General features: G+C 37.2%; 5 protein-coding genes and 1 pseudogene across 5 annotated transcripts; 3 read left to right on the top strand and 3 right to left on the bottom strand.

Moving 5' to 3' along the window:
• Nucleotides 1-6,312: 6,312 nt before the first annotated feature.
• LOC147857964 (uncharacterized) lies at nucleotides 6,313-8,647 on the bottom strand. Its single transcript, XM_087326693.1, has 3 exons — nucleotides 8,359-8,647; nucleotides 8,199-8,242; nucleotides 6,313-6,905 (listed from the first exon to the last, which is right to left on the bottom strand). Exons 1-3 carry the CDS (start codon nucleotides 8,438-8,440, stop codon nucleotides 6,609-6,611), a joined length of 423 nt encoding a protein of 140 aa, XP_087182819.1. The 5' UTR covers nucleotides 8,441-8,647; the 3' UTR covers nucleotides 6,313-6,608.
• Nucleotides 8,648-9,281: 634 nt separating this feature from the next.
• On the bottom strand, nucleotides 9,282-10,477 carry LOC147857965 (putative mannitol dehydrogenase pseudogene; annotated as a pseudogene).
• A 9,917-nt stretch (nucleotides 10,478-20,394) lies between these two features.
• LOC147857966 (OBERON-like protein) lies at nucleotides 20,395-23,911 on the top strand. Its single transcript, XM_087327352.1, has 2 exons — nucleotides 20,395-21,694; nucleotides 22,789-23,911. Exons 1-2 carry the CDS (start codon nucleotides 20,437-20,439, stop codon nucleotides 23,397-23,399), a joined length of 1,869 nt encoding a protein of 622 aa, XP_087183478.1. The 5' UTR covers nucleotides 20,395-20,436; the 3' UTR covers nucleotides 23,400-23,911.
• Nucleotides 23,912-26,239: 2,328 nt separating this feature from the next.
• Nucleotides 26,240-28,917, top strand: LOC147857967 (Ribosomal RNA processing Brix domain protein). Its single transcript, XM_087327900.1, has 7 exons — nucleotides 26,240-26,396; nucleotides 26,616-26,825; nucleotides 27,263-27,508; nucleotides 27,601-27,666; nucleotides 27,747-27,920; nucleotides 28,006-28,071; nucleotides 28,486-28,917. Exons 1-7 carry the CDS (start codon nucleotides 26,328-26,330, stop codon nucleotides 28,594-28,596), a joined length of 942 nt encoding a protein of 313 aa, XP_087184026.1. The 5' UTR covers nucleotides 26,240-26,327; the 3' UTR covers nucleotides 28,597-28,917.
• An 11,893-nt stretch (nucleotides 28,918-40,810) lies between these two features.
• Nucleotides 40,811-46,068, top strand: LOC147857968 (uncharacterized). The gene is made up of 10 exons (XM_087327578.1): nucleotides 40,811-41,183; nucleotides 41,604-41,758; nucleotides 42,100-42,194; nucleotides 42,641-43,215; nucleotides 43,317-44,153; nucleotides 44,467-44,627; nucleotides 44,736-44,812; nucleotides 44,937-45,084; nucleotides 45,437-45,586; nucleotides 45,732-46,068. Exons 1-10 carry the CDS (start codon nucleotides 40,811-40,813, stop codon nucleotides 46,062-46,064), a joined length of 2,904 nt encoding a protein of 967 aa, XP_087183704.1. The 3' UTR covers nucleotides 46,065-46,068.
• Nucleotides 46,069-54,569: 8,501 nt separating this feature from the next.
• On the bottom strand, nucleotides 54,570-58,428 carry LOC147857969 (peptide transporter family protein). The gene is made up of 7 exons (XM_087327983.1): nucleotides 58,223-58,428; nucleotides 57,050-57,674; nucleotides 56,657-56,872; nucleotides 55,403-55,460; nucleotides 55,204-55,321; nucleotides 55,011-55,128; nucleotides 54,570-54,875 (listed from the first exon to the last, which is right to left on the bottom strand). The coding sequence occupies exons 2-7, from the start codon at nucleotides 57,419-57,421 to the stop codon at nucleotides 54,828-54,830; spliced, it is 930 nt and encodes a 309-aa protein (XP_087184109.1). The 5' UTR covers nucleotides 57,422-57,674; nucleotides 58,223-58,428; the 3' UTR covers nucleotides 54,570-54,827.
• Nucleotides 58,429-67,584: the final 9,156 nt, after the last annotated feature.

Raw genomic sequence — 67,584 nt, forward strand, 5'->3', positions numbered from 1 at the left:
GCCCAAGTTGATGAAATTGATAAAAACGATTATTAGGATTTTTTATTTTTTATTTTTTATTTTTTTTTTGGGGGGGGGGGCATGGAGGAAAAACAGGCTCGTGCAAAGGTTGCTTGGACCACGCTTATAAAAGGAAAAAGTGAAGGCGAACTGGGATTGATAGATCTCGTGGTGCAAATGAAGGCCTTGTTATGCAAATTGGTGGTCAGGAGGTTACAACCACCTGAGGCACCTTGGAAAATTCTATGGAGACGCAGATGGAAGATGTGGCTGCCAAGACAAGGTGGAAGTTGGCCAAGCAGCCCCTTTTGGGGTTTTGTGCCAAAAATGCGACCCAAATATTCGGGAAGTATGTAGAGTCTATGTGTTGTTGGCATTATGAAAGCATGGCAAGGAATAAGAAAGGGGATCACAAGTAGGTGGAGAAAGGATGCATATGCCCGGATGTACATGCCAATTGGGTGGAACCCACTGATTAGAGATGTGGATGGGTTGATGATAGGACAAAAATTAGGCTCCAATGGGCCGACTTAATGAATGCCCAAGGGAATGCATTAGTGGACTAGAAGAGATTTCTCTCTAATCATGTGGGCACTCAAAAGGCTAGAATATGGAGAATAAGCAAGGGTAAAGGCATGCTCAAGAGAATTACTGATGTCATTGCATGCAACAGGCATACTTTGGAAGAGGAATATATAATTACCTCTGAAACTGTGTGGACAAGACTTATAGATGTTGAGAATTGTTTAACTGTAATTAAGGGAGTGAAAGCATAATCGAATGAGGCATGCCACTACCAAATAGAGTAGGGAATGGCAAGATGTGAACAACCAGCCTATCAAAGCGAAAGACCGATTAGGCTGATTGCAAAAAATGGAAAGGATATGATTATTGATCCTAAGCCAAGGGAGACCACACCGATGACAATGTGTTGGCCAATACAAGGGCATTCGGATCAGCTACCATGGGACCCAACGTCGTATTTTTGGAGAACTCAAGGACGAATTGAGGGGACAAAGTTGGTTCAATTTTTCAGGTACAACACGAAAATTGTGAGGCAAATGATTCTAGAACAAGAACATGACAAGATTGTAGCACATAAATTTTGGATACAGGAAGGCATTAGTGAAAGGAGACTAGATCAATTCTGGAAAATGATTTGGCATGACAGTAATGACCGCAAGATAATGTCAATGTGTATATGGTTTATTGCGCATAGAGCCTTGTTGGGTAAAAGCCTCAATGTAGACCCTAGATGTACTGCATGTGGACAATTAGAAATCATTTCCCATTTTCTATGGGAATGTTGCGAGGTAGTGACTATATGGAGAAGGGCATTACGTTTGCTTTGCCATGCCTCTTGTTCGTTCACCCTCAACTGGGGACATGCTTGCTAGAACTGTCTTGAGGATGATGTGGTGAAATACAATAACACATGCAAAGCTATGTACAGAGGGGAGAATGGAATTGTTCGGCTAATCACTGACAATAGGGTACCTATAGTTATTGTGCAGAAGCAAAAATTTAGAGATCTATGGATGTTGTGTGCACCCATTACCATATGGTGCATATGGACAATAAGGTGTACTATGGTATTTTCAGCAAACAAACGCCCTCCAGCTAAATCGATTAAGCTAATATGGCACACACTAATAGCTACGCTGAGAGCTCAATATGAGCGGATTGATGGTACTGCTGATGCTTCAGAATTAATGAGGGTGAGTTTCAGAAAATGTTGGTGTACTACTCCGGTGGTCAGAGCAAATGGAATGGATATACAATGGCAGTATGTAGTACCCAAATGGTTGTTCGTCCCTCCATTAGTTGAAAGAAGGGTGTGAACGAGATGTCATGGGGGATATTGAATGAAGGTGATGTCTATGAAAGTTTGGCTAGAGACCTAGCATGTGAATAAGATAAATAAGTGAGATCACTCAATGAATGATAGGATAGTTTAGGTAAGGCCTACCCGATAAAGGGATCTAAGTTGTGTATATTTGAACTAATGGAATGTATTCTTTTTTGGTAAAAACAAAAACTTTCAGGAACCAATACTCTGAAAATATCATATAGAATATTTTCAATTCCTATATGTCTGACAATCCTTGTCCGTTTCTTTACTTTGGAAATTTCTTTCAATGTCCCAATGTGGCACCATGCACATTCTCGAAATGTCTAATGCCACACATTCCTCTTAAACTTTTGTTTCCTTGAGATGGAGGAGGTGGTTGAGGCATAGGTGACTTGCTCCTTTCGTGGAAGTAGATTGTTGGATTCAACGAGATGGTTGGTCAAGGATTTTGGTGACGAAGATGGTGGTGGGGGTTACATAATAGTTTAAGAGGGGATGAGGACAATATGCTCATTTTGTTTTTTTGTATGTACATGCCTTTGATGTTAATCGGCAAGAGGGAGGATGTGGGAAAAAGAAGCAGTAATTGTTCTATTTTTAATGATTGAAGATTATGTTGGGGGCTGTAGCATATTTTCAGGTTGGTTTTTGGGTAAGGATGATGTTAGCAAGTGTGGGGGTAAAAATGGATTAATGGTGGCGAACTGGTTTTGTTGTTGCAAGTAGATTGATGCTTGCATATTGATAGTTGAGGATTTTGATGGTAATGGGCGATATGATTGACGTGGAAGATATAGCACATTTTTAGTTCTTAGAAGAAGGAATGTTGAGGGTGTCGGGGGCTGAAGTATCTTTTCATTGGGCGCTAAAGCATCCTTTCATTAGGGGATGAGAATAGTAGACTCAACCTATTTTTTGTAGGTACAGGACCCGAGCGATGAATGGCAAGATATTTGATGTGGAAAATGAAGATGATTTATTGTTGAAAGGATGAGTGAGGATGTTGTTGAGGATTGACGCAAAATTTCATGAGGGGATGAGCACAATTGATTCGTTTTGTTTGTTGTATATACATGAATTTGGTGGAAAATGGCGAGATGGTTGATGTGGAAATATTTTGAAGCAGATTTATTTATTTATAGTTCTAGAATGATGAGTGAAGATGGTGACAGTGGTAGAAGTAAATTTTCATGAGGGTCTTAGGAGAGCTGCTTTGTGTATATAAAGGAAATTGCTGAAAATGGAGAGGTACAAGACTATGGTCTTAATTGATGGGATGATGGATGTGGAAAATGAAGCAGATGTTTTTATTTGATAAGGATGGTGTGGTGGGGGGGGGGGGGGGGGGGGGTGAAGAATCTTTTCATTAGGCGCTAAAGCATCCTTTCATTAGGGGATGAAAACAATAGAATCATTCTGGTTTTTGTATGTACAGGACTCAGGCGATGAATGACAAGATGGTTGTAGTGGAAAATGAAGCTGATTTATTTTTTAAAGGATGAGTGAGGATGTTGTCGAGAGTTGAAGCAGAACTTCATGAGTGGATGAGGACAACTGATTCGTTTTGTTTGTTGTCTATACGGGATTTTGATGGAAAATGGCGAGATGGTTGATGTGGAAGTTTTTTAAAGCGAACTTACTTATTTTTCAGTTTCTAGAATGATGAGTGAAGATGGTGGCCGAGGCAAAAGCAAGGTTTCATGAGGGTTTGAGGAGAGTGGATTCATTCTGTTTTGTGTATGAAAGGAAATTGCTGAAAATAGAGAGATACAGGACTCAGGCAATGAATGACAAGATGGTTGTTGTGGAAAATGAAGCTGATTTATGTTGGGAATATGTCCCTCCAGTGGGAGGAGGAACCGATTGTACAGAAGTTGCTGACAGTCGATGACTACGAGGAGCCGACTGATCGGACCAAGGAGTGCCGATAGTCGAAGACAAGGAAGATCCGACTGTTCGGAAATAGCCGACAGTCAAAGAGTCAAAAACAGAGAGTCGATTGTTTAATAGTTTGATTATTATTATTCTAGCAATAATAGTAATGATATGTAGCAGTGGCTACAATTGTAAATAGCCTATACAATGTATAAGTATAAATATACTTAGGGCAAAACGTTGCATGTGTGCGTTGAACATAAGTAGTGTGAGAGCGTGTGAGACAGAGAGACAGAGAGTGTGGCGCCATAGTTGTGTACGTAACAACAGACGCCAAGAACCCTGCATGGCTGATGCACTCGAAAGAGTGCTGTAACATACCCTCTGTTGTATATCCACTATACATAGTGAAGTTCTGTTCTCCGTGGTTTTATCCCGTTTTAGGGTTTCCATGTAAATCTCTGTGCACTATTGTTTATCTTGTCTCTCTCTCTGGCATACTGGTGTGATTCGTATTTCAGCATAGTTCGTTTATTGTGATTTGATCGAACGATTTCTCAACAATTTATTTTTGAAAGGATGAGTGAGGATGTTGTCGAGAGTTGAAGCAGAATTTCATGAGTGGATGAGGATAACTGATTCATTTTGTTTGTTGTCTATATAGGAATTTGATAGAAAATGGCGAGATGGTTGAAGTGGAAATATTTTGAAGCAAATTAATTTTATTTATTTATAGTTTATACAATGATGAGCGAAGATGGTGGTGGAGGCAGAAGCAAATGTTCATGAGGGTCTAAGGAGATTGGATTGTAGTAGAGAATGAGTATTTTCATATGGTAGGTTCATCTGGATACGATGAACTCTTAGATGCAACAACGATCAAGGAATCATAGTGAAAGAATATATATCAATACAACATGTTGAATACGATGGAATTGGTGCTATGGGCTTTGGCATGGCATGAACATTACTTGGTGATATGGGTGGTGGCATGGCAGCAACATTACTTAGGAAGAAATTCATCGATTGTGGAGTTCATGTTTACAAACCAACTTTGGTAAGATGCAAGAAATTAGGAAGATTCATTGGAATTCTAGTGCAGAAGCTGTAGAGAAAATAGTAGACTTTGGAAATGGAAGGTGTAACACACTATTTTATGAAAGATGGAAATGGAACTCTCATGATCATGTTAGCCGCCTTGTTGAAGCAGGAGATGTGTTCCACAAGCTTCTAGCTACATAGGTGGTTTCATGGAATGCAATGATGATAGGGCATATAGGACATGGATGTTGGTTGATATGAATTTGATGTGGGGGGGAAAATGAACCATGCCTATAACAGGTAGGGCACCATTGAATGCATTGATTACATGCTATGCAAACAGTGGTAATAGTTTTGTACCTTGAAGTTTTGGCAAAAATGTTGGGCGAGAAGGTGGAAATAATCTTAGATTGTATTTTTTTTGTTTTCATAGGTCGTCATGGCTAAAGCCATTGTAATGTTGTTAGCCTATTTAGGTCGTCATGTATGCATAATTTTACTAATGAAGCATATTTTATTTGAAAAAAGAAAACTTTTGTTTCTGCCATTTTCTCTACTCTTTTTCTTTTTGACCTACTGGTTTCTTCATTTATTTTTTTCTTGTTGGTAGTAAAATATGCTTGCTCAAAGTCGTGGATTAGGACCATTACTTCCGAGCATATTTGTTACCCATTACTTCCGAGCATATTTGTTACAAGATATAATGTTTACCCACATCAATATAACAAACCAATGACATCTTCATCTCAAATACATCCTGTGACAACTGTTGAGAAGCCTTTTTCAACTTTTTTTATTCGTAAAGCCACTTTCGGTCTCTAGTTTTAGTTGAAAAGAGAAGAAGAAGAGGTTGGGGCAAAAAACAAAAGGAGCTCGTGTGTGTTCGTTTTTTAAAAGGCACACCTAGTCAGCATATAAATAGTCCATGCATGGATAGAATTGTTGTGAAAGAACTTCAACAACAACCAACATGGTACCTCGATCTCCGAAATGTCCTTAATGTATTATAGGGCACAACAAATGAATAGGTGGGAAACTCTCCCAAGTTCCAACATCCCATGGGAGACTCTCTCTATCTCTCTCTGGGTCAATATTGGCCTCTCTATGGACGCTAAAAAACATCTATCTATCTATCTATCTATCTCTCTAGTATTGTATTTTCCTTCCCTTATTGCTTCTTTTCCTTCAACCATCCATAATACTTTCGTGGTTTGCTTTTATGTCTAATCTTTTGTCCTCATCACTTCATGTCCAAATTCCCTTTCCAAATCTACTTTTCTTGCTCTTTCCATGGTATTACCAAAATTGAGTTAGCTTGGCCAAACATATCACACTTTTCAACTTTTGTTGTGTGCTTCTACACTTTATCTGTGTTCCAAAAAGAGTTGTAGGGTGATGTCACGAACATAGGATGATAGACCCATAATAGTTGGCCGGACAAGAAGTGAAATACTAGAAAAGAAACCATAGAGTGATCCAATAAACCAACCAAGATAGGTTTACCTCATTCCGCCATTCACCTCATTTTAAACTAAACCTTAATAAATATGGACCTACGATCATTTCTAATTCAATGAAAAAATAAGAATATTTTTACAAAAATACTAATGGGAAAGTAGCTCTCTTTTTTGGGAAAAAAAATAAGAATCTTTTTACTCCGAAGAAGCGATAAGTAGATACAATTTCATGGACATCAAATAACTTGAGTGATCAAAACATCGAAAATTTATACATCTAGTATTTTGCTCTTGATGTCTACCATAAGTATGTTAAACTAGATCACGACAAAATAGTGTTATTGTCATGATTCTAACTCAATCTCCAACTTGTTTTAAGGGAATCAAAGTTTGCAAGTTATACAGTTACATGACACGGGCATAAATGAACAAAACCCAAATGGCCTATTAGGAGAACCACAAGTTATGGTATAACAACAAGCACTAGGTATGCAAAATTTTCTTCGTCCACCGCAACAAGTACACAAAGCGCAAATTTCAAAAGTGCCCCCAAGGTTTCTTCTCGTGCTATTGAGGAATTGTTTCTCCAACCCTAAATCGGGAAAGATTTCCCAATCAGTCACATTTTCAAGATGGGCAAGTTGATTCACTTGATGATGTAAGCTCGTACTTGTATTTCCCTAGACAAAAAATGGCAAGAAACATTAGCATATAATGGAATCAGCTAATTGTGTGGAAAGACACATCAATTGGCCCCTATACATTTAAACACTCCTAAATTGGCCCTCATTTCAGCTTGTATTTCAAGAATATGAAAAGAAAACACTAATTGAGCATACTATAAGGCATGCATCATGCATTCAATGTAGTAAGTTGATTCAAACATGTCGTCGTCGAAGAAAGATATACGACTATATATGTACATGCATGCACACATATACATGTGTAAAAAAAGCAAGTAACCACACATCCATTAAACATACTAAAGGTATGCACACACTCAATTTACTCCATACATACATACATTATAAAGTCCCTTTTGGCAAAAGATTATGATGTTCCACATATTGTTAACCAAACTTGTGAATGTAAAAGATCTAATTAAGGAAAAGAAGACCTGATATGAATTGATGGAGCAAAAAAGACTGGACTACACATTATACATAAGTGTTTTTGTATCTGTTTGTTGAATTGTATGATCGAGGATCCTGGGTTTTTGTCATAAGGATTGGTAGTGGAGGGGGTTTTCCCCCACCCAAGCATGGGTCCGAGTATAGGAGTATTGTTGTTTGGTCATGTGTGCCTATTCAAATGTCCATGTCCAATGTCCAATGTCCATGTATGATCGGGGATCCTGGGTTTTTGTCATAAGGATTGGTAGTGGAGGGGGTTTTCCCCCACCCAAGCATGGGTCCGAGTATAGGAGTATTGTTGTTTGGTCATGTGTGCCTATTCAAATGTCCATGTCCAATGTCCAATGTCCATGTAGCTCTTTTCTTTTCAATGAATTTTGAGTTCATGAAGTATAGGAGGCTTCTACATACTTAATGCCCATAACATAGGCATGTCAAATGGATTCTTTAGGATTGCTGCTTCATGGTGAAGATTTCTCCCCCCCAAATGTAATATGGTATGACATGAAAACAAATGTGTGTGTGTGTGTGTGTGTCCATCTTTGAGGCATAAAAAAAAACAGTGGATTTTGGGTCATTGGTTGAGATACTTGGTGGAATCAATCATGTCCATAACCATTTCTTCGAGACCACTGAGGCATTTGGTCGATCGATCAGTTCTTCGCACCAAAATGTGGCATCTCTAGGTTTAATCTAAGGAGGAGTGACAGGTAAAATGAAATGGTGTAACAATTACAAAGATTGTGTGCGAAAAAAAGAAAAAAGAAGTAAAGAGAATCCATAACCATTTGCAATGAACTGAGAGGAAACGCAAAAAAAAAGAAAAAGAAAAAAAGAAACCTGGACATTTGATGTCTGTCTGTCTTCCATGGCGGACTGGTTTTCTGTGTACAACATCAAAAAAAGAAAAGATGAACAGACATTAAACGCATATTCAGAGAGAGAGAGAGAGAGAGAGAGAGATGGATGGATCGTTGTTAAATCTTCTTTAATGGCTTACCTGCTGCAATGACACAATGTGTACAGAATAAGAGACCATCGAGAAGAAGAAGAATATAAACAAAGGTATAAAACTGTGACATGATGAAGAACAAATACTAAAGAATGAGTAGGGGGAAAAGAGAGAGTAGAAATGTAGAATTATGGGGAATGATGAAGAATTACTTTAGGTGAAGAAAGAGCTAGAAATTGCAGAGAAAGAAGAAGAAGAAGAAGAAGAAGAAGAAGAAGAAGAAGAAGTGGAGGAGGATGAATCCATGGATAATAGTGGGAGCAATGCTATTTTTTGATCTCTTCTTCTCTTTTTCCTTCTTTACTTAACTTCAATTCCTTCATCCATCTTCACATTCTTCTTTTTTTTCTACTTCTTCCTTCTTCTTCAATCATGTGAAACATGCAGACAGACAGACAGACAGAAAGGGCACAGGCAGGCATTACTATTAAATATATAGCATTCAATGCCCCTCAAATCTCCTCTCTTTTTTCCTCAGTCCCCTCCCTTTTTGTTCTTGCAAAAAAGGCCCCTCAAATCTCTGTCCTTTTCTCTCTCTCTCTCTCTTTGAGATTGACTTGTGGGTGAATTATGAGCCTTTTTGTCAATAGGGGGGGAAGGATCTCTTCTAAGTTCTTCTACTTCTTCTTCTTCTTCCTTCTTTCATTCTTTATAAGCCTCTCTCTCTCTCTCTCTCTCCATCAAATGGATTTATTCTTATCCCAATAAGGTGGCATGCTATATGATCAGGAACTAGAGTAACAATTGCTTTGAGGAATGGAGATATCGTGAATTGGTATTCACCAAAACCCTCAAGAACTTTGCATGTCAATCACAAATCGATACTTGAACCTCCGATTCACTTAGCCTATCCATGGCCGTGTTCTAAGTAGTCTCGATGAATAACCTTCGATGGTTGAGCTTATGTTCTTTTAAGCGCAAAATTCCAACATCTCTTGAGTCTCCTCAATCCCACCGATGGATGAGGCTACCTCCCACGAAACAACGACCAAATATTAGTTACGAGTCCCATGTGCAATGCTCGAAAGGCTTTTCGGGAACATCAACAAAGCACCATCTTGCCATTTACACGAATCAATGCCACGAGAGCCTCCATGTCATGAGGGACAACAACTATATCGATGATGTGATCAATCTTCCTCGAAGCTTTATTCATCGCATCCTTGTCCATGCTAAGAAGGAAATGATCGGCCCCCAATATCTCGTTGGCCTCCTTTTCTTTCTTTGGAGAGGTACTTATAAGCGTGACCCTCGCATCTGAAAGCTTTCGCAAACTTGACCACCATGTGGCCCAACCCTCCTAAGCCAACCACGCCAACATGTTTGCCTTTCTCAATCATCCCAAAGTAGCGCATCGGACTGTAGACAGTGATTCCCACACAAAGCGACGGGGCCGCAGCATCTAACGATAAACTCTTGGGAATGGGAAGAACAAATTTTTGATCTGTCACCATAATGTTGGAATATCCACTGAAAGTGGGACTTTCATTGGGGTACACATTGTTGTAGGTCCATGAGACCTTGGGGCAATATTGTTCAACTTTCTTATCACATGCATCACAACTTCCACATGACATGACCATACATCCACTCCAACATGGTCACCCACCTTGAACTTAGCAACTTCAAAGCCAATCATGGTCACAATGCCCACCACCTCATGCCTCTGGACCATGGGTATGTCGAATTTTTCCAATCATTTCTTATTTGATGAAGATCTGAGTGGCATGTACCACAATGGGTAACCTTGAAAGCCACGTCATTAGGTCCATCAGCTCTCTCTCTCTCTCTAAATATCTTTTCTTCTTAGTAAAGAGTCCAAGGTAAAACTTGTGTGTGTGTGTGTGTGTGTGTGTGTCCATTCAATACCAAAAAAACCCTCGCGGCCAGTCCACACTACTACCACCATTGTGGTACCACTACTATGTACAATTGCTATAGCACGAGGAACCTCTTCAAGGTGGTGTTGGTGTTGGTGGTGGAAGACTCTATAACTATCTATCTTCACATAAACACGCAGCTCCTCTCCTCCCCTTCACGAGATGCTTCAAACGAACCTCTCAGTAGCTAAATCTATCAATATCAGTTCTCCTTGTTGCCTATGCATCTCTTGTGATACTCTTCGTTAAGACAATCCAACATGAACCCATTTTTCTCTCTACTCCAAGACTCTGTGTGTGTGAAGGGAGAGAGAGAGAGAGAGAGAGAGAGAGCACAACAAGGTTGACATTAGCTAAAGACATTAAAAGTAACTTGTATTACAAACCCAAGTAAAATCGTGAAGAAAGTCTAAAAAGAGCCTAGTCAGATTGTTTCTAGCATGCAAGAAGCCACGAGAGGTAGAAGGTGACAAGCAACTTGGAGAAGTCACAAAAGCTGATCAAATTTCAAAGCAAAAAGTGATGCACCTAAGTGTGGCAACACACCGAGGATTATCTAACATTGTTGGATGGCTCACTTCAAAAAGTACTTGAAAGAGAAGGGAGTATTGAACATAGAAAAATTATCAAAACAAAGCACAAAATGCTTCAATCTTGACAATTGAACCACCATCAACAATAAAACATATCATCATCCTCATCTAGAACTTCAACAATAAGATGAGATGAAGTTCACTTTATCAATAATAAAGTCAAACTTGGTTATATTCAAAAGTGGTGATAATGCCCAAGTTGATCTTCCGATAGCGCACCATAATCTTAAAATCTTTTTGGTCTATGCAAAATAGGAAAGAAACTCCCCTCGACTTCTATAAAGAGGAAGGAGAGATAACCACGACATCTTGCATGGGAGGAAGTTATTGGATAGACAAACAAGGAAACATGGCAAAAAGAAACAGGGGAGAACAATCGAAGAATCTTTAGTAACCTTGCCTTATCCTTAGCAATCACTAAACCTTAAAATCTTTTTGGTCTATGCAAAATAGGAAAGAAACTCCTCTTGACTTCTATAAAGAGGAATGAGAGATAATCAGGACATCTTGCATGGGAGGAAGTTATTGAATAGACAAACAAGGAAACATGGCAAAAAGAAATAGGGGAGAACAATCGAAGAATCTTTAGTAACCTTGCCTTATCCTCAGCAATCACAAAACAAAATCTATCCTTCGATTCATCGATGAAGTTAGGAGTTGATAAGGAAAAATCAAATACAAATAGTAAGATTAAGAATGGCTCAAGGATGTTTAACCACATGGACGACCCTCAAGTGAAGGACAAGTGACTAACATAAAAGGTGGAAAGATGGAGATGGATTAAGGAAAGAGACGAAAATTTTGGTTGTTCAACTTGTTGCCAATACTTCTTCATTGGCCATGAAGAGGGAATAGATGGCAAAGGATAATATATTTGGCTAATGCTCCCTTGGAAGAAAAATTTCAAGAATCTTATCCAAGGCTTTATTTATATTTATAACAAGCATTAGTAAACAGAGTTGAATGTTGAGAGAGGAGAACCCAATTTGAAATGAATATCCAAAAAAGAGGGATCACATCTATTGTGACCCAAAGGAAACACAAGTTATTCTAACATTTAAGTAACGGAAAAAAGAAAACAAAAAAATTGTAGTTTAAGGAATATCCATCTATTCTTATTATTGACAGAACAATATTATAACAAGGACAAAGAACTCTACACAAGGGACATTAACGACAATGTCAAAGCTATACAAATAAGCAATTGAACTACATTTAGTAGAGTAAAAGTTTTTGCTCAAGAAAAACAAATAATGTATCTCATTTAAGCCAATAACATTATTGGCCCTACAACCTAGCATGTCATATGTCTTGTTCAATACAAAGAAGACTCGTAAAGCACAAACAAACACCAAGTTGTTGAGTCTATTTCAATGATTGCATGACACCCTCCTTTGGTAAGATGTAATGAGGGAAACTAGAGACATTGATGTGAGTATATTAAGCTCATGGCCACACTCTTCGTGTTTGAGAACATGTCAACCTAGCTTTAAATTGTTTCTTTTGATGTGTCCTCCTATCAAAAGATAATGACATGGGATGGCCACCGATCCTGGACAATCATCCAATGTACATTCTTAGCCTTTTCTAAACCTTAGTTACCTCCCGAGTCCCCATGCACACTCCTTTCCCATTATGTAATCAATAGAGTAATGCCCATGCAACTCATGCTAGACATTATTCATTATAAATACTAGAAGTTTAGCATCTTGCTTTCCATTAAACATCACCCTTCAATGCCAACAAAATCAAAACAAGTGCAGAAGACTCTTTCAACCAAATCTTTATCATCCCTTGCTACTGAAAAAACATAATTGTTCATGATTATGGAACTTACGGCACTCTATTCTCTTTGATGTTCTTATGTGGCCAAGGAATTTTAAGAACTTATGTGTGCATGAAGCTCTTGCTTTATGTGAAGACATCAACCCATTATGAAGCATAAATAAGGATAAACCATTTACAAAAATGTGTTGTACAAAAAAAGCAACGGCTCCCAAAGCTTACCATCTACATATTCCTTGCAAAACTCGAAGAAGAAGAAACGATTCAATATAAGATTAAATCACTAAAGATGGTGAATCACAACGTTATGAAAATTAAATACTCTGAAGAAGTATAAATAGTGGGCTTTTGGATTCTAATGTGATTGAATTTACTTAATGGGATAATTAAGAAACATGATAGGGAAGACCTAATTAAGTGGCATGATCCAACTACTCAATGGCATGTTTCTTAATTAACGTCATTCAATTAGAAGCACATTCCTTAATTGACATTGAAATCTCAATTAGATGAAGAAACATTACTTGACAAAGACATTTTTCATTCTTCGCATATTCCCAATTTATTAGGCAAAAAGCATAGCATTTTGAAAAATATAGAGGAATATGTGGGCATCTTGGAAAATAGAATTAAAAGGGATCACACTGTGAGAAAAATATTATAGATCTATTATTGGATACCTGTCCCCTTGATGAGATAAAAAAAAATCTACAATAGTAATATTATCAAAAGCAAGCATTTGAAAGCCTTGAGTGCGAAAATCTTGGTTAAATTAAGAGTTTTTTACAAAAAAAGAATTTACAAGTTGGTTAATGTTTGTATGCACATGCACGCTTTTTTAGTTCGAGTTAATTTCAACTACGAAGTAATGAATCGAGAAAGTCTCACATTCAAAGATAGAAGGCTAAAATAAAAAGTGGGATTTCCTCAACAATGCCTATAGAAGCTTACAATGTGAAATTAATATCGTTTAACAACTGTGTTATAGTTGTACTTTTTACCCTAAATGTGATCGAGAGAGAAAAATTGAAGATTGAAAACACAAGCCAAATTAAATGTTCTAAATGAAACAAAGTGGGGAAGAGATATTAGTGCAATGAGATGAAAAATAAGGATACCAAAAATGTACGTTTAACTAAACATGAATGTGAAATTTAATAAAAACAAGTATCTTCTTGCTTGGGGACAAAACCAAAAGGAGAAAGTAGCACATCCTTCAACCAAGACATAGTAGAAGACAAAACTCTTCAAGACAACGTAAAATTGATTTGGGCTTTAGAGCAAGACAGAGAATACCATTCTTTATCAGGAGATTGCACAAACTTTTGTTTTGAGATGTTACATTGTTTTCCAACTCGTATATACTTGTGAGACAAATGTATTGAAGGTAGACATGGCCAATTTGATCTCAAATCGAGGATCCATGTATTGGCCCTATCTCCTTGATCTTATTGATTAGTATGCGAAATAAATATTTAGATACATCTTTAAGTGAATCGAATCAAGATTACATTATATGTCTAATGGTTGCATTCCATTCACATATTGGAATGGTAACTTTGTGAATTGGCAGTATAAAGATCAAAACTTCTAAGTTGTGACAATTAAAGTTTGTGGTTATGTTGATATAGATGGAGCAACATGAGTATGTATTGATGTAGCATTTACATAGTTTGCATATGGATGCAACATTATTGATTTCATATTGCAGATGGTAAATGAAGATGGATGGATGATAGCGAAAATGAATGTCACACTTAAATGTTCGACAAAAACAAAATTCATGCCATATTTAATATTGTCTTTTTAATCATTTGTGACCTATAAAGGCAAAATGAAGGTACAAACTTATTAATCTCGGTGGGTGTCGTGTCATAAATTCATTTATACTTACCAATTTATCATAATGATTCTTTACGGCTAGATTGAAAATTTGAGGCTAGTTAATTGAAGAACTTTTTTGCCCACTACAAGTTTATTTGAATGTATGCGTTAATTGAATTGAAAATATTGACTTGTGTTACAAAGAATAAAAACAACACGAGTTCTTCTAAGCCTTATTGATACTTGTCAAGCCATAGATACGAAAATATAACAATTTTAGTTTGGTAGGATATGTTCTTTTTCGTGGCTTGCTTTATATCTTTGTTTTTGTAAAAGAGTATCACGAGTTCAGCATGTAACGCCTCTTCCAATAAGTACTAAAAGTGAGTTTTAATTTATTTTGACCATGAAAAGGCAGCGCCTTCTATTATAGTAGCTATAGGTACATATGCTATTGTTCTTTGCCCATGATCAAAACAATAACTCCCACTAATGACGCTTTCATAATTATGGACATCGAAATGTCAACTCTTGTCTAAATTTGTACCAATTTTGCTTTACCTTCAATGTTATGTTTGACTCACTATTTTTTAATTCGTCTTATTAAAACTTGTCCCGATCAAACTAAAGACATAATTATGTGTGTGTGTATACACACACATTTCATTCTTGGAGATGAAATATGAGCTATTGAACCAAAATGAAACATTTTCGTGTCAAAAGTGTGGCGTTCGCTATGTCATTCAAGAATTTTACAATTGTATATTGAATTTGAGAATGCATTATACACACACACACACACATACATATATCAATATATGTATTGTTCTTGGAGATGAAATATGAGCTATTGAACCAAATGAAACATTTTCACCACGTGTGTGGAGTTAGTAAGTGACTATTGTTCAAGAATTTTACAAATGCACATTGAAATTGGAGAATGCATTTCGTAATTTAGAGAAAAATCTTGGTAGGGAATATTACACTTATAATAATCAATTCTAAATATAAACAATAACTAAACAAATTAAAGAAAACAATTTACAAATGAAGCTTAACCACACCAACCAGCCCTCAACAAATGACAAGACACAAATACAAGACCCCATCAATGTCTTCTATTTAGTATTAATATGGCCTTATATTAACCTGGAAGTCCAACATACCACAAATCCGAAATATGTGAGATTTGCATCATCAATAGAATATGAACATCTCTCATATGTTGTGTGAAAGGGGATAGCTTGTCTTAGATGATCACATGGTTGATGCTTCTTGTAATCCTTTAGGAGGAGGACACCAAGTGTTAGTTATCTATTATTGTATGTTTCACTCACGTGAGGAAACAATGTAAAGGATGAAGAGAACATACAAACCCTACGAAAAGGAACTTGTGTCCCCATAATATGGAAGGGAACATAGTTGGCATTTTATTATATGAAAGAGAACATACTTCCCTTGTGGTTAGTGTTTCTCCGGGTGACTTAACCCAACCACCACCACTAATAGCTAGCAACACCGACTTGCTATGCTCTTTTAATCACACAATAGATGACAACAACATTTTGACAAAACTAGATTTTTGGGATTGTTTGGGGGCAATGTCACTATCCAACAATCATGCCAAGTGTTGCCCATGAAGTGAAGGACATGTAAAAATAAAGAAAGAGGGTATAACAGTAAACTTATGATGATATGCAAGAACCCATTTATGGGTCACATGTGAAACAATAGAATATAATCATTTACTTTTCGAGGGGCAATCAATGGTTACACATTGCCCTTGATGGCAACAACCATTGTATAAACATGTGTATCAAGCTTGAAGAAGGCAAAGGTAAGTATGTTGATGCCATACTATGTTAGAGAACTTGTTTCTCCACTTTATTTAAGTGTCTTCCAACTACTTGACAAGAACCATTGTTTGTTGTGTTTACATCTTAGTATCATCAAGGTCACGTGTTGAGTTACATACACCTGTGTCAAAGAGAGAGATTTGCACACTTCTCCTCCCCTTCATAAGAAGTAGCTTCCACATAGTGTGCCTCTTGTTTGTTGGTAAGAGGCAACCACCATTGTTGGACACGTCCCTTACATTCCATGATTTTGCATTGTAGTGGACAAGCATAATGGGTTTCATTTATGGTGGCTCTACTTCAACCTCCTAATAAGCATTACCTCACATGCTTCTACTCTTAATAGTTCCTATAATCCTACCTTACATCAAGAATTCCTTGAATGATTGTGGCTGGTTCATTGACCAAGTGATGTTTTAATCCCATAACCCCATATTTTGCTTCAATGAGGCCACCGCATTTGATAAGTATATTGTCACCATTTCAAGCGTGTTTGACTAGAACATATCCCCACATTGCAAATGGACCCACCATACCCTCCACATTGCATAGAAACAACTTGGCTAACTTTGGCTCCAGGCTAACTCCATCTAAGAAATATATGCTTGTTTTCTTCTTCCTTTTGTTAGAAGTAGCTTCCATGGTGTGTGTCCCCCTATTTGTTGGTTGTGAACAACCATCACCATAGAACAAGAGATATCACAAATTGACAGAGAGGGATCTCACCAACAAGAAGCAATCTCACGAAGAGATTTCACAACACCTTAAATTTAGCCCTTATGCATGAGGCCCCTAAAGATCAATATTCAAAGGTTGATTAGCCTAACGATGAGGAATAGATTCTCTTATAAGATAATACAACCAAGCTTATAGACATAAAGGTCTAGTTACTTAAAACTTAGTAGCTTCTACATATGGTTGATGCTCCTACATACTCTAAGAAGTCAATATGAGGCAATAACTAGTAAGCTTGAGGTTGTATTTCGTTAGCAACAACATTTTTGAGAATTTTGGAAAAAGGCAGAGGTCTTCACCTCTTTTGGGGAGAGAGTAAAGTGGAGATATGCTCCAGCAAGATGGCTTTTTCCGCCTCCGTCTTGGAAGGACCATGCATGAGGGCTTTTGGTACTCGACATGTTGGTTGATGTGGGTATGAGGGTTATATTTTATTGTATGAGTTCTTTGTAGCCTTTGGGTATCTTTCCATCAATACCAAGGTGAATCTTTATTCAAAACAAAAAATAAAACTTAGTAGCTTCTTTAATGTTACTTGCATTGCATATGCCAATAGGTTTCAAATATGATGAAACAAACAATATTCGAAAGAAACCAAATCATAATATACATAACTAAAAATCATTATAAAGATTACATAAAAGTTTTTGTTTTCCATATCAATAGCTTTATCAAGGATCGAGTTGCACTCCACATGTTTGGATTTGTCAATGACATGTTCTCACTAGAGAATATTTGTAGGGTGTAGTAAGATTATGAGTAGTTTCTATATCATCTTAAATATGAAACCTAGGTTTGGTGTATCTCAACGCAAGTAAAGTTCTTGGATGTATAACTACTTTACCCTATTATAGGCTAAAGTGAAGAGCTAGAGTGTTGACCAATGACAGATAGAAAGTCAAGTGGGTGACATATCTCTTAGTATATTTTTGTAGAAGGTCATATTATTCCCCAATATTTGATGTTCTTTGAAGTTGAAAGAATAATCAATATGTCTAGAACAATCACACTTTTAAAAGTGACGTTAAAATTCAATCCAATTGAAATTTAAGTCACACACATAGCGCTTATCACATTGGTTCATTTTTGTGGTGGTTCCATGAGGGACCAACACAATTTGTCTAAATTCCTACATCTAAGCACCCGAGAACTTTATTGGCTATGATGTTCTATGGAAAAACATAATGATTAGAAGCACATTGACTCTAGACTAACAAAGTTTCACCATGAGAAAAAGAATTATAGAAACTTTAGAGATATTGGAACTAGATTTCAAAAACTTAAAATTTAATACTCGGGCATGTAACCCTTATAATAATTGTTTCAAAATATGGTTATAACTCTTTGTAGACGACCAACAATAATTGTCAAAACGTTTTTTTCACCATCCATAGACATGAAAATATTAATGGTTATGACATTGTTTGAACAAAGTAAGCATAAGACCCCCTTCTAGTAGACTTACACGATGAGTGCAAAGTCCAAACCATCATTGTATACTTATTCCATAACCTAGTATATCCAAGAACCAAGAAAGGGTCGATCATGCGATATCAAAGAATCAAGAAGAGCTTATCCCCTTGACTAAACATTTCAAGATGCACAACACATAAAACAAAAACAATGAGAACTTTGCCTATATTACAAATATAGGTATTAGGAACCAAACAATTGTTCATGATGCATTATCCAATAAGCGATAAGAACATTCCAGAAAGCATCCAATAACCATGGAGAATTTCCTCAATTTGATACACAAGAACCATGAAAGAGCTAATGATTTGTTGCCAATCTAAGATGCAAAGTGCATAAATCCCTTCTATTCATGAATTGAGTGACTTCATTCCCTATACAATGGAGGTTATGCAGTGAGATTTTCATTTGGGCTCAACAACGTGAATTTAGTTGTTGGGTTGCAATGGAGGCATTTCCACAAAGTTTCATGAACATGAAGTACAGTCCAACAAAGTTATGAAGCCGCATTCGTGCTCCCCCGACATAAGTTATTCAAAGCCATTTTTTTTCACCACAACTTATTCCAACACACAATTCTTTGCACCCAAAATGTGGACATGCCCAAAAGGTCTTCATCATGATACTAATTTGATTACATTTTTCATGCCAATATCCACCTAAACATTGCAATTGACTTCAAACCACAAATAAATTTCACCATTCATGGAGTCTCACCCAACTTTTGAGGACGAACTACAATTAACGACATGGAAATCAAAACAGAATACATCTCAACAAATATGCATTGAGAAACAATACCCTTGTCAAAAGGAAAATAAACCTTCTCAGGACATGTTCGTTGCCATGAGGAATAAATTTTGAAGGCTTGAATGTAGACAATGAGATACACTTCCATGGAAGTTGGTGGTGGGATATAGATGTCAAGGTTGGGTTCACATTATGATGGAGAGAAATGAGAGAACAAGATGCCCTAATAAAAAATCATTAACAAGCTTTTTTACTTTCAAAAGCCAATTGATGCGCACAATCATAGACAATGTACTTGCTCATTCGGAATTGTTACCATTAATCTTCATTGGTTAGAGGCGATCATTCTAATGAAATGCCGTACATAACATTTAGCAAACTCAACTCTAAATCGTGAATGATGACTGTATTTGACATTCAACGAAAATGTAGGAGGCTAAATTATCCGAGCTAGAAGAGAAAACAAAAAGGGAGTAAGCACTAAGATTACTCTGTTTTTTATTGTACCAATGAAAAAGGATCGGTTCTAGCTTACATTGAATGTGAACTTGAGCTAGAAAGCACGAAACTTGGTATACGGCTAAGTGAAAAGGTGAGTAAAAATCTTATGAAGTGAGCGTGCTTCTTGATTTCGAACCAACAAGGTTTCATTGCATGAAAGTGATACTCTAACCCCACCAAGATGAGGGGAAAGGCTTTTTAGTTTGTTTGGGTTTCAAGTCAAAGGGCATACTTTGATATTTGGCAAAATATAAAGGACTGAGTCAAGGCCCTATGGGGGTATATTCTGATATAAAGCCAAAGTGGAGAGGCCAATTTTAGAATTTCAAAGAAAATGAATGATCTATTCTGTAATTTCAGATGTCAAAGAGGGAGGGAGAAGAAGAAGAAGAAGAAGAAGAAGAAGAAGAAGGAGAAGTAAAGACAGAAGTCTAAATCAATGACTCCTTCCTCTTTGTGTGTCCCATTTAGCAGCTTTGGCAAATAAAAAATCACAGAAAAATCAGAAAGAAATTGGGTGATTTCATCGCAAGTCAGAGGACCAAGTTTCGATCTCTGAACTAATCCACAGATTTTAGGGTTGGTTTGGTTTTCCCTCTTCCTTTTGTTTTTCTTTTTTTTTCAATCTCTGTTTCTGTATTTTTTGTACCCTGCTTTTTTGAAGCTTCCATGAAGAGGGCAAGGTCCTTCATAGAAGGTGAAGATATGTCTTCTTATCAGCAGATGGGTCCTATCGATCCTTCATCTTTACCTTCACATCAACAAATGGGCAGTGCTGATTTGATCTCTAGGAGACATGTCGAAGCTCAGAGAGCGTCATCTACCACTCACACGCTAGAAAAGCAAGCAAACGAGGTTTCTTCTTCTGAAGCTGTTGTTGGTGTTGGTACAAGGGGACTTAGACCTATAGTCGAACAGAGAAGTGAGCATGAAGGAAAAATGGATCTCTCTAGAAGGGGCTCCAAGTCTACAGCAGAACAAAGAAGTGAAAACGAAGGAAAGTTGGGCCTTTTTACTCATGAACCGAATTTGAGCAAAACCCTCATCAAAGAAGAGGAGATTGGGCCCGAGCAAAGTGTTATACATAGAGTTATCAGTGGTTCAGACAAGATATCTTTGAAAGATATTGCTTCTGGACCCATCGAAGTCATTGCCGATGTGATGAATGCGCAACTACCCGAAACACAAGAACACCTCAAAGCTGAGCTTCGGGATATTTTGAATGGTTCTGGTGGATCAAACCAAAGAGAAGAATTCGTAATGCTTCAGAATCTTGTACTTATCCGAAAGAATATTTCTCCAGAGAATCTTTTAAAAGCAAATCAGAGTCAATTGCAGATTCTCGTGGCTTTGAAGACTGGAATACAAGCATTTCTACACCCCGACATATCGGCAACACAAAGTGTTCTAATTGAGGTCTTCTTCCATAAGAAATGTAGAAACATGGCATGCCAGAGCCAGTTACCCGGTGATGATTGTAGGTGTGACATTTGCTCTACAAAGAGTGGGTTTTGCAATGTATGCATGTGCACAATATGTACTAAATTTGACTTTGATGTGAACACATGCCGTTGGATTGGATGTGATGAATGCTCTCATTGGACCCATACTGACTGTGCAATGAAGGTTCATCAAATTAGTATGGGTGTATCATTGAAAGGTTCACCAGAAATGCTATTCACATGTAAAGCTTGTAAGCATACATCGGAATTGTTAGGATGGGTCAGAGACGTGTTTCAAACTTGTGCGGGTGATTGGGACTCTGAAGAACTTCTGAAAGAATTTGACTCGGTTCGTCGGATCTTCCATGGGGCTGAGGATTCAAAAGGAAAGAGCTTGTTTTGGAAGTCAGGAGAACTACTGGAAAGGCTAAAGAATGGAGCAGATGGTGGCTCTGTGTGCAACGAGATGCAACGTTTCTTCCAAGGTATACTTCATTGTAAAGTCCTCTTTGTTTTCATTTATGCGTGTTATCTATGGCGTAATTGTCACAACATCAAGTAAATGTTTTGTGGTTTTGTTAGTTTCATGGTATTGAAGTTTTGTTTCAAAAACAGAAACATTTGCAATTCAAATGAATACAAATGTAATGCATTATCTATATATGTATTAGTATGTCTGTGCATGTGCATGTGATATATGTTTAGATATTTATAATATGGAAAGAGAGCTTGATTTAGGAAATTATAAGTAATTTATGAGTTTTCCTCAGTCAGCAGAGAGTATTTACTGATTGCTGAAATTCTAAAAGTTCCCTAAAATTTTCAGATTAGTCTGACATGCTTTTAAAGAGAACTGAGAGAACGAATCTAGTGGAGAAAATTAATCCAAGTATTTTTTGAGTGTTTTCATTCTTTTACTTTACTTTTTTTTGCAATCTCCTATATGGTTATGTCAGATACGTTTTGCTATGAAATGTTTCTAAACAATGTTTCATTGGTTACAATGCTGTGGCTATAAAAACATGCATATCTTTGATCAGTACTGGAGAACATGATGTCTTTTGCTGCATTTGTTATCATGGAAAAATCAATGATGATTGTTTAGAAACAAGTGATTCTTGTTTTTCTTTTGTTGTCATTTTCTTCTTGTAGTTTTTATAATTTGTTTTCGTTGCGTGTCATTCTTTATGCTTATTGAACAGATGATCTGTGTTCGTCAATGCAGGTGATGTGTGTTATTTACGTTCTTTTTCTGGATTCATAGCTAAAAGTAGGCTTTCATAGTTTTTGGAACCTTTCTGCAATTATTTTAGAAGTTAAGGAATTTTTAAGAGTTTATTAATGTTAGGCTCAAAATAAGGTGAATTTTTATTGAAAAAGTGGAAATATTAACCCAGTATTTGTATACATTTTTAGAGTTTCATAAGATAAGATATGAATTTATCCAATCATTTATAATTGAACATCCAAGGAAACTTTAATCAAAATATTGTAGAGCCATTTTGTAAAGATCAAACTGGTTGTGTATTGATGGAATCTTAATAGTTTTGATTGTTGTTGATTCTAACTTTTGCTGTAGATTTGGAAGCAGAAGAAGTTGAGCGATACAAAGGCGAGAATGTAAAGATGATAGAACCACAAGAAGCATGCAATCGCATTGCAGAAGTTGTTCAAGAAGCGGTGGCGAAGATGGAGATGGTGGCCCAAGAGAAATCTCGTGCTCTCAGGAGAGCTCGAGCTGCTCTAGAAGCATCCGACAAAGAACTCGACGAGAAGAAGCGAGAGCTACAGGAGCTTCAAATTGAAAGGCTAAGGAAGAAGCAAGAGATAGATGAGTTAGAGACGATCGTGAAGCTAAGGTTGGCGGAATCTGAGATGTTTCAGATGAGGGCTGATGATGCGATGAAAGATGCTATGAATCTGCAACGGATTGTTGTTGATAAGTCGGAGAAAGCCGAGGAAGAGTACACGGTGCGGTATCTTCAGATAAGGTTGAATGAGGTCGAGGCGGAAAGGCAGGCGCTTTTCGAGAAGATCCAGCACCAAGAGCAGCTTTCAAGGGCTTCGCAACTGAACACCTCGCAGGTAGCGATGAGGGGTAAGATCGAAGACTTGCTTAAACGAGTCTCACACAACCTGAAAGATGCTGGCGATCCTAAAGATGCATCAATCCTAAACCCAAAACCCTAAATAGATAAACATAAAGCCCTAACCCTATAGCTAACCTTAACTCTAAATCCTAACAAAGAATTACCCCTTACATTTCTTTCTTTCTTGTTTTCTTGTTTCATAAACACAAAGTGAAGGAAGACTCTAAATGTAATTCTAGACCCAAAACCCTGAAATGGAAACACCACCCATAATCCTAAGACAAAATCTGTCACCCTAAACCTTAACCTTAAATATTCTTCATGCTTCTAGTATATATATATATATATATATCGAAGCTTTCATTGTTTCCACATTTGATATTCTTGCTCAAGATGATCAGCCACATAACCAGAAATCTCTTCTTTTATTTGTATTCCAGTACCTACCCTAGCTTTCTTCACTCCCTGGGTTTTCTTTCCCTTATTATTAATATATACCCATCTAAGATCTCTTATCAACATTACGTTCTTTGTTTATATTTTCTCACTTAATTGTGCTGGTGGGAATTGAACTCCCCAAGTTGTGGCTCATAGAGCAAGAACCAAATCAAACATCTTAAACCCTTTCATTGAAGTAAATGGTGTATGATCTTACCAACATGGCCTCATGGTCCAGGTTTCTTAAATTAATGCTATACATCTGTGAAATAGATGGTATATTTAACAGAAATGTATTTGAGATTGTACATTATCTTGATTGGGTTTCCAACCAGAAGTTCAAAATTTGCACAAGTTCCATCAGTTATGTGTAGATGGCATACGAATAGAGGAGGCTTTCTATAATATCAAGTGTAGTGGGTGTTCAAATATTTATATATCAAGAATTGCATGTTCCATTTTCATGTAATAATACACATCATGCTCATTTTACCCACACATGTTGGAAAGGGCTGATCATTTTGACTCTCTAAATAGCACCACATTCCTCATATAAATAAATTGTATCCACTTGGTTTGTTTTCATTGCTTATTAATCAATGTTGCTTAGCTAATCCAAAGTGACACCTGATTTTAGAAAAATGTGGATTGACTACCAATGATTATTTCTCTCATCTTGTACTATGGTGGTTGGCCTTAACTTAATTGGTCTAAGACACAATTTGCAAGGCTATTGTGCATAAACAAAACACCACCTACTATCGGGGAAAACTATGAAATAGGTATTAGAGTTTTTTGTTTTGTATGTAGGGTCTAGGCATTTCGCCAAAATGCTTTCGATGAAATGCACAAATGTATAAAAAAAGAGATGAATTGACCATATATGTTTGTTAGTCAAACTTTTTTGTTGTGCATTGTGCATAAACACAACACCACAAAATATTGGGAAAAACTTTGAAATAGGCATGAGTTTTTTTTGGTATGTAGAGTTAAGGCATTTCGCAAAATGCTCATAATCCAACCCCCCCAAAAAGATAAAAAGGAGATGCATTGACCAATCCTTTGGTTAGTCAACACATAATAGATGAAAAAAAAGGGACAAATTCATGATGATTTTGCTCAAATAACATATACACATTCTTTTAATGGTTTGCCAAGGTCAATTGGTGAAGTGGCTAAATCTTAATGGCAAAAACATTTTTTATTATAACTTCTTGATGTTTATGGTCTCACAACCACTTGAACTAGAATAATCTTCGCCTTAAGTTTCTTACTATATGGCAATATGATCATTCTCAAAATAATATAAATTTTAGATCCAATAACATCACCCAAGGAATTTATGTCCATATTTGACATGATTTCTTGGCAAGTTTATTGTAGTAAAATATATCGACTTATAAATTGAGACGTTTGTGTTGCCCAATTGAGAACCCAATATCTCTCTAAAATTTTTCCTAGACAACAAAGAAGTCATCTTGAAAGTATTGTCACATTTTTGGAATGGTAGGTACAACAATGCAAAAGCTTTTCCACAACTTATTGTCTTAACTACATGAACAACTTCCATGTTTTCTCCCCATACTATATATACCATGTTTGTAATGTACGACACAATAGGACGATACTCATGCAACAATGCCGATATCACATGACCTGAAACCATTAATAATCATTATTAAAGGACATTGAATTGGCAAGATGAATTTGTAAAGTAATGTTGTACCTTAGGAAGCATAAATTTTTTGTTATCGGACACCATCCTATAAATCCCCCTCAATGTTCTATTGTATTAACACTTCCTCACTAGATTTTCGTTTATGGTTGCATACCACCTCACACTATGGATCACCCTTGTTCGTATAATCAAGAATATTGTAATTCTTTTGGTGGCATTTTCTTTTAAAGGGCATTGCTCGCTTTGAGTGCGTTAAGTGAAGATGTTATGAAAATGGATGCTTGCTCTACAACATCTCTCTACCATTGGTTTCATAATCCTTAATTAGATGCATGTATGTCTCAACCGAGCGAGCACTTTGCTCCGCATGATGATTGATCCCATCATCATCGGTTTCATAACCATTACTTATGTGGTTGTACGTCTCACTTGGCCCGACACTTGCATTGCATGATTCCTTCAATCTGGTGAGGATTCTACGATCATCTTAATTTAGGGTTTCTAAGCCTTTCCTTCATATGAAATAACTATAACAACATACTGAGCTATTAGGCAATTAACGTTCCATACCATCAATGTGAAAGTGCTCACGATGGTTCCATTAGGACTCCGAAGGCCTTGGGCCAGAGTAGTCGTATCAGTATAGTACTGGACAATCCATAACATAAGGAAGGAAATTTGGAAGGGCATTTGGATGGAATAAGTGGGAGGGTTATGAGACAGAGGGGCATGGGCTGAAATAAAGGAAAACTGAAGGGGCCCAAAAATATCAGCCTCTTCTCCTTCCCTTAGGTTTTACTACATACATGTTCTGCTCTGTTTTTGGTAGCTCATTTCCTTCTTCTTCTTCTTCTTCTTCTTCTTCTTCTGCTTCAGAGTTAATAGAAGAACACAGTGAAGCTCGGAGAAGACATGTTACGAGCTGTGAAACCGAAGACCAAGCGGGGCATCCGGGATCTGGAGAAACGAGCTCCCAAGCTTGTGAGTCTTAATTTCTGTCTCTTTTCTCCCAAAATTTTATTATATTCTCTGTCTCTGTCGCTGTATTTTTATTGAAACACGGAGATAGATTGATTGTGTGCCTGTATATGTGTGCGACATAGTTTTTTATGAATGTTTTAGATGTGTGTGTGTGTGTGTGTGAGTGTAAGTGTGTGCTGTGATCGAGAGAAAAAGGGAAATAGAGAGGATCTTTTGTAGGTCGAAAACATAAAGAAGCTTTTGCTCCTCCATGGAACTTCTACCAGTAGCGTTGTAAAAGGAATTCTTTCAGATTTCTATCGTCTCCGGAAGGCGGGTGGCAATGCCATCAAATACACGAGAAGGAATGAGAACATTAGACCATTTGAGGCTGGAGGTGAAGCCTATCTTGAATTCCTGTCCCGCAGGACAGATTGTAGCTTGTTTGCGGTGAGTATCTTTTCGTTGCAGCTCAAGATGAGTGGATTTAAACTTTATTTTTATTCCATGCATTTGGATTAGAAAGTATTAGTATTGCTTTGATTTAATAATAAAAAACTAATCTAGAACATCTAATACGGTATGAAATTGTCTTAATCTAGATTTTGAGAACATGTTTTAAGCTAGAACATGGTGCCTTGGATCATTTAAATTTGAGTACATCTTTTGAATACGAACTGTTTTGATCTAGAATGTGTTTTAAGTAAAAACTGGCATCTTTCATTCATGCATTTATCTGTATGATTTGGGTTCATGATTCTTTTATTTAGAACATTTTGACTTATGATGTTTTAATCTAGAGCATGCTCCAAGTAAGAAACTGCATTTCTCTAGAGCATACTCCAAGTAAGAAATGACATGTACTTATTCTCAATATGGTGTAACAGTTTGGTTCTCACTCCAAGAAGAGGCCTAATAATCTTGTGATTGGACGGATGTACGATCACCATGTTTACGATCTTATAGAGATCGGCGTGGAGAACTTTGATCCGATAATTTCATTTGGAGGTGGGAAGAAAAGCTCACCACAGGAAGGATCCAAACCTTGCCTCGTCTTTATTGGTCAAGGTTTTGAGGAAGATGAACAACTGAAGCACCTGAAGGAGATCATGATTGATGTTTTTAGAGGAGAAGTAGGGATCCTTTTTCAAAAAAACAAAGATAAAAAAACTCAGAAAAAGAGATAATATTAATTGTTGCAATTTCGTTTTGGGTTTTGTTCTAGGTAGTGGAGGCAATTAATCTAGCGGGACTTGATAGAACATATCTTTTTGTTGCTGTTGGTAACAAGGTCATCTTATTTCCTTTACCTCTTTACAATTTAATCACTTATGCGGAATTTTGAAAAACTAGAAATGTTCATTTAACCAGGTATATTTCAAGCACTGTGCAATACAACTAAAGAAATCAGGAACGAAGATACCAAGGATTGAGCTCATTGAAATTGGTCCTTCCATGGATTTGGTTATCCGGAGGCATAGACTTGCTAATGATGATTTGAGAAAAGAAGCAATGAAATCCACTTTGAAAGGCACCAAGAAAAAGGTGAAGTTTGGATTCATATTAGGAGCAAAGCCATTCTATAGAAATGAGATTTGTCTCCTCTGTATTAATATCATGAAGTATGCAGATCAAGAATGTTGGCCGTGATTCACTGGCTGGTAAAGTTGGAAGGATGTACATGCCACAACAGGAGGTAAGTTTTACACTCTCAATAAATTGTTCCTATTAAATAATAAACTTGTATCATACTTCAATAATATTTTTAATGAGAGAGAAAGATATGTTAACATAAACTAGAAGCCAAAATTGACCAATGGAGAAAAATTACGATTGTATATGGGTGAACTCATATTATCCATACTGAAACAAATATGCAAGCTCTAGGTTTCCTAAAGATTCCCGATAATGGTCTTAATACATGTGGTGGAATGATTTTGGAGATGGTTTGCAAGCAATTCTGGAACAAATGCTCAATAATATTGCTACTTAGTTTTCAAAGTTTTGTTGTATTCTTTTTTGGGTTTATATTAGGCAATATATTTTTTATGTTATTCATTTGGATTTTAAGCATTAGTATATGATGTCATTCTTTCTAAATAAACCTCAGGTGGAGAAAATGGCATTAGCAAAAATGAAGGGTTTGAAAAGACGCAAGGTGGTATCTACTTCTCAAGATGAAAAAGCACAAGTTTCGCCAAAGAAGCCGCGCACAGATTGATGATCAACCATGGATACTTATCCACCTTATGCGTTTGGTGACCTTGGTGATCTTTGTTCAAGGCATGTTTGTCTATAAGGGAAGCTTTGCTTGGAAACTTGGGCTAGTGGGTTCTATTTTCTTTGCTAATCAAGCTAGCTTTGCTACCAATTCGAATCACCTATATGAGAAAATTAACAATGAATGAATTTCTCTTACTGATATCCGGCAAGATAAGCAAATAGGTCAGTTTTGTATGGAGGATTGGGGTGTATATGCTGCTTTGTGGTTTCATATATAAGCCTTAATGAGGTTTTGTTATTTTTTAACAAATTTCATCTACATGCCATTTTCATTGTTGCCTGTTGTGTGATTACAAGACACGTGTGCATGATTATGGCAGTCTCACAATATATGTATATACTCATTTGTAGTGCAACACATGTATGGAAGGAATCATAGTGCAATTTGCTTTTTGTCACTTGAGTTGATTCTATATAAATCAGAAGAAATCAAGTATTTTGCCATTTAGAACCAAACTGTTCTTTTGGGGCCCCATAAGATTTTAAGACAAGAAGGTGAGGGACTATTTGGTAATATAAGGTTGTGTGTGTTCATGTTGATGCATAGCAAATATATGCTCTTAAATTTGAGAATAAGTTTTCAGATGATCTGCCCAATAGTGCATGCACATGCCTGATTAGGAAGAGAGATTCATGGTAAACTGTCCATCTTTCAACTTTTTAGGATGTGCGATAACCATAAATGGTTGTCTATTATGAGTTAACTGGTATACACACTTGTGCAAATTGCTTTGAAATTGCGGAAGAGGAACACTATGGTATGTAACAAGTTCCAAAATAAAGGTCAAGGTAATGAATGCTTTGATAGGACGTGAAAAGAGAAATCCGCTTGAATGTGTGGTAAGACATTCAAAACTTTCTTTTTTCCAAAAAACATTCAGAACTAATTTTCTAACATGATATTGGAAGTCTTATCAACAAGGAGTATGGCTGCACAATTCTAACAAGAACAATAAAATAACTTCGATAAATTTGGATGGAGTAGCAAGGGGGCATTGTTGTAAAGCATCCCACATTTTTTATGCTTCAAAATTATGTTCTCATAATTTATTTGTAAATTTCAGACTTCTTTCGAATTACAGCCCACCATGTTTTATCCAAAATGTCATATTTATGCAAAGGGTTCTTTAGTTATGGATGTATAGCATGTTGTCCCTAGTGCATCTCTTCCTTTTTCCTCAGGACAAAAAGTAAATAAATTACTAGACCTATCCAAGTTATTTTATTGGAATGTGTTTAGTTGTATTTGATTTCAATGGAAATATGTAGATAATTGTACTTGGATTGTCGGGATAAATATCAGAAGTGGATGAGATGTCATAATACATCTATTATTATTATTATTATTTATTAAAAGATTCACCTTAGTATATTACTTGAAATTTGTACATTGAAAAAACATAAGTGATACAAAGACTAGTATTAGCATTTGATCAAGTAGATGTTGTCATATATGAAACAAGTAGAACAATAAAGAAGGTATGGCATAATTCCACTTCAGATTAGAACTTGTATCCAAAAATAAGTGAAGTCCTTGCCATCAAATCTTTAAGGCCACTTGCCTTTGCCACAGAACATCACCCAAACCTTGCAGATCATATTGACCACGTGTGTGGACAAATAACATCCAGAAGTCAAGAAGCATAGTGCATAGATGTATGTGAGCATTGTCAAAAATAGAGCCATATCTTGCTTTCCATATTATCCAAAGAGCCAACAACGTAATAGTACACCAACATAATAGTGCACCCCAAGAGAAAAGTTGAAAAGTGAACGATAATAACGATGTCTCAGCAATAAAAACAACTTACTCCAAAATTGCTTGATCATGGGACAACCACCAAAACATATGCAAATTAGATTAAGTAGGGGCACCACAATGCATTCCACAAGCATATTGTTGATTTTGTCTCAATGAATCACCAACAAGAAGAGCATAATGAATCAACCACCAACAAAAACAAATAGCTTTTTTCAGTAAGTGCATACTCCATAGCCATTTCCAAAATTTTGCTAGTTGCAATTCGTGCAAATTATTCTCAGACCAATGCTTCATGGCAGCAGGGCATCTATACTTTGATTGCAACAACGAATCTCTACCTAACTTAATTGAATATTGGAAAAATTGCAAAGGTGTACTATTTCCACCAACATTTGGTTTCTTCCATTGATAATCAATCGGATCCTAGTCCAAATGATGAAGAGGTTTTTTCTGAAAAACCCATAATGAACAATGCAACTAACAATTGGCAATGAAATGGTTTAAATCGAACCGAACCATGAAATCGTGGCTTAACAGATTAACGGTTCGGTTTGGTTTGGGGGGGTGAACCGTTCAGTTCGGTTTGCTTTAAACGGTTCAATGGTTTTTAAATATATTTTAAAACAAACTTTTCATTTTTAAGCCTAATTCTCACATTTTAGGAAAAAAATTTAAAATTTTCAAGTAACAAAAAATTTTGAATTTTGAATTTTCACCTAAGTCGAAAACCGAAACCGAACCACGAAACCACTTATTTAGCGGTTTGGATTTTTTAAAACGGTTTCGTGGTTCGGTTTGATTCAAGGTTCAGAATGTTTAAACGGTTGGGTTTTGACACTTTCGAATTGAACCAAACCGAATTGAATGATTGTCGATTGTTAAATACAACAAGCATTCTTCAAAGGATGGATCCAAAAACCATTTTTCCCCCGATCTTGCAACTACTCAAATAACCAAAATATTGGCGACGTCTACATGTCAGATGCAAAATATACATGCCACAACCTGCCATCACCATCAAAATTAAAGTACATAGCATCACCTGCAACATTAGCTACTTTAAGCTCCTAAATTAACTTGTAAAGGAGAAAAATAGCCAAACCATATCTGATTACTTGAGGGGAACCATGAAGCCATAAATTGTCCCAATGTCGCTTGCATATCTATTGAGAATCAAACTCAACTTCCTTAGTATGGGAACACCCCTTACGAATAGCCAAATGTGTGAACACCCCATTACTTTGTATTATAACTAATGTGTCATAGAAGTTAGTCCTATTACACATATTAGTAGGTAGTTAAGTCTCCACCTCTTCTGAAGAGGTAGTTGTAGTGAGAGAGTATAGAGAGAATATGTGACTACATAAGCACCTTCTCCTCTTCTTTGTAACAATTGGTTGTTCATTTTTCTTGATTATACAAATTTCTAGTTTTTTGTATATCCGTGTCTTCTTTTTTTTCGTAAATCAATGTTTGTTATTAAAACAAAATGATAATACACCCCTTGCTATCTTCACTACTTCATAAATAGTGATAGTGCAAGGGAAACCCTCTCAAGTGTTGTAAAACTAGATGACATAAGTCTATCTCCTCTTGGGACAAGATCCCCATACAACATAGTTGTGAAAATTGCCAAATCAATTTCCCTTTCATCCTACGGATTTGTTGTGTTATCCCATGAAGTCCATCAAACAAGAACTCATTTCTCATGGTCCAATTAAACCACATTCCCCAATATCTAAGGTAATAAAAAACCACCTTATATGATGTTGTGGGCATAACTTTATCCTCATCCATAAAAACCCATTTATAAGGTGACAAAATATTCCCTATTATCGATGCCCAAATTTTTGACATAATCACCCAAATGGCCTTAGCAACCGAACATGTAATGAACCTATGTCTAGCATCTTCTTCAAACACCGTACAGAAAAAACATGTCCCATTCGAAATATGTCTTCGTTTTAAGGCCATCGCCAAAGGCAACCCACCAACTATGGCATGACAAAGAAATACCTTTGCACGGAATGAAAGATGAGGCTGCCACCCTGCATCTAAAACTCTACACCACCACTTTACATTTCTAGTAATGCTCCATGTATCCAACACCTTATTTTCTAACCAAGCTCTATCTTCAATCGACTTATGGTACACATCATTAGTGTGCACCACATAAATCGATTTCCCATTACCAAATGACCAATCTTTCCATGGTTCCTCGACCACCAACTCTGGAATTGGGAAAACTAATGTAGGCAATGCCAATATTGATTGCCAAATATACCCATATGTTAGGAAACAGGTCCCTCCGGATGGGAAGTGAGAAGAACAGTGTTGATGAGCAACTCAGCCGAGGCCGAATCCGGATGTGGAGTACCCGGCAACGGAAGACCCGGTGAGAACCGGATGATGAGTACCCGGCAAGGAAGCCCGGTGAGAACCGGATGACGAGTGCCCGGCAAGAGCCGGATGATGCAGGCCCGGTGAGGAGTGCTTACTGGATGAAGGGACATATTCATAAATATGTTTTTGAGAGTCCATTGGGGCTATATTTGTAAATAGCCGAAAAGTCATATTAGTATAAATATGACTTAGGGCAAACTTAGTAGAGTGTTGTATTCATTCTTGTTGGTGCAAGATTTTGAGTGCAACCGTGTACAGAGAGAGAGAGAGAGAGAGAGTGGGAGAGTGAGAGAGAGTGAGAGACGAAGAGGACATTGTCTTTGTTGTAACCGCCGCCTATGGCGAAGACAATGAGCAAGAGGTCGTTGCCTCTGTGTTCATCTATTGCACATTGTAACATAGTGATAGTTTGCAGTCTGTGAACTGCCGTGGTTTTTCCCATGTTTGGGTTTTCCACATAAACATCCTGTGTACTCTTCTCTTTACTGTGTCGTGCGTACATTATCCGTTTTTCTGTGTTTGATCCTAGACTTGGTTGTGGCCGAGCGTTGTTTTAGGAGCGCGTAGTCCTTTCACCATATCCACGTAGTATATGAAACTTATTTCTGATTGTCCGAAAGGCCATCATTTTCCAACGTGACTCTAAAATATGTATATCCGTGTCTCTCTCCCTTTCTTTCTCTCTCTCATACACACACACATTCTCCTTCTGTTGCACAGAATCACACTTGATTCTTTACAATATCATTACACATAATAGCCCCTTCTCGAACTAACTACACCCAATTAAGTCTAGGACGGCAAATCTTCCATTGTCAAGGGCATTTTCCAAACTAGAAATGTTTTAACGACAGACCAACTTGTGAGAATTCTATTAAGAAATCTATCTTCTGGCAAGGTTGTTTTAAACACATTTAAATTCTTAATAAAGGCCCACCTTAATGAGGTTTGTCACAATCCACCTATTGTCGGACACATAGTAGACAACCTATGCATCATCAACTGACTCCAAACACCTTGCATTGGCAACATAGCTCCACACACAAATTTAGAGAGCGAAGCTTTACATTGTGACTTCGAATCCACCAACCCCAACCCACCATTATGTCTCGGAGCAATCAATATTGCCCAAGCTACTTTAGGTCATTTATCTTGTCTTTTTTTTCCTCCCCAAATGGAATTATGGATAAGACATTGCACCTACAAAATATATGACCTAGCAAACAACATAGTAGAAGTAATAGACCATATAGTTACAAGAAGAACTTGGTTAGGTACAATTACACGGCTTGCAAATGACAAGTCAACCGAATCCCAAAGCAACAATTTTATCCTTCGCTTTAAAAGTAGAGGCGCAACTTACACATCCACATTAATGTGAAGTTCCACTTGGCATCCCAAGCAACGAAAAGTGGTTCCATCAGGAACCCATTTTAATTCTTGCAAAGGCATCCAAGTAGGTATCAGATTTTGTAACACCCTAAAACCATAGTATTTATGCCAATTTATCTTTGCTCTAGAAGCTAAGCATAATTCCTCCACTGCTACTTGTAATTTTCTTAAATTATCTTATCATTACCTTGAACATAAATTGTAGTATCATTTGCAAATACTGAAACCAACAATTGTTGCTGAATTGAGGGCAACGACAAACCCGTAAGAGAAACATGTGAATAATTTAAAAATACATTGAAAAGGTTTCCACAAGTAGCACAAGACAGGAATAGGGCCAATGGACAACCTTGACGTACAAAACGTGAAATAGAGAATTTTCTCATTTGTCCACCGACTACCAAAAGCGAACTAAATGTGTCACGATACAGTAAAGCAACATTGCTAATACAATTATTTACCTTTCGTATACTCAAGATTGGACATACATTCATGCCATCGTGGAAGCATCATTTATCAACCTTGCTTGTACTTGGCCCTTGGCATGTGATGTGTTCCCTTCGTTGCTTCAAAATCCATTGTCATATTGTCAACATTATATGTCAAGTGTGTTTGTGAAGCAATGATGTGTTCATGTGTCCTTATTCTGATATTGCCCTATATATAGCAAGCTTGTTGAATGAATAATGAGATGATCTATTGCTAGCCATATTTTAGTGTTGCTTCGTAAGAGATTGCAATAGGGAATAAAGTTGTCAACTCTCTTGACAAACATACAAATCCATTTGGTTGACGCATGGTTTTAAAACAACTTGATGGTAAAGGTGTATTTTAGATTTCCATTGAGAGAGATATGATATCATTGATATAGTTTATGGGTATGCACTAGCTAGTGTTGTCTCACTAATTCATCAACTTGGTCGTATGCTCAATATAATCATCCATACATTGATAAGGAATATGCAACTTACCAAGGGGTTACCATTGAGGTGGTATAATATTGGGGTGATATAATATTGGTCTACGCTTTGTAAATTCAAAGAGAGGTATGATAAATATTTAATGGTAAAACTCCTTTCTCACATTAGTGAGGCCTAATAGTCATTCAAACTTGCAAGTGCTAAACATGGACAATGCACTTACCCATTAATATGTGTGAGCAATAATGTTTAGCTTAATGATCAATTCCATCAAAATTTGATTTGTTGCTCTTCATATAAGGTCCATTACATTCAAGTTGACGTTGAAAATGAATCAAGCATGAACAAAAGGAATACTGATACAACTTTGTTTTAGGGAGGTGCAATAAGTTGTAGTCTTGAAAGAAGATGGTAAGTTAATAAACGTATGGTAGGGTTGAAAACATTGCCTTTCCACACCATTTAAGAGAGTGTAGATGTTCCTACAAATCAAAGCTAACTTGTTTACGAGATTATCTTATTCAAAATCACATAGTGGTAATAAAGTCTCGAGCAATGGGTTTACTATAACATTCATTATAGGAACTCGTTGGGATCGTGCACACTAACAAGTTGCCCTAAAAATAGGTTTGCTCCATGGCCCAAGGATTGAAGATTGAAAAGATGGCTTTGTCAAAGGAAGTACAACATTAGTTGTGATGTCGAAAACTAGTAAAATGTGACAACAGGTAGACAAATTATGTGCGAAGTGAATATTCAGAAATGTAAAATTTAGAAACTTGTAATAACAAGAAAGTGTTTGATTGCAACACCTAGAAATCATTCACTACTTTCAAGACAAAGTCAAGTCTCCTCCAATCTACTTGTCTAGTGCTCCTTTGTCAAGTTGTTATTACACCTTGAATTTATTATATTATTGGTCAAATTCATGCCTCCAAATTTCTTCTGAGTCTTGATAGACTTTGTCAATCTAAAACACAAATCTTGGTGGTTCATAAAAATATGGGCAAAACGTATACCAAAAGATAAACATATCCCTTGTGCCATTTAGTTTAGCGAAGGTTGGAGATTCCGATATTCACAGTCGTTTTCTCTTTCTAACCATTAATTAACCATATATGTAGGGGTTGAATGCATGACGTCATAGTTTCCGTTGAACAATCTGGCGACTGCGTTATATCCATATGTTCCCTCCCCTTGTTTCTTATGTTGCCATGAATTCGATTGTACTCCAATGGTAATTGGCAAGCCTTTCCATGCATCAGGTTGTGGCATAATGTGACAAACACTTGATTTGCCTCATCAACTGATTTTTGGCTTTAATGGACATTAAAAGGTCTCCACTTCTTAGACTTCATTCATCATTAATTCCTATCATCTTCACTTCAAGTTGTGGTCTAAGAGTAAAATCAAGCAAACTAAGTGACACGTTTCACGACAACCTAATGGAGAAAATCAAAGAATATGTAAGGATGAATCTCTTTGGGTTGCATGCAAAGTAAAAAGTGACAATAAGACAATTAAGTGTGATTCAAACTTCATCCTCATGTCTAATGAGATATTTTGTATGTAAATATATTCTGAAAAGGCAACGATGGTCAATAGGTGTGTGTGATGTTATATTTGTACAAGGTAACTTGCCACCCATAACACATCAAAAATACAATACTTGCAATTTTAGACCAAGTGGCAATAAAAGAATCACTTTTAACACATAATAGAGGGGATGGGAGACACTCTTACCTCTCTTTACTTTCTCACCTGGTTTATGTATAAAAACCATTGAATGGGTAAAAGTGGCATAGCTCTCCATAGAAAGTTTTCTACCATATGTATCCACTAGATAGAGATAGAAACTGATAGTGAAAGAGGTAGAACATCTTCTTTCTCCTTTCCTTAATGTGAATAGATGTTTTGAACTCTAACATTTTTTCATGCAAAACGACAAAATTTCCCCCCTGGTTTTTGGATATTTACTAGAATACTACTCAAATCTTTAAAGTTTACCATAATACCCTTTGAAATAGCAATGAAGTATATACTACGTCGAAGTATTCCATTAAATCTTGAAAACTAGGGGGTTACTGTTAATACACGATAAGCTAGGGTGTATTTTTGGGTGTTTCTTTTATCGGGAAAACACACAAGAGTTGAAAATATTCAGACATAAATTTACGTTGATTGTTTGGGCCAGTTGAAAGTAAAGGATTGAAACTATAGACTTAATTTGAAGGTTGAAATTTGTTGGATTCCTGCAATACGCTTTGAAATAGCAATGAATCTTCTACGACATCGAAATATTCATTTAAATCTTGAAAACCTAGGGTTTTCTGTTAATGCACAATAAGATAGGACATATCTTTGGGTGTTTCTTTTATTTCGGAAAACACACACAAGGTGAAAATATTATGACAGATTTTTATGTGGATTGTGTTGGGTGGTTGAAATTAAAGATGTGAAACTATAGACCTAGAACCAAAGTTTGAAATTTGTAGGAGAATCACATACTCTTTAGCTTTCGTCCATGCTTTGTGAATATATATTGAGGGGTAAAAAATTGGGGTTGGCATGTGAACAATTATGTTGAATATGCTTGAGAACTAATTTGAGGTGAGCTCATCAGTTTTCCATGTGATGTCTTTGTGAGAATGAAGATATCATTTAAACGTTTTCTTTCACGTGAATAAATATGGCCAATTCTTAATTTTTCCTATTATCCAATGAAAAATAACCAAGAGAGCAACGTTGTGGGAGAAACTTCAATAACGTTAGAATTAGAGAGCATAAAAGAGAAAATTGCATGTATGGGTGACACCCCATATCAAAATGTTGGAAAGATCAATTGTACCAAAGTGAAAAAATAACCACCCCACATTTTCGCAATCAACCCAGAACAATAACTTATCATTCCATTTTCTTGATTGATTGGCTTTAGGCGTTGTAGATTGTGTTTGCCAACCAAGAAAGGAACAACCACATGAGCAACATACCCATGAATATGTTTAACCTTGCAAAGGAATAACATTGGCATTTCAAGGAAGACTTAGATGTGAAAAGAAAGAGAAATCACATAAGATAGATGACCATAATTTGACATGTAATGTTGGGATCACACATATTTATTCTGTGCTATAATTGTTGAAAACTTGTGCATAGATTGAATATATATACGAATGGTTTCTTATTTATGGATGATTGATCGCTCCCCAAATTCCAAGCCATAGGGTTGTCTAGCTCACGTGAATGAAAACCAAATGGAGGCATTTCAAGTGTGAGATAAAGCATGAAGTTTTCTTCCATGTATCTTGCGATATTGATAACCGATAATTTGGAGAGGAGAAATATTTTTTAGCACTAAGATGACATCTAGAGGTAGCTAAAGTACCGCCTCAAGGACATACAAATTGTTCTCACACAAAAAGCTGCCCTTTAGGGCTAGTTTGGTGGGGTGCTCGAATGGAAATCCATGGCAATGGTGCGATGCAAAATGATTGGGCTGCATTAGACGAACAAACCACACAATACTAAATTTGAATTTTGTGCACACCAATCAAGTTCAAAGCTTTCCCTCGTATCGTGTGTGTACAAATACTAACAATACTCTTTTTCTTCTTCTTCTTTTTTACTTTCAAATAACCCCTTCTATGGATGTATGCACGTTTGTTTTCAATCACAAAGGCATGCATGTAATGTAGATTGGGGTGGGGTCTCGGCTCTGAAGGCATATATGTGTGGAAGGGGATGGTGGAGCTCTTTCCAAGTACATAAGGACGAGGAGGAGAATGAGTAAAAAATAACCGTGTGTGTGGTCCGTGGAGTAAGTAAGTTGTGGTGGTTTCATGGAGAGAATGTTTGTTAAGGTTCTCTTGTACATATAAAATGTACATACATACATATATGTACATATATGGAGGAGGGAACCAACATTTAAATTCTAACCACAAATGTAGGAGAAGGGGGGGGGGGGGGGGGGGGAGGTAAAAAATATGCACAAAAACATGAGGTATGTACATAATTGAATAGTTAGGGTTAGGGTTAGGGTTTAGGTGGGTGTAACTAACCATGGTTATGTGTGGATCTAAATTAATAATCATTTCAGAAGATCTAGAATTAAATAAAAAACTGACACGAAAAAATAGAAGAAGAAAACACGATGGGCAGCATATCATACATACATCAAAGGTTTTGACCTTTGAAATTCAATAAATAAATCTCTCACAAAAGAATCAGAAGCATCACATACACATACACACACACAACGCCGGAATTAAATGCTTTCCTCCCCCCCCCCAAAAAAAAAGGAAGAAAAAAAAGACATTTAAACAAATAACAGTGGGAAGAAAAAGAAGAAAGTAAACGTAGAACACACGAATTTAAACAAAAAAAACAGAGGAAAATAAATAAACAAGTAGATAAAATAAATAAATAAATAAATAGACGTAGATGATCATAATTTCCTCCCCCAATACTTTTGAAGATCCCGACTTAGTTATAAATTATAATAATAACTAAATAAATAAATGAAATACATATGCCTCTCCAAACGAATGAATAAAAAAAAGGACCCCCAAAAGTAAAATAAATAAATAAGGAAAAGGATTTTCGAAATTGTCGCAAAATTTCTATGCCTTATTATTTATTATTAAAAATTTGGCAGAGAGAAAAGAAGAGATTTTCAGCAATTTGTTTTTTTTTAAAATAAAAAATGCGAGGAAAGAAATTTAAAAAAGAAGGAAAAACAAAACAAAACCCCAAATAACAAAAAAGAAAAAAAGCACAAAAATGGATAAATAAAATAAAATAAAATAAAAAAATAAAAAAATAAACAAAGGCAAATTAATTCATAAATGAATGACTGAAGGCTGACAGTGGGAAGAGGAAAGCGATCGATCAGGTATATCCCCAAAAACAAAAACAAAAACAAAAATAAAACTGGATAACGAAATAAAATAATTAATTAATTAATCAATTTAATAAATAAATAAAATACAACAACCCACTTCCTTCAACTACCTAAACGAGAAATATAAATATATAAATTTATATAAATTTATATATTTCTAATTAAGGGAATAAAATTCCTAAACGAAATAAAGAAATTCAAACAATTTTCAAAAAAAAATAAATATACTTCCCCATATTTATTCCCCCCTCTCCTCTGTCTCTGTCTCTCATACAAATTTCTGAGTATTCTCTCTTCTCTCTCTCTCTAATCCTCTATACTTCTGATGAAAATTAATACAAATTTGTTATATTGAAACTCTGCAGATTCGATCTCAATCTCATTTCAATTCGACTCTTCCCCTTCCACCTCCCCCTTTTTCCTTCACTGATTCCTCTGTTTCTCTTCATCACCATCTCCATCTCCATCTCCATCTCCATCTCCATTGTCCTCCTTCTTCAATGATTCCCTGCCTCCGATGCAAAAGAAGAAGAAAAAGAAACAGAAGCAGAAGCAGAAGCTCGACCCTTCCCTTCTTCTGATTTCTGAACAATCCATCCACTTCTTCTGATTTCCGAACAATTTCCGTTATCGATTTTCCTTCTCCCAAATATCTATCTGATCATGTATAGATAGATCCTTCTGATTTTCCTTCATCTCTTCCGTTGTGTCCTCTTTCATTGTTTACTGCATTCTGATTTGAGCAGGCAGTAGTCTTCTTCTGATGATGATGATGAAGAAAACAGCAACAACATTATCATCATCATCATCAACAACAACACCAACAGAAGCAGCAGCCATAGCCATAGACACAGCCACAGCCACAGCCACAGCAAGAAGAGGAGGAGGATTAGGCAACAGCAAGTCGGGTGGAGGAGCAGCCATGGCAGCAGGAACTTACAGGAATTCCAATCCAGGCCCTGGAGATGGAGGTGGAGGTGGAGCTTCTGGTGATTCCAGGGATGCAGAGGGGGAGAGCGTGGTAGTGGCAGTGAACGCGTCCAAGGAGATGAACAGGCACGCCCTTGACTGGTCCCTTGCCAACATCCCTCTCCACCCTGGGGACCATCTCACCCTCGTGGCCCTCCTGCAGGCTCCATCCCAAGGTTCAATTTCTTCCATTTCTCGCCTCAATCCCTAATCTTTCTGTCATCAACATATACTTCCACAATGTCTAATGCCAATGTCTGTGCAATATCCATGTAATGCATTGCTTTCCATTTGTGTATGCAATGAATTGCAATGTCTGTGCATATCTATGTAATGCATCTCCATATATATACATTGCTTTCCATTTGTGTATGCAATGAAATTGTATGCATTTCTGTACTATTGCTTGATTCCTAAACTGCCTCTCTCTCTCTCTCTCTCTCTCTCTCTCTATATATATATATATATATATATATATATATCTGTCTCTGATCCTAAATCTCATGTTTCCTGATTAGCATTTCCGAATCATCTTGCACAAATGTTCTGATATGTGTCTGTGTGTGTGTGTGCGTAAAAAAAAAACTATTTTGCAGGAAGAATGAGGCTGTGGGGTTTACCCAGGTTAGCAGGGGATTGTGCGAATCGATCAAGCAAAGGAGGGAACAGGAAGAGAGATATGGAGGAGGAGATGAAAGACCTCTACATCTTCACACTGCAACAGATCCAGAGTCTCTGTGATTCCAAACAGGTATCTTCATGTATGCCTACCTATATGTTCCAATTTTTCATCATGTTATTGCCTAAACCAATCAATGCTACACCCAAACAACATAAAATCCGAATACTTAATGCTAAATAGTAAAGCCAAAAAATCAGATTCCTAAACAGGAATCTCCAAACAATAATGCCTTAAACAGTGATCCCTAAATCTCATCACTTACCCTAAACCTAAACACCAAACCCTAAGCTTTAACCTCCCCCTAAACCAATGAATTCAAAACCATTCTTAAGCATAAATCCCTGGTTTCTTTCATATCATCCACTATACTACTAACTCTCTCTTCATCTCCACCCACATGTATTTCATAGGTCAAGGTTAGTGTAAGGGTGGTCTCAGGTGCTTGCAAAGGAGCAGCTGCCATGGAAGCTCAGAAAGTAGGGGCCACGTGGGTTGTTCTAGACAGGTGAGCTTTTCATTGCCTTTTCTTTCTCTTGTTTTAGTTGTTTTAATGCATTAAGAATTCTGTGTTGTAATGTTTCCTTATTATTTGTGGTACATTTTTGGTCATGTTTTCCTACAATCTCACCGGGCATTATGAGCATTCTGTACTGTATTTTGTGGTGCATTATACCTCTCATATTCCCTTGCAATGCTCAACATTATCAACTACATTTGCATCAAAATTCCTATATATTGTGCCTTGTGTTTTCTGAGATAGATTGCACGCAGTCTGGAGTGTTCCCACATGGAAACATATGTTGCCATATCCTCATATTGATCTATATTGTAAGGTTAATTCCTGAAGTTTTTTGTTTATTGGTAATTTGTGATACATTCATTAAGTCGCGTTTTGCAAGATGAAAATCTCTGAAGGCTTCTTGGGCTGTATCCTTTGTTAATGGTTACCAGCCAACTGAAGAAAGAAGAAGCCAAGTGTTGTGTGGATCAGCTTCAATGCAATCTGGTCATAGTGAAGCGGCAAGATGCGAAAATCCTTCGTCTTAACCTCATGAGGTCCTCGGAGATCAACTCAAGGAATGTGGAAACAATTCCACACCCAAAGTGTACACAACCGTCAACGAACATACAAGAAACCCGAGCACCTCCTGATTCATCAGCACATAGCATTTCAGAAGAACCCAATTCCTCAAGCAGCCCTGAAGTTAGAACACCTTTCACTGTAACTGACAAAGGTACTTCCTCTGCCACCAGCTCAGATCGGGGAACATCTCCGGCCCTCTGTACCGAAGCTGCTGTGAAAACATATACAAATCCTGGAGATTTCGGACCTTTGACTATTGAAACTGATACTGATTCGGAGTATGAGCCTTCTAAGGATGAATGTAGTGATGAAGAATCATGCATCAATGTGAGAATCCCAGTTTCCAAAACCGCTAATGCAAGCCCTGATCTGTTTTATTCCAAACGCGCTTATGATAACATTCCTCTACAGCATATGTGGCCAGATTTTGGCATAGCAAATGGTAATACTTAGCACATTTCCCTTTACCTTTGCTTAATTTAATCCTAAACCCTTACTTATTCTATACTTTTTAACCTTGTTAATGATTCCTCAATGTTGCAGCACATAAAGAAGGGCTATATTCGATGGATCCATGGATGCAGATGGCCAAAACAAGGCCCAACTCCGGAAATGCTACACCAAAAGTGTTTGCCCAACATCAAGGAAGGTTGTCAACGCCAACATCTCCTCTAGGATCATCAAAGAAGAGGCTTTCTGGAAGCTCTAGACTTTCCTTCAGTATGAGAGAAAGCTTGGCAACAGAGGCAATGAGACTAAATTCTTCATCTAATAGGCAACTGCCTTCCAAGCTTAGCACCAACTCTATGAAGATGCTTTTCGATAAAGATCCTAAGAACTCATGGTCAAAGAGAATGTTGGCCACAGATGACCTCCTAGAGAAGCTCTCTAAATGGAATCCAGAGCAACGATTAGAAACAGAGGACGGCGACTATTTCATGAAATTAAAGGGTGTAGATCTTGAGCGAACATCAAGTGTGAGAAGGGCAGTGTCCTTATCTAAGCATACTCCTCCGGGTCCTCCACCATTATGCTCTATTTGTCAGCACAAAGGTCCAGTGTTTGGGAAACCTCCTAGAAGGTATACATATGCTGAATTAGAGCTTGCGACCGGAGGCTTCTCTACAGCAAACTTCCTTGCAGAAGGAGGTTTCGGATGTGTACATAGGGGTGTTCTTCCAGATGGTCAAGCTGTGGCAGTTAAGCAACATAGGCTTGCTAGTTCACAAGGTGATATCGAGTTTTGCTCAGAAGTAGAAGTTTTGAGCTGTGCACAACACCGCAATTTGGTGATGCTCATTGGTTATTGTATTGAAGACAAACGCCGGCTCCTCGTCTATGAATTTGTCTGCAATGGATCTCTTGACACTCATCTTTATGGTATGGTATACATATTTTCCTCTTCATATATTGTTTCTTAATGTTTGGGAACCAACTCCATGAAATTCAGCCATTGCATTGCGAGTTCTCCGGATTTCATTGTTAAATTAAGGGTCAGACACCTTGTGAAATCTCTTCATTATGATGCAATCTCTGGAAGCTCTTTGTTAGAGATATACTTATTAGCTCATCATTGTAAATCATTCTGGTGTGGACATAGATCTAGGGTTTTGTAATTAGATAGGGTTAGCTAGTCTTTTAGGTTCATCTGGTTTACCATAATTCATGTACAATATTGTTAATCATTTTGAAGGGCGGGAGAAGGGTTGCTTAGAGTGGGCAGCACGTCAGAAGATTGCTGTTGGTGCTGCTCGGGGTCTAAGATATCTGCATGAAGAATGTCGGGTTGGATGCATTGTCCACCGTGACCTGAGGCCGAACAACATTCTTCTTACACATGATTTTGAACCAATGGTAAAATTACTCTTCATTTCGACGTCATTCTCACCGTCTTTTCTTTCTATGAACACATCTCTGATGGATATATTCTTTGCTTCATCATTTATTCATTCATTCATTTAGGTTGGTGATTTTGGATTAGCAAGATGGCAACCGGATGGTGATCTTGGCGTTCAAACTCGAGTTATTGGAACATTTGGGTAAATAAAAAGCATTTGAGCATTTCATTAATATAATTAAACACTACTCTCCCCAACTCATTTTGCGATACATGATGAAAGTTTTGATGCAGCTAACATGTGTGTATAAATGAAATAAATACAGGTATTTAGCCCCTGAATATGCTCAAAGTGGGCAAATTACCGAAAAAGCAGATGTCTACTCATTTGGAGTGGTGCTATTGGAGCTTGTTACGGGGAGAAAGGCTGTAGATCTGAATCGTCCGAAGGGCCAACAATGCCTTAGTGAATGGGTAGGGTTGCATTTCTATCTCATCATGGGAAGATCAAAAAAATATAATTACTGCAATGTGTTATAATGCTGGATTAAACAATAACGAGATTTGTGTTGAATTCCTAGTCTAAAACAATCATGTAACTTGAAACCAACGAGGTCTTAACCGTGTGAGCTAAATTGATAGCACAATATGTTAAAACATTGTTGGATTGTTATATTGTAATTGGTTCTTTTATATTGCACAAAATTTTGGTGTTGCGACATATTGCATTAGATTCTTTCTGGAATTTTGAGCAATGTTTTGTATTTAAGTTTTTTCCATATGGTTTTTTTTATTACTTGTGATGGATGATGTTGTGCACTTGCAGGCACGACCAATATTGGAAGAAAACGCAACAGAACGACTAATTGATCCTCTATTGAATGGTAATTATTCAGATCACGAAGTTTATTGCATGTCACATGCAGCTTCTCTATGTATACGGAAAGACCCGCATCATCGACCTCGGATGTCCCAGGTACATAAGCATATATAACAATTGCCTTTGATGCTCATTTGCTCATATAATGGGGCATTGAATGTCCATTTTCATAAGTTTACTGATCTAACCATCCTGCATATGTAATTGATGCTTTGTATGTTGCAAATGTATGTATGTATAGGTCTTAAGGATGCTTGAGGGTGATGTGGTGATAGATAAAAGTGGGTCATCCACACCATTCTATGGAAGTAGAAAGATAGGATATGATAACAGTAGTAACACTATATACGGTAGCCGAAGCAGCCGAATGTTCAATGAATATGCAGTGAATCGAGCGACAGGTCTAGCTTACTCTCAATGGAGGGATTTCAATCATCCATCACTACCAATGGAGTCACTCACAATTGGGACCAATGGCAACAAAACTGTCAGTAACATGTCCTATGAGGCATTGAAAACTGCATACAAGGATAGGTGCAACACAAGGAGACTCTCTTATGAAGACATCATATGAAAAAGAGTTTTTTTCTTATGATGTGTGTCTTGTTTTTGCCTCTCCATAGTTTTTTGTACACTATGCATAATGCCATATAAGTTTTGCCCCACCATTTGATTTCCCTTAGGAAATGTAAAAATCACAAACATCCTTTATTCCTAATGTAATATATACACATAATTTTCAATCTGTCCTTTCCCCTCCCAAATGTTTTTCAATCACAATTGCAGTGTTTGCTTCTTCTTTTTTGTCATCGTAATGTTTCTACTCCTCGAAAAGTGTTCAGACTTTTTCTCGGGGTTTTTCTACTAGAGTTTGTCTTTGCACATCTTTTCACCTGATTGTACGTGGTACACAGAAATGTTTTGGAACAAGACACTACGAGCGAAGCACTACCTAGATGCACTCTGCATTTTTGTGCTCTTCAATTTGAAATGATTGGCTTAAGACCCAATTGCTTCTTTGTTGTTGGGCTATTGTTTTGACACTAGTAGTAAATAGTTAAACTTGGAATAGAGACAACATTTTTTACAGTGTATTTTGAATTGAGTAAATAAAGTTGTGGCATAGGTTTCTCAAAACCACAATGCATGTCTCCGTCAATGTACAATGTTTTCAATGTATGATAATAGTTTTATATGATGACGATCATTAAAAAAAAGTGACATCATTTCAATATAAATATGAATGGATAAAGAAGGTTAACATTGATATGAATGAATAATCCATACAAACAATTTTGAGACTTGATGATCATATACAATTGACAATATGCATAAAAGATATAAAACATGTAACAAAGAGAAAATATAAAAGATATCCCTAGCAATACCTCCTTTACTTTAACATTCTGAACTAAATTTTGTTTGAGAGTTTATTTTGATATTTTTTAAAACACAATGAATGTTATTGATATTTTGCTTGGTGAAATAATCTTAAGTGTAATTTTATTTGGTAAACAATGGTGATTTGGTTCGTGGTTGGTTTAATGTGTACATGCCAAACCCTAATCCCTAAACCCTAAACCTAATGTTGTAAAAGGAGACTAGAGAACCCCCACCTAGCCATGGTCAACGAGTCTCTCCAACAAAACTTGCATGTTTAACGATAGGGGGATCAATAAAACAAACAATGAGTAAATTGGACGTTCAAAGATAGAGTAATGGCTTCTAGAATATTTTGTCCATATTTGTAAATTTAAGAAAGGATTGGTCTGAAATTAAGAGAGGCTGTTTTTTTAATTATAAATTATATTGGCCCTATATATTTAAGACTATATGTGCAGTTTGAGGGAATGATTGGCCTAAAATTGAACATAATATTTTTATAACAAGTTAAGAGTTCTAGAAACTTCAAAAAACATTTATATAGTTTGGAAGCATCTTAACCACCCTAATAAGGATGTTGAATAGCCTTAGCCTATAAAAATCACTCAAGGAGAGAGGGGGGTAAGATACGATGAGTCAATGGAGTAAAGTGAAGGAGAAAGCAGTAGTGTTACGGAGCCAAGTGAGGAGGAGGAAGGAAAAGATACTGACTAGAGAGGCAATAAGTGGGTGAAAACATAGAGTTGCATGTGACAAAGAAACATAAGGTGACAAAGAACTTTCCCCCCTCAATCAATGATCTAGCATTTGAATCTCCCTCCTTTCACATGTATGAGAGGTATAAGTTAAGACATTTTACATTCTTGAGACGATTAAAAGTGTTATTGTTTTAGGTGGTATAACATTGATATATTCGAAGTAATCACTACTTATTGTCGTTTCTATGCTAACATATTTCATGATGATCCACAAACAAAGCATTTTTGGGTCCTCTTTAGCACTCCCAAAAAACTTCTATTGATTCCTAGGTCATCAACACGTTTCTAATTCTTTGTAAGATTTCTATTCCATTGTCGTCGGTTTGTTGGCTCGTTACCAAGTATAAATCAACGGAATGAGAATCAATTAAGATTATTCAACAAGCATGGAAACTACCTCCATGAGGTCAATGCGAAAAAAAATTAGAGGGTCTTAACAGCAGGGAGATGGAAAATAGTAATCAATTTACAATTTGTTGGTAAAAAAGGTGTTTGCTTCATCCTTTTTGGCATCTATTCCACATAGTATCATATTGTTTCCCCAACTACCTTGATCTCCCCTTGGATAAAATCCCAACCAGTGCCTACATGATAGCGTGCAATTCCCAGTAGGAGTTAGACCAAGACATACTTAGGTTACATGTTTTGCCTATTTAATCATATGCATGTATGCATGCAACTATAACCAACATGTCTCTCAGGAAACCTCTGAGTACTTCATTAAATCATATGGTCTAATCTTCAATCTATTTGAGGAAAACATAGGCAACTTTTCTCGTATTGCACCAAATATAATAAATAGTTAGTCACTCTTTCCTAATTCTCAAATGCACAATCACTCTTATCTACTATTTATATACAAGGGAAACCAAATACGAATTAAGTTGATTAGATCACTATACAACTTGTTTATTTTGGGATTTTTATTTGATAGATTTCAAAGTTTCCTACAGAACAATTGCATTCAAACTCTAGTGGAAACTCTTTCACTATTGGATACTCCCATGTTTTTCCCATTCAATGAGTTTTATGCGAATTTTCAATAAGCTTTCAAGCTTCCATGTGTCTTTTACAAGTTGTTAACTAACTTAAATCTTGATAGCATTTAAATCTTCTTGATTTCGAATGTGCAGATCTTTCAAATGTTCAACTTCTTTATTTCCTTATACATACGGGAAACTCCCAACATACTCCGGAGTCCGTACCACTTGAAAACACTCAAGTTTAAAATGTGAGAGGCTTTTATTGAGAATAACAAATAAGCATTGTATTGTGAGGAATGGTAACTACCTAAATCTAATGGATTAAATTATTCTCTATCTACAATTCCACAATAATATGAAAACTAATTGGTGTACTTAAGTCTAAAGCTTTGTAACTAATGCAACACTTTGCACAAAGACCAACGAAAAATAAATGCTTATCATTAATTGAGCCCTCTTATAATATTCCCATGTAGAATTTCCTTACTGTCAATTATATGCATATGGTTGATGACTTCAAGTTCATAATGTCGAGATCAACATTTTACATTGTCATGGTTTACCTTCACATAATACCTTATCTTATGTCGAACCACTCATCACGTTTCTATATTTGAATTTTTGTCAAGGATGCATTTGGCATTTGGTGTCAAATTTACGTGTTGTTAAATTGCAAAAATACAAAAGTTCATAACAAAGTACACCATGGATAAGAGAATACACATGCATATATATTCAACATAGTGCCAAAGTGTGCCAAAGTGAGATTGTTACATACATATACATATACATTAGTGAGTGAAGTGAAAAGACTGGCCTTAAAATAATACATTCTAAGGCTCCCTTTACACAATTGGTTGTCAATTGTCATACCCAAGAACCAACCTATCTACCATAATTAATACACACTCATTTTCGTTGACCACACATGATAGGGACTTCTAGGGAGGGAGATCTAAAATCTCACAGGTATGGGTTCCCTACCACCCTAGTTTAATTGGAGAACAATCATTTACTTTTTGAGGGGTGAGCAATGATTGTAGAGGAGACAAGAACCCTTGTATAAATCATTATGGTAGGCCTTGAGAAGGTGGTGATAAATTGAGTGTGTTACTATAATATATGTCTCTGTACTTGGATTAGGTATTATATAAAGAGTAGTATGATATTAACCTATTTGAGTGCTAAGCAGTTATGGGTGGCTCTAACCATTTGGCGTTAAATCATTATCAAGGTGATGTAGTGTCCTCGGTGGAACCTGAGTATGAGAGGAACATATGAAGACTCTTCTACCATTTGTAGGAGTTTTCTCCCTTAGTTGTTTCCTCAATCTCGACCATTAGAGTCGACTACCATTGTCTGAGACCTTCCTTAGAACCAATAAGATGGCACAAGGTGACCATGATGTCACAAACTAATCTAATGGATGTTATTCAACTATGGTAAATCCCTCACACATTTATACTATGTCATCTTGTGGTGCATCGCACCAAGTGCACCTCTTTGTTGTGGTTATAGTTGTCCCCCCTTGTGGAAATTATATGTGACGGGGTCCAGGTTATGGTATACTCTATTGATGGTGAGTTGACTGAAAGCGGTTATGAATTGCTCTCGAACCGCTTGCCTTGCTTACCATAATTTCACAAACTCTCACTCTCACCTCACTAAGGAAACTCTAATAAAGAAGTACTCCACACACACACATGAATATAAGAGATTAGTCATAGTATTGTTCCCACCTCGATTAAGTAAAGGAATCAACACAACAAGTATAAAAGGAGGAGGGTTTGGCTAAATAACACTTAACGCTAATTTCTCAATTCATTATTGTATATGATAGAGAAGAGAGGAGGGAGATCTAGCTTAGGTTAAAAGGAGACAAAACTAGGGACTCAAGAAGAATAGGTAAAAAGTCACGAAAGTAATTTTTATGGCTCATTTACAAAAAGGTTGTCCCCTTCACATAGGGGCATCTATTTGGTTTAAAGTTGTAGAGTTGATTTTGTTCTATCCCCCTTTTTCTTGGTTGTGTACTTAGTGTAGTATTGACGTTGATGTCTTCATGGATCATGTTATGTATGCCATGTACTTAACACATACAAACATCCCAACATTGGCTATAACATTGACAACTAAGGGGGCTCCCATATTACACTCGAGGACCACTTAATGATCAGGTGCTTCAACCACACCACCACACCTAATGACAACAGCACTAACACCATTTTCAACATGCCCCGTGACACTTGCATCAACACTCAGCCAAAGGACCTCCCCAAACCCATTACATTGCATATGCCTTCCTTTTATAACCACATTCCCCAATTGTAGTAGGCTACCAACACACTTTTCCTATGCATCCTGTTAGGAAACATGTCCCTCCGGATGGGAAGTGAGAAGAACAGTGTTGATGAGCAAACTCGGTCGAGGCCAAAACCGGATGTGGAGTACCCGGCAACGGAAGACCCGGTGAGAATCGGATGTGGAGTACCCGGCAATGGAAGACCCGGTGAGAACCGGATGACGAAGTACCCGGCAAAAGCCGGATGGCGAAGGCCCGGTGAGAAGTGCTCACCGGATGAAGGGACATATTCGTAAATATGTTTTCTGAGAGTCCATCGGGGCTATATTTGTAAATAGCCGAAAAGTCATATTGGTATAAATATGACTTAGGGCAAACTTAGTGGTGTTGTTGTTGTCATTCTTGTTGGTGCAAGATTAGAGTGCGTAACTGTGTACAGAGAGAGAGAGAGAGAGAGAGAGAGAGAGAGAGAGAGAGGGAGGGAGGGAGAGAGAGGAAGAGGTCGTTGCCTCTGTTGTAACCGCCGTCTGTGGCAAAGACAGCAAGCTCGAGGTCATTGCCTCGGTGCTTTACTATTGTACATTGTGATATAGTGATAGTTTGCAGTCTGTGGGCTGCCGTGGTTTTTCCCTAGTTTGGGTTTTCCACATTAACATCTTGTGTACTCTTCTTCTCTTCACTGTGTCGTGCGTTCATTACCCGTTTTCTGTGTTTGATCCTAGGCTCGGTTGTGGCCAATCGTTGTTCATCGGGAGCATGTATTCTTGTCACATCCATCATATGGAAGAAAGCATTTCATTGCTCTTTCCCAAGTATTGAGATGAGGTTGATCCCTAAGAAATCCTCAACGCCTTCCTCACTACATAAAAAGCTTAGTGCCTAAAAGTATAATTCCAAATTATAGATTTAATAGAAACCATTATAAAGTACATTGTCTTCCTACAATGATAAATGCTACTAGTGGGAAAGATGGAGCTACATAAATTGGTATCCCCTCATCAATTATAGGGCTACATTTTCAAACCACATAATAAGATAGGAAGAATTTAATGGCTTTGATTGGTAGGTGTTGTGGAATTGTAAGCCATGTGTTCCTTCTAGCGCAACAAGGATTATCTTTGGCCAAAATGTTTGATGGCCCAAATCACTAACATAAGAAGGGAACCCAAGTCAAGGAAATTGGTCACCTGAGCTGACGAATAATAGGGTTGATATAGGAGAATCACATACCCGTTGCTTACCTTCAGTCGCATTGGGAGAACCATGATTTGAACCTTAGAGTTAGAGTTTTACTCAAGTGGAAGTTGTTGCTTGAGCTTGGTGCACATGGGTCCAAAGGACCACACAAGTTTCAACAATAATGGCCTCGTTCAAAGTGTTGTGCTATTACTCAATGTTGAGACTCTTTTTGGTAACTTCCTCTAAATTGATGAAGTATGCTATTTTCCACATTTCGGGATTCCATGATTTACTCTAAATAATAGGTGGTAGGCTTGAACACTTTAGCTTGTTAGGTTTGTTGTTGACCAACAATCACTTTTGGCTTAAATGGGTAACATTTCTAATTAAAGGCACCTTTATTTGGTAACCTAGCCGAGACCCTAGATATATATGTAATGGCCCTCCGGACATGTTTATAAACGAATGAGACAAGGAACAATAATTTAATACTTTTGAGAATATAAGTTAATTCTCGTATTTAAACACATTTACCTAATTACTTAAGGTGTTCGAAGGATCATGAAAGGAAAGGTTTTGACATGCGATTATAGTTCATTGAGCACTCCATAAACACAATCAAGAGTGGTTGATACCATCTCTATCCCATCTCGCCAACAATAAGGTATTATTCCACTCAATTTCCATAACAATGAATTGCGGAGGTTAACTCTCATCGTAGGTTAACTCCATGAAGTTGTACATTGCGTGTGTGGGTCCCACAAAGGTGTGCTTTGTAGAAATCTCCGCAAATGTGCAAACCCAACATGAAAGGCATATACTCTGCTACTTGTTTGAGGTGCTATGACGAAAGGAGGAGTAGCATCGGATTGGATTTATCCCCGCAACAATTGCTCGAGGTTGGTGTTAATGCATTATGTACAAGGTCAAGCCACAACCAAGGAACTCTACCCAACAAGAGGGAGGGAAAGAACTTTTTGTTCCCAAATTGTGTGACTTTCAAAAAAAACTAAATATACATTTACATAAAATCCCAACTATACCCCCACCACCCAACACACACACACATGACCCCAACATCACACAATAAAAAATGCAACTATACATGGGTACACATTCACATTAATGTACTCTTGAGAGCACATATCAATGAAGACACACACACACACAAATGAAGCCTTTAGCGAAAGAAAACTAGCAAGCGCGTTAGGAAAGGACCAACGAAGAAGCTAACAAAATTTGTGGAATGAACTAAAGGAATAGACTAGCAAAGAGCCACAAACAACAAAGTAAATTTCTTATTGTGGAATGAAGAAGCTAACAAAATTTGTGGAATGAACTAAAGGAATAGACTATACATGGGTACACATTCACATTAATGTACTCTTGAGAGCACATATCAATGAAGACACACACACACACAAATGAAGCCTTTAGCGAAAGAAAACTAGCAAGCGCGTTAGGAAAGGACCAACGAAGAAGCTAACAAAATTTGTGGAATGAACTAAAGGAATAGACTAGCAAAGAGCCACAAACAACAAAGTAAATTTCTTATTGTGTTTTTTGGAGTTCCCTTCTACAACATAGTACATTGCTCCACTAGACATACTCCATTCATTCTTTGGATACATAGTTCGTCATTGTCATTAAGCAATATGCTTGAGGATTTAGAAGTCTTGAAGAATCTTCTTGAGGATCACAAGTCCTCTTCCATATCAACATCTCTTGATGCCAACTCGTGGTCTTTTTTTCACAATCATACAAGTCTCTGTGAAACATCTCTTACCAAATATCAATGAATACTAATCGACTAACCATAAGAATTGAAACCTCGTTTCTCAAGAACTCTCCTGCAGCACAAGGAACATGCAACTAGGATATATTACTCATTTGTCTTCCTTTGCCGTGCATATCATCCCTCTACTCTTTTCATAAAGCATTATCGTCATGTGTTCATTTGGTAGCAATGAGATTCTGGTGCCATTTGGTAGCAATCCAAATACAATCGACCATACATAGATACCTTTTAACTTGGTTTTTTGCAGTTCTTGGTATCGACACAGATGAATACTTGTTATCTCCAAGCAACCATATTAGGAAAGAACTACCTTTAGAATTGTTAGAAGAAACAAAATGATCATGGTACTACAAGTGATGAATCAATGTTAGATCTGCAAGTCATCGTTTGATGAAATTTGACATGTCAAATGACAATAATAATGTATGGCAATATAATTCTGCTCTGATCACCATAAATCATAAAAAAGACAAAAAAAACACAATATTCAAGCGAAATTGTTAAAGAAACTACAGTTTGCTTTTTATCAACCTACAGCATAGAAACTTGATAAACAGGGATCTGGTACTTTATCCAAATTCAATGCTGAGACCTACATCTACCATGCAATAATTAAGGTCATGTAACCTCTATGAGTTTAGACATTGCACAGCAGTAAGAGCCAACTCAAAGAGTATAAAAGAAATTGAAATAAAATCTAGATATTATAAAAGTACATGGCCAATCAGCAATGTGATTCTCATCTTTGAGATGGCAAGTGTAATAGTTAATTTCTGGTAATTGATTTCTTTGGGAATTTTTACCACTAGCTCAATTGACAGTAGCCACAAGGCTTATGTTCAATGTAGACCATCTTAACAATAGAATGTGCGTTCACAAGTTCTTTAATATTTGACAGTTACCGAGAATAGGTCTGAAGAAGAATATTCCCTAACTACAAACTGTCACATCCAGGCTTGTACTCGCCAATTCCTAAAAGGTCCTGCAAACCAAGGATATTTCAATTCAGACCCCTACCCTATATCAGAGATTTTACTTAAGATTGCATTTTCTAACCATTTTACCTTCTCTCCTTGATTGCAACTGAAAAGCTAGTATATGTTCAACTAAAGAATACCTGGCATGATCTTGTCTTGGCTCTTGTTTCAGCCGTACTAGCTATATCATGGTTTGGCTTTGAGAATTTTTTCTCCCCACGATCACAAGAACCCCATCCATCAGCATACCTTCCAGACCTGAAGATTTGCGGGACTAAATCTTTTTTAAAAATATTTTTTGCAAATATTATCTTTGAATTCTTACGTACTTACTGCATGTTTGCTCGGATAACAAATTCAGCTCTCAGTACATTATTGTTTTCATCAAACTGTATTTTCCTGTCTCTTATTTCAAAAGAAACGTTGAAGAAGAATGCAATTTTCCTCCAGCCTACAAAATAACAGATTCTATTACATAATATAACACAGACTTGCACATAATCCTGTTGAAATTCTTTAAAATGTGGCTCACCACTTTTCTTTATAAAAGGTTTTCCTTGCAGCATCACAAAATCTCCTTTATCCAAAATCTGGAAAAGTATTGAGACCACTTCTTACTATAAGTTATATTGCATAGAGCAGGTTCTAATATGCTGTTAGTATCTTGAATATCAGACAAATATAAAAATATAGAATTTTATAATTTAGTGATAGCATTCTTTGTTCGTCAAATGAAGAACTGATTAAAGCACAAGTGCAAGTACATTATCTATACTCTAGCCACATCACAGCCTTTACCATCATAAAAGCATCCCCAATCTTCTTGTGAAGGCTGAGGCTTCCTGGGAGTTCCATCATTGTTCATACTCAAGTCAATATACACACATTCAGATACCAATGTCAATCCAAAACAATGCATGAGAGTGGGATTGGATATTGTGTCCAAAACAAGTAAACATTGGCACAAATTCAGATACAATGTCAATTTGAAAACAATTTATAGGAGTTGATATGTGTACCCTATTACAAAACTTTGCCAAAAACTCTCCCATGCATGAAATATTGGTTCTTTTACTAAGGACTGCAGTTAGTCACTGCATGCTTAGAGAAGAACCATCAAATAGACTAACATTCTTTGTTTATGGGTGGTAGCAAAAGAAAAAGGCTCGACAACCTCAATTTCTAATTGGCAAGCTATGGCATCAGAATATATTCTGAATTCCCAACACAAGGAAACTGGAAAGAAACAGTAATCTGAGCTATTATTGTTATTTGTGAGCTACAGATTTAAATCTTTATCTCACCATTTAAATATTTGACGATTTACGAATGCAAATGAAATACATGCTTTCCAACAAGAGTAACAGATCATCAGATCAGTGTTCTGCATCAATTTTTTTTCCAGCCAGTAGAATGGGTGTACTGTTCTTATCAGATGATATAAATAACTATATTATTAGGAGCTAAGCAAGGATAGCATAAAGCAATTAGTTATGCAATGGATCATCTCCATATGGGCTTTGCCAGCTCAGTTCAGATGGCTATAATGGTTGAAAGGATTCTTCATTAACTGACTTACTTTGCCCAGAAATCTCCTTTTCAATCAACAGAGAAACAAAAAGACATCCGAATGAAGAGAGACAAACACACCAAAACAAATTACTTCTATGACACAAAGTCTGCGACGCAATGCATTGCATAAACAAAATTAGGTACGTTGAGAAAATTTGAATCTACAATTTGAATCACACTATGAGTTGCAGTTTTAAAAATATTAAAAACTTACACTCAAAGCTGCATTTTGGATGTGCTTAAACATTGATGCAGATGGAAGACTTTGAATCCATTCATTCGCAGAAGGGCATTTGGCAGCCATAACCCCATTATCCTGATTGTTTCCTGGGCACAAAATTCCCCCCGGTGTTCTCTCCATTCGCTGACAAGATGATGATTCGTGAGGAACAATTTGGTTCAATGGAGAACGAGTACATGTATAGGACCTCTGCACCATAGCCAACGCTCGACAATATTAACAAATTATGTAAATATATTTGAAAAATAAACAGCAAAACATGTCCAAACCATTAAGAATCAATTGCAATATATCCATAAAAAGTGTAGTTCACTCTAATTATATTATAAAGCTATCTTCACCTACTAGTATGTCAAATGAACTCACATCTGATAATGCCAATTCATTCTCCCGATGAGACATCTTCATAGGCTGTTGCATCCGTGATTGTTTCTTCATTGTATTATTAGAGTTTTCCACCCCAACTTCATACCTATACGGAGATGGAGGACATATGCGGAGAGGCTTAGGTTCATCTTGGAAAGCAATTGCTATTGCTTGTCTTTTCCTGTCTTTAGAAAACCTTATCTGATCTGTGGTGACCTGAGGAGATGGAGGAAGCTCTGTGACAACAGGGGGTTTTGGCATAAGGAGAGGAGTATAGCCGTTTCTTCTATGAGCAACAGTCGAGTCTATGAAATCCCAGAGCTCTGCATCATCAAATGAGCTGTCTTCCGTGACAAAAGAAAGGCATGCCATATGCGAATTCTGACCCCAAAAGGAAAGAAAGAAACGCAAACCCTAAGGCATGAAAACCTCTAACTTTGGTGATATAACTCTCAATGTTACCAAATCCATCAAAGGAACATGAATTGCTCCCTAAAGTGTGGATTTTTCTTTGTCTTTGGCAACCATCAAATAATATGAATCGGTCACTATGGCATGCAGATTACTTTCTCTGCCGCAAGCCACTCGTAAGATTTGTGACAGAGAACATCAGAAGAAACATAACCTGAATCATAGGCAATAGAAATATTAATGTCTTGTATGCCGCAAAGAAAAAATGTCATAGAGAATGTGAAAGAAGAAAGTATCAATCCCTAAGGCATGAAAACATAAAGAAACGTTTATGGATTGATTCCTAAGGCATGGATATTTCTTTCCCTGGCACTCGCAAAAATGCAAAAGAGAGGATCCAATCAGCAAGACATATCCCTGTAGACTTGAAAGCATTAAAGAAAGCATGCATATATTCATAAAGGCATGAAAAACGTAAAGAATCGTGAACCTAAACGCATACAAATTTTAATTACCTGGTGCAGTTGACGGATGTAACAGAATGCATCAAAAAGAGCAAATATATTGCTTTTTCTCCTTCAAGAGAAAAAGATAAGAATGCATCAAAGAGTACTGAATTTATAGCATACAAATTTATCCATCTATAGCATGGCAGAAATGCAACATAAAACAAAATCATGGAGCATGTTCATTTTTCTGATGCAATATTTAAAGTAAACAAAATTCATCAATCAAACTCGAATATTGAATCGATCTACATACCTGGTGATATTCTGAGGTGTACAAAGGAGCACTTCCACGATCAACTGCTCTTAGGGAAACACAGAGAAAATCTCTTGCATCTCGATGATAACAATACTAAAACACGGAGAAGAACAAAGACAAAGAAGGGATCTGCTGCAGAATTAGGGTTTTCGAGGACGGATCGATAATCGAAACTGTAGGAGATCAAAATCCTGAAGAAGAAGAAGAAGAAGAAGAAGAAGATCTACGGAAAGGGAGCGAGTTTGTTTTTTAAAAACTTGGATTACCGTTCACATTCATTCAGTTCCCATGCCGTCCGGACACCATCTCAATTTTCCGAGGCGCATACATATATCATATATGTCTCATGTATGTATGTATGTATGTATGTATGTATGTATGTATGTATGTATGTATGTATCATGTATGTTAATATCATCTGTCAATCTTGCCTAACTCCCCGATGGATGGCAACCTGCTCGCTCAGATGGTCATTTATTTGTTTGGCCCCGTTCTCGTGTAACGACATGTGTGCGTGTGTCGTGTGCTTCTCGAGTGGGGACCATTGGGAGGTGGGCCAGACAGGGGAGCGCACATGATGTTGTGCGAGAAGACTTTTAAACCCCCTTCACGGATTTCCTCGAGTAAAATTCCACTTTCTGTGAATATATCAGTATCAGAATTGAAGCTTTGATTCAAGTCGGGGTCAAACTCGAGCCAATGATAGCATTGGGCTTGAGTTGAGGAAAGCTTAGGATTGAATTGAGGGAATCCTTCTCTTTTCGCCAATATAGTGATTCAACCTCTCCCCCCCCCCCCCCCCCCCCCCACCCTTCTCTCTCTATATATCACCATGGAGGCGCTTGAGTAGTTATCCTAGGCTTAGGGCTAAGTATAGTTGTCTATTACAATAAGACAAATATTAAGACCCTAAACTCTAATTTCACTAGAAAATTCGCTCTCAATTAGTTAACCTAGGATTAGGGAATCCTTCACCTTCCGTCTACTGCCGTCGTTTGACGACTGCCGCCGTCACCGTCACCGTCGTCGTCGCGGGGTGTTTCTTCTCCGTTTTCTCTTGATGTTGTGAAGTGCCATTTTCTTGACGAGTTCGTGGGTGGGTTCTTTTGGTGTGCTCGTCGCGTACTACAAAATGCCGATGTGATTGCGACATACACACAAACTCGACTAAGTCTCGAACCCATCTATTTTACCTTTTTTTCTTATTGACACCATAATGACGTCTAAACGAACTAAGGAACATAAGGATATACAAGACGAGGCTATAAGTAAGGAGGACTTTTTAGATATGTTTAATCGTTTAACAAAAATAGAGATGGATATGAAAAAATGGGTGAAAGACGCCGAAACCCACAAGAAAAAAGATAGAGAGGAAAAAGACGCCCTCAAGGCCGAAATAGAACAACTTAAAGTGGAAAACACCGACCTTAAAAAACAACTTAAGGACATCGAGGTATCTCGAGAAGACGGTGAAATATCCTCTATAGAGGATATAAAAGACGAAATTAAAAAAGTTAAAGAGGAAGTTAATAATAACATAGAGTTAGCTAAAACGGGTTGGGTAGATGTGGTTAAAAGAAACATTAAAAAAGAAATAAAATATGAAAATATTGTTAATACCACCCTTGAAGAAGAGAAAATGCGTCAGGTCCGACGCTTAAATGTACGCGTCACTGGGCTCAAGGAAGGTGCATCCCCAAATGAGGATGCACAAACACTTGGGAAAATGTTAGGGTACACAGAGGCCCTACCTATCACCAAAGCATGGAGGGCCGGGCGTGACACAACTAGGAAGAGAGCCTTAGTCCTTCAATTTAAAGACTTAGACTCTAGAATCACTTTCTTTAAGAAGAGACCAATCCTTCGAGGAATGGGTGGGGACCCCATCTATCTTGATGAAGACCTCACTAAGATGCAAATTGAGCATCGCAAGAGTTGTATGCTACAAGTTATGCAAGCTCGTAAAGAAGGCCATCGCGCCTTTTACCGAGACGGGCGAGTGATCATAAATGATCGCACTACTAATTGACGGTGTGTGGCCCATGTGACAGAAAATGCACTTAGGATGACCTTATGGAATTGTAACGGCGCACTCTAGGCACACCCCGGCCGCCTAGAGGAGATACTAAAGGTATCCGATATACTTTTCTTGGTAGAAACACATCAGAGCCCAAATAGAGGACTCCCACGGGTCGAAGGATTCCGTTGGGAGTCCGCTTTTAGACAAACCTCACGTCGACACACTACTAGGGGATCTGGAGGTGTCGCGATACTATTTCGTAGAGAGCTACATAATAGGATAGAAATAATGAAGATAGACCCAGAAGCTCGTTTTATGTGGGTGAAAGTCTCCACAAGCAAAGACCAGGCAGTATTTTTCGCCATTTGTTACTTTCCCCCAAAAGGATCCCATTATAATATTGGTGGCTTGGCGAGATTAGTCAATGAAGGAATGTCACATGGGTCTTCTCCGTACGAACCCCTATCGGATGACATAATCCGATATTCTTCCCAAGGAGAAGTATTTCTTGTAGGAGACTTCAATGCGAGAACCCAATCCCGACAATGCACAGTATTTCAGATGAATAGAAACCTAGAAATGGTAAATGTCGATCCTTTAGACATAGGCACCACACGTAGATCAAAGGATCAAGGTGCGGACGCCACGAGCTTTGGCCATCATCTGCTCGAACTTGGCAGTCGGCACCGGATGGTCATATATAATGGTTTAGCTAAGTGGTCGGGCTCGGAAGAGCTCACATGTTTCCCACATGGAGGAGGGGAAAGCACAATTGATTATCTAATAGGACGCCTTGAAGCTACCCACATGATTAACTCCTTCCGAGTGGCCCCATGCCCTATTAGCGCAGACCATAGTTTCTTATACTTGAGCTAAAATGTGATATCTCTAAGGTCACCAAGTCTAGTCAACCATGCCATCACACCACAATACATTTAACACATGAGCTCTCTGACATATACTCTCAACATGTTCAGGCCCATCTCCCCTCCCTTGATCCCTCCCTACCGTTAGAAAGCCTTAGTAAGAAACTCACACACATCCTTCACTCCGCAGCAGCTAGCAGTTTCCCATATACAAAACACTCAAATCAAGGTAGATCAGGATCAATGCCACAAAATAAATGGTATGATGAGGATTGTAGGGACTTACATAGACAACTTACAGTATCACAACTCAATGGTAGTATTACCTCCATACAAGCTCGCAAAGAAATGCGCAAGATGACACGTCGTAAGAGACGAGCGTGGGAGGCATCCCAATATTAACACGTTCGTGTTCACAAGTGGAAGGATCGCGCATAAATGGAAGGATAAGGGAAATTTTAGGGCTTTTTCAATGATTTTACAAAACACATTGATACCAGTATCATACATGTTCAAACATACTATGAAAAAGGTTAAAAATCCAATATTTTCGTGATTTAGAAGTAACTAAAAAAAGACGAATTTCAAAAAGATACATTCTCAATTTATATCACAAACTTTACAACCAATGTTATTTTATAAGAAACGATTTTTTAGAAATCATAAGAATTCAAAACACATGCTTTTATATTACTCGATTTGTTACAAGCGGAATGTAGTTACACTTAATAACCAAATATACATTCATGATCACTCCTTTACGGAGAATCACTACTATAACTAATATACAATGACGATTCCTCCTCCTCCTCCTCCTCGGATGTACCAATCAGTGCATTATCTTCGTCATAAACCAAATGGTTTGACTCTAGATTATATGTAGCAAATCTCGTTTGCCTTTGACTCGAGCCACCTTGTAGACCTGGTAATTTTTCTTTTATTATATCTATTGTTGACTTCCTTAATCGTCCGGCTTTTGTAAGTGTGAAGTCGTACACGATGATATCCACATCAGAGATATCAAGGGTCGAGGTGTTATGAATGTTTCGCTTCCTCTTCCTACCTCCCCTTCTTGTTGGGCATTCAATCATCTCCAATGTATACTTACCTGTAAAAGCATTTGCACTTCTAGTGTTGTACCAATGAACATTTATAGACTTGATCGTGTTTTCTATTTCATGCATTAGCACTTCTAGAATTTTACCAACCCAAAATTGGTGGCCATGTGAGTTCTCATCAGCCGGCGTTGCAATCAACATCCCCGCGGTGAGCTCTTGCAAATTGCCTTGCCATCTAGCTTCGGCTGCTTTGGTCATCCTTGGTCCCACATAAATGTCTCTTTGTTGTGGATGGACTAAGTTGTCATTAATCGCATTTACTAGTTGCTCCGGAGTTCTATTTACGCGATCATGTTGTAGTGACCATGTGAATGGCGTTTCCAAATTCCAATTATCAACAGATACACAATTGTCTATAATTTCTTTCTGATCACTATAAAATACATCCCACCATGACGTGTCTTGTTGTGCGGCATATTTCTTGGCGGCCTCAATATGCTTTCTTTTTTCTTCTAAGGCTTGGAGCCATGACCGTTTTTGTTCTGATACCAAGTCGCTCTGCAACTGTCCTTTCTTCTCAATTGGCATTTGCTTAGCTCCATGGACAATTGTACTCGGCATACAAAGTAATAACTGGCAACCACTTCAGGTTCCCATGTTGTAGAAGATGAATATTGTTTAGCATACAAAAGTGTAGAACCACTTATTCCATTTTTCTTTATCATAAAAATGTGATTGAAACTTATATTGTTTAACTGAGCAAGCACTTTAACATTCCCACCACCCCCATCTAATATATATCTCTTAAAGTCATATACCTCCTTCAAGTGTAACACTTTTGGGCGTGGTGTATATGCATCACAAATGACATCAAATAGTTTAGGTAAAGTGAAAGCATCATGCCGAGACAACTGTCTAGAGAATGTGCTAAACATTTGATCTATATGGTCATGTGTGTGGCCAACCAAAAGGAAATTGACTTTCACTTTCCTAAACAATTCTAGGTTGACCAACATACTTAGATAGCCAAATACAGTTGAATTTTTGTTCTCTCTAGCAGTATTGTCCAATTGAATGTATAGAACAGGGGGGAAAGGTTGGCCCCAAGACATCAAAACTCGGTGAATCACTGTAACTGTTAGGTTAGGGTCATTGTGAACATTGGGGTAAGTAATGAAGACGTGAGGTCGAACAGACCTATTATAAGCCAAGCATCCCACCAAGTGCATTTGAACAAGGCACTCATCATTGACATCTTTGGGGAGCCTCCGCATATGCGGCAAGCATGTCTTCTTCTGGTCCATGCCATCTATCATTAAGCACATGTATTGTTCGGGCCTCTTCAAACACTTCTCTCTATGATGCATCGCCTTCTTTCGTTCTAAGGATTGTGCCTCACGATGCTCTTGTAGTAACTTCTTACTCGTATCCTTTTCCATTGATGTCTTTGCACCTTTAGCCAAACTTTTAAGATTTGCACAAATGGAGCAATACCCCATACGTACTTTACGAGGAATAATAACATTTGAAAACCGAGCTCTCCATAATCTTGTGAATTGGCTATAGGTGATAGACTTATTACGTGAGCCCATCATATCAGATCGATAGACATCATAAACTTCCCGACATGTATAATTATCAGAAAGGTGCATCCTACCTGTAGTGGGCATTACTTCACAATTTAACTGAAAGTAAGTTTTCATCCAACCAATAGCATGTCTTCCAATTGCACCTTTCATACTTGGAACCTCTTTACAATTGAGCATCTGTTCCCCGCTAAGTAGACGTTGTTGTACTCTATGTAGCCGCATGTTACAAACACATAACGCAATTTTGAATGCAACTCTACATATCTATTGCGCATGGAAGATATAATACTCGAATGATACTTTGATCCCCGTACATTTGTCAGATACTAGTTGCATATGTGACCCGAGGTAAGTGTCTTGCTCATCACCGGTCATCGAAAAATAGTATCGCCTTAATTCTCGCAACTTTGATTTTCCAATCATAGACATACAACCACGGGCACAACATATTTTTTTGACATCAAATCCAATCTGTTTATCTGATGTCACCAAGCTAAATCTAGCCAGACGAATTCTTCGTGGGATTCTTCTAATATGCATAGGGCTCCCAGATTTCTCTTCCTGCATAGAGGTTGGTGTAACCTTGTTACAATCTAATTCTCTGTTCTGACCATCGCCAATGTTATTCAATGTTTCCTGGGCACTACCTTCATTCTCCGTATCTTTATTAATATCGTATTCTTCAAAAGAGAACTCTTCACATGTGTCATTATTTACATTCCCTGTAGATGAGCTCAGACAATATTCTTCGATAGAATATGGTGAGTCTGTCGACAGACAATATTCTTCAATCGAATATGGTGACTCTGTCGACAAACAATACTCTTCAGTAGAAAACGATGAGTCTGATGACAAACAATATTCTTCAATCGAGAACGGTGAATCTAAACATAAACTTCTCTCTAAACATATACTCCTCTCTAAACATAAACTTCTCTCTAAACAAAAGCCAAATCAATAGAATGTCTATATTATGTAATATTCTATTAATACAATACATAAAAATTTATTTTTAATAAAGTAATTGTATTTAAAATATCAATTATTATATAAACTACATCCATATGAAGTTAAATCAAGTATAATATAAATCTAATCATTAACAAGCCATGAATATGTTGGATTAATGTTAAAATCATTGGCTAATTAATGGCACCCATTTTGATATAGAACCTCTCACTCATTGGTTCTTTAATGCTCACCATTTTAAATATTAGACTTATCAATCATTGGTTAATTCATGCCCACATCTTTAATACACAACATTTGAGAGTCATACAAATTGTTGCTTTTAGTAATCAATCATTGGTACATTCATGAACCTCAATCATTGTCTCCTTCATGACCTTTGAAGTCATTGTAGGTTGTTATGACTATAAAAGATTGATCAATATGTTAGTTTGACTTTGTAATCATTAATGCAATCATAAGTTACTCTAGTTAATGTGACTGTGGTTACCAACTAAATATCCTCAAACTTACCAACCTTGGTTAAGGTGACTATGGTTACTTTAACTAATGTGGTCAATCCCTATAAATAGGAAGACCTCGTCATATTTCACTCACAAGAGCGTACAGAGCGTACAGAGCACACAGAACATACAGAGCACACAAAGCACACAAAGCACACAGAGCACAAAGCACCAAAGCGCGATCTCCGCCTCCACTGCCACACGATCAACCATGTCTTCAAAGAGAATCGAGCGCGAGGACTCCAGGTAGGCCTTTGACACTGTGGACATTTTTGTAAATATGTTTCGTCACTCAAGAACTCGATACGCCGTATCGAGTTCCTGCATACAATACAAACTTTATACAGGAACTCGATACAGCGTATCGAGTTCATAATTTGTTTTTGCTTTTTAAACAGGAACTCGATACAGCGTATCGAGTTCATAATTTGTTTTTGCTTTTTAAACAGGAACTCGATACGCCATATCGAGTTCCTGTTTAAAACCTACACTTTAAACACGAACTCGATACGCCATATCGAGTTCCTATTTAAAAAGCAAAGAAAGCACAGGAACTCGATACGCCGTATCGAGTTCCTGTATAAAAGAAGGCTCTGAAAGAGAAACATTGTGTTTTTGGGGTAACAATTAATTATTGTGTAGAAAAGATATCAAATTGTCTGTCAAAATCAGTCTTTTTTATGTTGACTTGCCTTACTTTTTAAAAAAAACATGCCCTAATTATAGGTGTTTTATGACCTACTATAGCTTAAAATAGTAGAAAATGATCCACAAATTGCCTTTACGATAGCAAATTCTCCTCAATATAGGTTTGGAATCTATATAAGTCATACCTACTCTTTAAAAGAATATATAACCCTATTTACTTATTACGATATATATTTTCTAGTTTGAATAGCCCTGCCTAGAATAGATTTTTGAATATAGGATTACCATGTACTCTGAATGCATGATTGATATTTTCACTTCACCACTAATCGCCTGCTAGTGAGAACTGTTCTTCATCTTCATATTTATATTTTAATATACAACCTTAATCTACGTGACCATCTAACTTATGTTTTTGCATATACTTTCTTAAATAGGTCGTTTGAGAACCTGTCGGACCGACCCGTGAAGAAAATAAAGCTTCGCATACAGGGTTCTCCAATCGAAGCCCAGACCAAGGTAGCTCCTGAGACTATGAAGAGAGGAAAAAAGCTTCTCTTCAACGAAGAGACAAAATCTCAGCCACATATTGATGTTAGCCAAAAGAAACTTGTCGCCTTCCTGACCGTGATCTAACGGACAAGGAATGGTGTATGCAATATGTCGACTCAAAGAAAAAAGTCATATTGTATACATCAAAGAAGAAGGGGGAGGGGCATCTTGGAAAGGAAACCCCATTTATGTATGGCCGTATTCTACGATTTGACTACGAAGATGCAGATTCGGCCAACATACTGGTAATGATAGAGTGCTCCAAGGGGGTACGTAAAGTGTTCCTTTCAGAAGACCTTTTAGTAAAGGAATCTTGTGGGCCAGAAGCGTTCAAAAAAGATCTTGAAAGCTCACAAAACCTTATTGTTACCTTGAGGCCTTATATACAAGGCCATGTAACTCTAAGAGATGAAGTGCCCTCCCCATTGAAGGCCACAAAAAGGGTATCCAAAGTCCAATCAAGACCACCAAAGAAGAAGACAACCAAAATGTCGGACACCGATTCAATAAGTGAAAACGAAGAGGAGGATAATAAGGGGACGCCAGGAGCTGAGCTGGCATCGGGTGTTTTGTCATCCGAGCAGAATAAGATAAGGAGAGAATTAATGCAACAGAAACTGGTCAGGAAAGGGCAAGTGTTTAATTTGCCTATAACACACATCCATCGGCCCCCTATTGATGAAAAAACAGGTCGACGACCACTTGAGATTAGAGAGCCACACCGCATGCATGTTCAAAATCTCAAGAAAAAAATGAAAATTAATCCTCATGCCACTGTGGTGCCTTTTATTGTTATGGTAGATCCTGAAGAATGTGAAACCATTGAAGATTTTGATATTAGAAAGCATGATCAATATAATTATTTTGTCATTGGTGGATCGCATTCAACAGAGGCACGTCGGCAACTTGTGAGAGAACATCCAACGACTTTCTTCTTCAAGTATGCCAAGTGCAAAATTTATGTTGGGCTCACAACCGAAGAGGCTAAGTTGTTGGCATGGGACCATAATAATGATAATGACTATAGGCAGAAAATGTCGTCCATTGAGCGTATACGGTTCTTCCACCACGAGTATTTAGACGTGAAACAAAAGTTTGGTGTGAAGTTACATCCAGGCCTACGACGTCAATGTCTGCATGAAGTCGGCATTGTG

The sequence above is a fragment of the Azolla caroliniana genome, unplaced genomic scaffold, assembly GCF_043228905.1.
Source record: "Azolla caroliniana isolate FFs.n. ecotype wild unplaced genomic scaffold, voAzoCaro1.0.p SCAF_11, whole genome shotgun sequence".
NCBI classification, from domain to species: Eukaryota; Viridiplantae; Streptophyta; class Polypodiopsida; order Salviniales; family Salviniaceae; genus Azolla; species Azolla caroliniana.

Bases quoted from the DNA above. Each gene is read 5' to 3' on its own strand.
- LOC147857964 (XM_087326693.1), bottom strand. From the start codon at position 8,440: ATGTCACAGTTTTATACCTTTGTTTATATTCTTCTTCTTCTCGATGGT. The intron at 8,243-8,358 runs GTAAGCCATTAA...TGTTGTACACAG, and splicing joins ACATTGTGTCATTGCAGCAG to AAAACCAGTCCGCCATGGAA. The intron at 6,906-8,198 runs GTTTCTTTTTTT...TTTTTTGTCTAG, and splicing joins GACAGACATCAAATGTCCAG to GGAAATACAAGTACGAGCTT.
- LOC147857966 (XM_087327352.1), top strand. From the start codon at position 20,437: ATGAAGAGGGCAAGGTCCTTCATAGAAGGTGAAGATATGTCTTCTTAT. The intron at 21,695-22,788 runs GTATACTTCATT...CTTTTGCTGTAG, and splicing joins GATGCAACGTTTCTTCCAAG to ATTTGGAAGCAGAAGAAGTT.
- LOC147857967 (XM_087327900.1), top strand. From the start codon at position 26,328: ATGTTACGAGCTGTGAAACCGAAGACCAAGCGGGGCATCCGGGATCTG. The intron at 26,397-26,615 runs GTGAGTCTTAAT...GATCTTTTGTAG, and splicing joins AGAAACGAGCTCCCAAGCTT to GTCGAAAACATAAAGAAGCT. The intron at 27,921-28,005 runs GTGAAGTTTGGA...TGAAGTATGCAG, and splicing joins TGAAAGGCACCAAGAAAAAG to ATCAAGAATGTTGGCCGTGA.
- LOC147857968 (XM_087327578.1), top strand. From the start codon at position 40,811: ATGAAGAAAACAGCAACAACATTATCATCATCATCATCAACAACAACA. The intron at 41,184-41,603 runs GTTCAATTTCTT...ACTATTTTGCAG, and splicing joins CCTGCAGGCTCCATCCCAAG to GAAGAATGAGGCTGTGGGGT. The intron at 44,154-44,466 runs GTATGGTATACA...ATCATTTTGAAG, and splicing joins TCTTGACACTCATCTTTATG to GGCGGGAGAAGGGTTGCTTA.
- LOC147857969 (XM_087327983.1), bottom strand. From the start codon at position 57,421: ATGGCATGCCTTTCTTTTGTCACGGAAGACAGCTCATTTGATGATGCA. The intron at 55,461-56,656 runs GTAAGTTTTTAA...ATACTTTTCCAG, and splicing joins TCCAAAATGCAGCTTTGAGT to ATTTTGGATAAAGGAGATTT. The intron at 54,876-55,010 runs GTATTCTTTAGT...CTTGGTTTGCAG, and splicing joins CCAAGACAAGATCATGCCAG to GACCTTTTAGGAATTGGCGA.